Source organism: Pistacia vera, unplaced genomic scaffold (genome assembly GCF_008641045.1).
Source record: "Pistacia vera cultivar Batoury unplaced genomic scaffold, PisVer_v2 Contig318, whole genome shotgun sequence".
NCBI lineage: Eukaryota > Viridiplantae > Streptophyta > Magnoliopsida > Sapindales > Anacardiaceae > Pistacia > Pistacia vera.
Window position 1 is genome coordinate 253,662 of NW_022196133.1, and position 72,089 is coordinate 325,750.

Consider the following 72,089-nt stretch of genomic DNA (forward strand, 5'->3'; position numbering starts at 1 on the left):
GAAACCTTGAGGCTCAAATTGGGCAAATTCACAACATATTAGTGGGAAGAGTTCAAGGAGTTTTGCCCAGCGATACAGAGAAGAATCCTAAAGAACAAGCGCATGCAATCACTTGAGGAGTGGAAGAACTTTGGAAAATTTAGAGGATGAAAAACAGAAGCAAGAACAAGAGAAAGATTTGAAGGAAGAGCAGAAGAACTATTGCTGCAGCGAGGAAAGTTATCGTCGCGGCGAGCGTGAAAATATGGAGAAGATCGTCGGCATGAAGGACGATCACCGCGGCGATTATACTAGTGGTCGCAGCGATCGTGAAGCAGCTCCCGAATCATTAGAATTTCCAACTCATCGCCGCGGTGATGAATCTGCTGGTCGCGGCGAGTGTGAATCTGAGCAGAAACTTTCTTCTAGTCATGCAAACCTTCCGTACCCACAACGTTTGAAGAATCAGAAGATTGATAAGCAATTCGGTAAGTTTATTGATATGTTTCAAAATTTGCATATTAATATTCCTTTTGTTGATGTGTTAGAACAAATGCCAAAATATGCAAAGTTTCTGAAGGAGATCCTCACACACAAGAGAAAATTCGAGGAACACGAGAAAGTCATGTTAACGAAGGAACGCAGTGCGCTGATTCAAAAGAAACTACCACCTAAACTACGAGATCCAGGGAGTTTTACTATCCCTTGTATTATTGGTAGTTGTTATTTTGATAAGGTTTTATGTGATTTATGGGCAAGTATAAATTTAATGTCGTTTTCTATTTACAGGAAACTTGGATTAGGAGAAGTGAAGCCAACCACCGTGTCTCTCCAATTAGCTGATCGATCAATAACATATCCTAGGGGGGTGGTAGAAGACGTCTTGATTAAGGTAGACAAACTGATTTTCCTAGTAGATTTCATAGTGTTAGACATGGAGGAAGATAGGGGAATACCTTTAATTTTAGGACGACCTTTTCTAGCCACGGGTAGCACATTGATAGATGTCCATCAAGGGAAATTAATCTCTTAAAGGTAGAAGATGAGCAAGTAAAGTTTGATGTTTTTGACGCCATGAAGCGTCCATCTGAATTAGCACATGTTTTAAGATTAATGTCCTCGACAACATAGTGGAGCAGACTTTTGAAGAAAGCTACCCCATTTCCCCGTTAGGGAATTGCTTGATGAATTCTAGAGATCATGAGGGTGAAGTTGATAGTGAAGAGATAAGAGTGTGTTTAAGGGTCTGCTTGGGAGTTTTTTTTTTTTTTTTTTTCACTGGTTTTGAGGTGTTTAAAAACCATTACTTACCAGATTTTTTATAGACTGGTTTTGACTGGTTTAAAAACCCTCCAAAACCAGTGTAGTGTATTTTTGAGGGGTTTATAAAACACCCCAAATTGGGGTGTTTTGGTTGATTTAAAAATTTTATCCCAAAAAAACCCCTTTCCACTAGTATTCTGTGATATACTCTAATTTGCAACAAAAAAATTTGACGGTAGTTGGAACATGTAATGACTTTTTCATTAATTATATGATCCATACAATTTGCAGGTATAGATTGAGTTTTGGATGTAATGACAGGCTACAGCTTGGATCTCTCATTTCTACTTTTACAAAAGCTAGATCTGCCCTTGTTGTTGCTGCAAAGTAGATATTTTTGTCAAGTTTGGACATGTTCCATTTCACTTTTGAGTTAAAATGGTTTCTTAGAGTTTGATGTTCTTGGATATGAATTGGGTTATTCAATGGAAAACCCGAACTCATTGGTAATGTGGGAAGCTCAATTTGTCTTCTTTTGCATATATTTTCAGCAAATCTAGTTATTGAGTGGAAGTCAAATTACCAAGTATGCTAATAGTGCCAGCATAACTAATGTAATCAACTAAATTACATATTTTAGTGAGAACATACAAATAAATTAAATAATATCCAATGAAAGAACTTACAAATAAATTAAACTTGGAAGGAACTTTGATACTAAGTATTGGTAATTGAAAAAAAAACTCCCAAGTACTTATTGAAGTTGGGGTATTTTTATGGGCATATATGTAAATTTATCATTTTAAAAACTATCAGACCTGTTGGAAAATAAACTTCCAAGCACAGGTTGGGTGTTTTAAAATCTGCTACTAAAAACCCCTCAAAACCGCTACGGTGGTTTGCCCTATAAACCGCTACGATGGTTTACCCTCATAACCGCTACCATAAAACTCTCAAGCAGACCCTAAGGTACTTAAATGCTCTACCACCCTTAGTTCATCCTGAAGTTAAAACAATCAGAGAAGTTGGAGCCATGGTATCTTAGTCCACTTCGCCAATCAAGAAGCCACCTACACTTGAGCTCAAGCAACTACCATCTCATTTAAGGTATGCATTCTTAGAAGAGGATAATTTTTTTCCAGTCATTATTAATGCTTCTTTGAATGTTGTAGAGGAAGAAAAATTGCTGCGCATATTGAGGAAATACAAGAAGGGCATTGGATGGACAATTGCGGATATAAAGGGTATAAGTCCCTCAATTTGCACACACAAGATCCTAATGGAGGAGAGCTATAAGCGTACCATCTAACCACAAAGAAGATTGAACCCATCAATGCAAGAAGTGTCAATAAGGAGGTATTGAAGCTGTTAGTTGTAGGAATTATATATCCAATTTTGGATAGTGCATGGGTAAGTCCATTCCAAGTGGTGCCAAAGAAGGGAGGAATGATAGTGGTCCGTAAGATAACAACGAGCTAATTCCAACACAAACAGTCACGGGATGGAGAGTATGTATCGACTATCGCAAACTAAATTCCACGACTCACAAAGACCATTTTCCATTGTCATTCATCGATCAAATGTTAGAGAAGTTAGCTGGCCATGAGTTCTATTGTTTCCTAGACGGATATTTAGGCTATAATCAAATTGCTATAGCGCCAGAAGATCAAGAGAAAATGACTTTCACGTGCCCATACGGAACATTCGCCTACCGAAGAATGTCTTTTGGCTTGTGCAATGCTCCTGCAACTTTTCAACGTTGCATGATTTCAATTTTCTCTGATATGGTTGAGAAGTCCATTGAAGTTTTCATGGACGATTTTTCTGTTTTTGGTGATTCTTTTGATGATTGTTTGACTAACCTATCAAATGTTTTGCAGAGATGTGTTGACACTAACCTGATGTTAAATTGGAAAAAATGCCATTTTATGGTACGAGATGGGATTGTGTTAGGTCATCGAATATCTGCGAATGGAATTGAGGTGGATCGAGCGAAGATTGAAGTCATTGAGAAACTACCACCTCCCAATTCAGTGAAGGCTGTCAGAAGTTTCCTTGGACATGCGGGTTTTATAGGAGATTCATACAGGATTTCTCTAAAATCTTTAAACCACTCTATGATTTATTAGCTAAGGATGTTTCTTTTAATTTTAGTCAAGAATGTTTAAATGCATTTAAGTGTTTAAAAGAAAAATTAATCTCTGCTCCTATAATTGTTGCGCCCGATTAGGAACTACATTTTGAACTTGTGTGATGCAAGTGATTACGCTATAGGGGCTGTTTTAGGAGAACGAAAAGGTAAGATTTTGCATGTGATTTATTATGCTAGCAAGACTTTAACGGGACCATAGTTAAATTATGCCACTACTGAAAAAGAATTTTTAGTAGTGGTATTCTCTATTGATAAATTTCATTCCTATTTGCTAGGTACCAAGGTTATTGTGTACACTAACCATGCTACATTGAAGTACCTCCTAGCAAAATGGGATTCCAAGCCAAGATTATTGCGATGGGTATTGCTCTTATAGGAATTCGACTTGGAAATTAAGCACAAGAAAGGAACGGAAAATCAAGTAGCTGATCATCTGTCTCGATTAGAGTCCAATGAAGAAGTTCGAGAGGAAGATAAGCCAATCAACGAATACTTCCCAGATGAGCAATTGTTTGCTATTCAAGAAGGGCTGTGGTTTGCAGATATTGCCAGCCATTTGGCGTGGAAAGTTATGACCCCTGGAATGAACTCCCAAGGACAAAAGAAATTTTTTTCAGATTTAAAGTACTACTTTTGGGAGGATCTGTTTTTGTACAAGTATTGCGCCGATCAAATGATAAGAAGATATGTGTCAGAGGAAGAGATGACGAATATTCTTGTCATTGTCATTCAATGGAAATTGGTGGCCATTTTGGTTCGACAAAGACCGCCGCTAAAGTTCTTCAATCAGGATTTTTTTGGCCCACTCTTTTTAAAGATGCTTTTAGTTTTGTTATGAGTTGTGATGAATGTCAACAGGTTGGGAACATATCTAGGAGAAATGTCATGCCTCTAAATAATATCCTAGAAGTAGAATTGTTTGACGTGTGGGGAATAGATTTTATGGGACCTTTCCCTTCCTCGTTTTCTAACTGTTTTATTTTGGTTGTTGTAGTCTATGTTTCGAAGTAGGTGGAAGCTATAGCGTTGCCCACAAATGATGCTCGCATGATTGTCAAGTTCGTAAAGAAGAATATTTTCTCAAGGTTTGGCACGCCAAGGGTCATTATCAATGATGGTGGTTCTCACTTTTGCAATCGCCAATTCACGACATTATTAAGCAAGTATGGAGTTACACATCATGTTGCTACTCCATATCACCCTCAAACTAGTGGCCAAGTAGAAGTGTCCAATAGGGAGCTGAATCTTGGAAAAGACGGTAAGCACCTCTCGCAAGGATTAGGCAACCAAGCTTGATGATGCATTATGGGCATATAGGATGGCATTCAAAACACCCATAGGAATGTCGCCCTATAAGATGGTTTATGGAAAAGCTGGTCACTTGGCAGTAGAGTTAGAAGACAGGTCATATTGAGCAGTGAGGTTTTTGAACTTCAATCTACAAGCGGCATGAGCAAAACGATTACTATAACTCAATGAGATGGAAGAATTTTGAAATAATGCATGTGAAAATGCCCAAATCTACAAAGAAAGGATGAAGCAGTGGCACGACAAACATATCGTGAACAAGGAATTCAATGAGGGAGAGAAAGTGTTGTTGTTTAACTCAAGACTACAACTTTTTCTAGGAAAATTGCGCTCAAGATGGTCTAGCCTGTTCATAGTTCATAGCGTGTTTCCGCATGGGGCGATAGAGGTTCACCACCCAACGAAGGTAACATTCAAAGTCAACAGCCAAAGATTGAAACCTTATTTTGAGAATGGGAATGAAGACGAAAGAGTTTCAATCTTTCTTCAGAATCCTCATTGACAACAGAAAGGAGTCGAGCTTACGACTTTAAATAAGCGCTCCTTGGGAGGCAACCCAAGATTTTGATTACGTTTTTGTTTTTTTTTTTTTTTTCTCATTTATTTACAATTTTTTTAGTATTTTTATTTTGAGTTATTTTTATTTCATTAATTCAAATGTTTGATTTTATTTTTCAGGTCATTAGCAAAATACATTCAGTGGTTACCCAGCCACTTCAACATCACGCTCGCTGACGCCAAACACTCAATCGCCGCAGCGACCATGCACTAAAAAATATAAAAAGGAGGAGAATTACGCTCGCCATGGTGATACATTACTATCGCTATAGCGAGCATCACTCTAGCACATGTAATCAAAGAACAAAGCTCGCCACGGCAACAATCTATTGTTGCTGTAGCGAGCGTTACACTCGTCCATGCATACGATGAGAAGCACGCTTGCCGTGGTGACAAAACCCATCACCGCAGCGAGCAAACAAAGAAACTGCGAGTTCGCATTTATATCTGTGATTTCCCACAAACCTCTTCACTTCCCTTCTCACAAACGCCATTTTCTCTTCCTCTCTATAAAAATCTCTAAACACCATTTCCATTCATCATTCCTTCAACCCATCTTCGTTTTTTTCTCCTAAATTGCTCACTAACAAACTCAATTTCAACTCATATTTCGCAAATTAAGGAAGAAATTCGAGATTCCCACAAAATCAAAGTTAGGGTTTCAAAGATTGGGGGTTTTTCAAAATTGAGCCAATCCATAAAAATTCAAGGCAAATTTACATAGAATCAGGTTCATGTAAATATTTCTCACCCATTTTGCATTGTGTTAAGCAGGCCTCCAATGATGTCTGGTTTGTTAGTCAGGCTACCAAGGAGAGATATAAAAATTTTGCAAAGAATCTTGGTGGATTTATTGAAGAAAGAGGGCTGGTGTTTATAGACAATGATAGGGGGACCACTGATGTAATTTAGGCTTTGGGTTGGCAGACATTTTGCAAAGAACCTCAGGCTTCTACTGTTGCCTCTGTAGTAAAAGAGTTTTATGCCAACATTCCTGATAGCGTTGACATGAGGACAACAGTAAGAGGCAAGGAGTAAGAGGCAAGGAAGTGGTATTTACTGCAGCCGTTATTAATGAGTTTTATGGGCTGCCACAAGTTGAGATAGATGAGGATGCCTACGCAACATATAAGCAAGAAGTGAATTATGATGCAGTGATTAATTTTTTTATGGAAGGAAAAGCTACATGGTTTATTGCGGTTAGGGAGCACGTCCATTTTGAAAGTAAGTTTTTGGACTCAATTTCGTGCATTTGGTTACATTTTATTTGCTGTAGATTGATGCCCTCAAAGCACATGAACACTGTTAGCAAAGCTAGGGCAATTTTGATGTATGTTATCGACCACAAGATGAGGATGAATGTGGGTGAGATTATTTTTTATGAGATTCTCCATTCGGCAAAGCATAACAAGACTAGTTTTTACTTCCCTCAACTGATTACTGGATTATGTAAGCAAGCTCAGGTGCCTTTGAATTCTAAAGAAGTATTAATCCCGCAAGGAGTATGTCTTACAATGCAATTTCTGCAAAATCTCACCAGTGGGGGCAGAGTGGAAGTATCCAAGACCAAAGCCTCTTCATCGAAGAAGTCATCCAAAAAAGATCAATTGGCGAAGATGAATGAAGATATACATAAGTTGAGAAAGCAACAACATCGTCAAGAAGCCTGGATGACTTGGATGAGTGGGCAAATGAGGGTGCAATATGAGATGCGAAGATTGCAACTTGCTCATACTGGAATAGCAGCACCAAGATGTGAATGGACTGATTTTGTCTACCCATCGGATGAGAAGGATGGCGATGCTTCTGATGATGATTCTGAGGAGAGTATGGAGGAGTAGGGAGTGTGACACTGCTGGAGACCTAGAGATTTATGTTGTGTTTTTGTTTGCTATTGTCAATGTAGTTTATTTCTTTTTATGTACTTGCATTTTGTTGCTGTTTGTTCATTAAGTCCTTGTGAACTGTTATTTCAGCTTTATTTCTGGTTTGTTGATGCTCTCTATATCCGTTTATTTTTTTTTTTCTGCATAACAATGATGGCCGACAAGGTCTGTTTAGTGTGCTTTTTATAGAACAAATTTGGCACATATGACACCACGAACTAAACAGCTTTATAACGTTGAGGAATGTGGTAATGTTTTCTTTCCTTTTTCCTATTCTTAACATTGAGGACAATGTTGATTTTACAGTTGGGGTTAGGAATTTAATTTGAGCAGAATTTTTTCTTTATGGATATGGATTTAGGGAGCAGTTTTTTTTTTTTTTTTTTTTTGTTTTATGTTGTGAGTTTTTCTTTTGGATTAATTTATATGTCTATGATAGGAATGTGATTGCAATAACATTTAACAAGTAGAGGACATTAATTTTTGCCTTTAAGTACAAATGATTGTAATTGTTAATGACATTTAGTTTGAGACCCTAGCGGTTTGTGGATTGGAAGTGGTTAAGTTTACCTACTTAGAGACGTTTTATGTGTGAATTTTCTATGAACATTTTTGCGATCTCAACAAACTCTAGAACTCATTTGACAACCACTTGAGACGAAATCCTAGAGTTCACATCACTTAGGAAATGATTTAGGCTGTTTTTAGACCAATTGAGCCTTTCAAGCTGACCCTTTTTATTATCATCGCTAGTTAACCCTTTGAGCCTTTTAAACACAATTTAGCCTTGTTTTTCTTTCTTTGAACTTAATTTTTACCCTACCCTGATTATGAACCTAAAACACAATCCTACCCATTTTATCTTTAAGAGACTTAAGTGTTATTCAAGTTTAGTACGAGTATTGGTGAGGAAGTGTAGTTTTGCCACAACCCAAGTTTATGCAAAGAAATTGGTTGGGGGTTGTGGAGTGCTTGTAAGATCAGTGGGGCTGTGTGTGTGTTTTCTACTTTCTTCTCATTATTTTTTTTAAAAAAAAAAACAAATCTAAAAAAATGATGGAAAAAAAGGGACAAAAAAAGAAAAGCGGGCATTGAAAAGCATTGTGAAGATTCGAAATTATGCAAATGGGTTTATATTACTGTCAAAAAGAAAGAGCTCGATAAAGGTTGGGAAGCTACTGAGTGAAAAAGGGAAGTGTTTTTGTATGATGGTAACAAGAATGAATGAAAATTAAGTCTCTTAATTTGATTTTTGTTAATTTCCCTTTTTGTTCCTTCATGAACTCATACCCTAGCCTAACGTTACAACCTTTACAAAGACTTATTGATCCAAGGTAATGTGAACTTCTACATCAGTGGAAAGTGGTTTGAAAAGTGAGCCTATGGAGTTTGATTTCATGATTCACATATAAGTCATAACTCGAATGCTAAGATCAAAATTTTGTTCATGAATGTTATGCATAAGACCATCCGGGTTTGTAGACTAATGGTTTGTGGTTGTATGGATATTCTAGGGTCGATAACTAAAATGGAATTGATGTTTGCATTGTCTGTGAGTTTAGGTGATTTTTAATTATTCTATTTGTTTTGTGTATATGCTATTTTTTAGACAACTTTATGAATTGATCCAAGAATTTTTGTTAGTTTTTGTTCTTTTTATGTTTATTTTTATTTTTGGAGTTTAGGTTAAGTTTAGTGTGGATGTTTGTGGGTATCATCGCTAGAAACCCTCACAAGACTACAACTCGTCCAAGTAGGGCCGCCTAGGGGTTTAAAGGCTTGTTGCATACGCTAAATGCAATCGTGTCAATCTACAAAAGTGATTTAGGATAGTTTAGATATAGGTTTTAATGTTTTAATTGTTTGTTTTATTTTCAAGCTTAGAGACTTGTTTGATCGCTTAGTTTGCTAGGGACTAGCAAGAAGCTGGTTGGAGGTTGTGATAAGAGCTTGAAAGTATATATTTTGTTAGTGATTCAATTGGATTATTTGTGGAAAAATGTATTTAATTTGTGAAATTTGAGTTAATTATTTCATAAATACCTTTTACAGGATCACGATTTTATTTTGAGTATTTTCAGGTTAAAAACTGATATTTGAAGGAAAAAGAATGATGTCGATGGAATTTATGACAAGTAGGAACAAGCGGTGCAAGAATCGGAGTTGAAACGAGAAAATTGTGACGCGTCCAAGATACAACGTAAAATTTGGAAATCCTTCAAGATGAGCATGCTTCGATGTTTCAATCATAACTTCAGCTGTAGAAATTGGAATTTGATGATTCTTGTGGAGTTGGAAATCTTATTCAGAGAGCTAAAAAGTTCATGTTGATTCTAGACTCGTGGAACAAAAAGAACGATAACTGCAGTGACCATTTCTTATCGCCGTAGCGATGGATCAGGAGCCTGTCTGGGTTATTGTATTCTCCTAGTCTGAATCTGAATGGTTTAAGACATTTAATTCTTTCTAATTAACCTCAAAACCCTAGCACTATAAATAAGAGTCTTTAATTAGTTTTTAGGGAGATTAGAGAAGGAGAAAGGACGGCTACTATTTTTGGAGATCGGAATCTTTTTCTAGGACTAAAGATGTAGCCCAATTTATGAATATGTGTTGACATTATTGTTGTTGATTTTTAATTGATTCGCTCCATTCTTGTTGCATTTTGTTCCTTGCATTTTTCCCCACCACCATGCAAAAAATCAGATCAAAACGACAACCTGTGAAAAGATCGCCTCTCGATGTACCGAACGCCCCTACCGTACGTGAAAGCAAGGTTGCCGCTGCACACCAAAAGCGAGCATTAATTCTAAGTTTTATTATTATGTGTAATGCTTTCAATTCTTATGGATCCGAGAGTTGAATGATATCATGGGTTGGGTTGAGATCGAGAGATAAAACCTGATTAGTCTAAGGTAATAAAACCATAGATTGAGCGAACGCTACATATAGGTTATCGCAATCTATGAGGCTCTGGTAAATTCCATAAGACTTAATGATCTCTTAGCTTCTAAATTCAACTTAGAGATATTCTGGGTTGCTGCTTAAGGGTTAATTCGCTTATTGTTCAAGAGAAAGTTAATGGATTATTAAGGAGTTTGGCCTTTAGAATAAGCTTAATTAGGTTAGCAATAATTGTCAATGCATAGGATTAAATTGGTGTGAAATCTGTGCCCTGGGTTTAGTCATATTGATCTTTATACCAAAGTATTAATAAAATTCTGCTTTTGTTTAGTTTTTAGTTTATTTTCTTTTTCATTAAATTCATTCTTAAAATTTTGTTTCATCAAATAGCAATGAAATAGTCTAGTTTGGTACTTGGTAGGTAGTTCTCTTGGAATTTGACACTCGTTTACTCGAGCTTTATTACTTGCGCGATTTCGTACACTTGCGAATAGCCTATCAATTTTCCAGGAATTAAGTCTACTGTGAATGATAGGAAATGGGAAAAATCTATTGAGAATCCTGTCTATCCTTGTCAAGCTTTTGTTCAAGAGTTCTATGCAAATTTTAGGAAAGACATTGACAAGGTTAGTTTGAATAAGAATCAAGTCTTTGTTAAAGGGATTTGGGTATAGTTTATAGTTGATGTAATTAGATCTACATTGAATCTATCATCCATTGATAAACCTGATGATTTGACTATTAGACCTAAAGATTTAGATCAATTAGCCATATACCTCACTGGTGGGTCTGTGATGAAATGGCCTGAATGTGGCCACCTACAGTCCAATGTGTTGACCCCATTTTATAAAGAACTCTTCAAGATTACCTTGACCAACTAGTCTCCCTCCTTGCACAACTCCTCTATAAGACTTGAAAAAGCTCAGTTGATTTATGAGATTGGAACTAACAAGAAAATTGATTTGGGAACCTTGATTTACACCCGCATTAAAACTGTTGTTGAAGCCGAGGGAAAATCCTTAGCCTTACCTTTTCCCTCCTTGATTCCTAGGATAGTGGACTATTATTGTCCAAAGAGGCATCCGAATGAAACCTTCTTGAAAATAAGGTTCGTTACAGCCAAAACTATCAAGACATCAAGCACAGCCCCTACCCAAGATGTTCCTTCATCCTCTAAAGCTGCCCCCACGAAATCTAACACATGGCAGAGTTTTATTTTAGATGTGGTGCAAGGACTTGAGAAAAAAATTGATGAAAAGCATCATGAGTTATCAGAACAGATAGAGGATCCTCACACCACCTTGAATGCAAGAGTGGATTTTATAGAGGAGTTGGTGAAGAACACAAAGGCTGCTAAAAGTGATGCTCATATTGATGATGATGTTGCCCCTACTGATGATCCAAATGTTGTTGTTGTCGATCAAGAACAAGAGAAATCACAAGCAGTTGATCCTTATGTTGTCCCTAATGTTGATGTTGTTGTTGCCCCTAATGATCAAGAACAAGATCAAACTCATGCTGCTCACACGATTGATCCTGAAGCTATAGTCCCTTAAGCTGGTGATCAACAAGATCCAGCTCCTTCAACAAGTGTGGCAGAAGTGCCTAAACCTGCTTAGCTTGCACGTGGAAAGAAGAAGCTGAAAACAACGACATCTAGGAAAAAATTTCCCAGTAGGAGATCCACCAGATCATCACTTATGAACAAAGAAGGGGAGTAGTTTTGACGTGAGTTTGCTGTGATAACATAGGAATGGAGAGTGGAAATGGTTGATGTGGTGACATTGAAGAAGAAATGTTGATTAATGAGAAGATGCTGATGAAACTTTATTTTTTGCTTTGATTGCTTGCAAAATTGATTTTTATTATCTATTTGTACTTTGATTAGCAGAATTTTTTTATTATTATTATCTGCTTGTTCTTTAATTTGAACTAATTGTTGATGTAGTTTTTTCCTTGTGTTTTTTTTGCAATGAACTGCTCTTTTATGTTTGCTGATTTTTTAACCAAGTTTGTTTATAAACTACATTTTCTGATGTTGTTATTTGCTGATGTTGTTTCTTTCATGTGCAGTGAACCAATCAGTCAATGTTTTATGCTTAGTTGGTTTGTTATCTGATTGCATATTGATTGATTGTGATGTAAACTGAACTAACCCTTATATGCTTTTGATTGCTAATCACTTAGTAGTGATTTGGTTTAGTTACTCAGGGGAGCATACTAATTGAGGGGAAGTTATTCAGTTTAGTTTTGAAAGATTTAATTCCTTTACCAAGTGAATTAAATCTAAGCAGAATCGGTTGCTAAGTTTATTTTAGTGTTCGTTCTTCATCATTGCAAAACAACCAACAATAAAACAATATAAAGAACCGCACAGTGCAGATTCCCAAAAAAAGGAACCAGAACTGAAACCGCACAGTACAGGTTCTTTAATTCAAGAAACCAGAACCTAAAATGCAGGTTCCGGTTCCTTTCCGGGGGTACCCTATAAAAAATCAATTACCCCCTATTAGTTTAAAAAATGACAAAAATACCTTAAAAGTTTACAAATACACCCCTAACAAATTTTGATTATTCATTCATTTGTGTCCAATGTAACTCATAACCTGTAATCTCTAAGCAACACTTGAATTCAATCAATTCATCACAATTCACATACAATTCGTTAATCAAAATCAAAACACAAACAATTATTCATCACAATTAATGTTATAATTGGTCAATTGGGTATTTATAATATACTAAATATAATTTAGTAAATTTAATATTATAAATTAGTAATGTTATAATTAATTAAGTGATCATACTACAANCTTGCAAAATTGATTTTTATTATCTATTTGTACTTTGATTAGCATATTTTTTTTTTTTATTATTATCTGATTGTTCTTTGATTTGAACTAATTGTTGATGCAGTTTTTTCCTTGTGTATTTTTACAATGAACTGCTCTTTTATGTTTGCTGATTTTTTTACTAAGTTTGTTTATAAACTACATTTTCTGATGTTGTTATTTGCTGATGTTGTTTCTTTCATGTGCAGTGAACCAATCAGTCAATGTTTTATGCTTAGTTGGCTTGTTATTTGATTTCATATTGATTGACTGTGATGTAAACTCAAGTAACCCTTTTGTGCTTTTGATTGCTAATCACTTAGAAGTGATTTGGTTTAGTTACTCAGGGGAGTATACTAATTGAGGGGAAGTTATTCAGTTTAGTTTTGAAAGATTTAATTCCTTTACCAAGTGAATTAAACCTAAGTGGAATGGGTTGCTAAGTTGATTATAGTGTTCGTTCTTTATCATTGCAAAACAACCAACAATAAAACAATATAAAGAACACCAGGGGTTTTTACATGGTTCGGCAACATGCCTACATCCATGGGCCTCATCCAGATGAAACCAATCCACTATGGTAAGCATTTACATTTCAATTACAAAGCCCAAGTTAAGCATAAGTTGCAAGAACACTTCCTATTTTACAATGCTTCAAACTCCACTCTTTGGTCAAACTTTGAACTACCACAACAAGCTCACGTTCACAAGACCACCTGGTCAGCCTTGAGCTCCTTTCAAGGATCAATACTGAAGATGCACTTCAGCTCCAAAAGCTTGAAATCCTATTAAGCATCACCAATGGAAATCCACGTTCCAGCCATGAACAAATAAACAAAGTGTAACCAAGGTATTTGTAAGCCTACCTAAGGCATATAAAACCTGATTCAAACAAAAGAAACCTCAAGGAATTTCTAGAGTAATATCTGAGGAATAATCAAGCTTGAAAAGAATTGCATTAGAGAAGATGAATATATAGAAAACTCGGGCACCAATGCAAGGGGACATGTGGCAAAGAATAACTTTATTGAATTCACCTTTGTAAAAGTTTGTTCCAAAATCAAGATGCCACCTATCAAAGAGAATAAAACTTTCCAGCACATTGAATATAAATTTGACAAGTGTTATGAATCACACAAATATCTCAAAAGAGAATAAAACAACTCATGCATTTTAGAAGCATAACACGTGTTACCCAAATAAATCTGCCAGATACGTTGTGATCACTCTGACTTAGAGGTGCTCACTTGATATAGCAAATAAACAACATAATAGAACATGGTTACTTTTAACACAAGGTCGTCACATTAGAAATTTAAACAATAATGATTGTGCAATATTCAAAGTGAAATGTTCATACCATGACATGTGTTACACCACTAGAATCATAAGTTGACAAAATAAATTACAAGTTTGATTTAACTTAATGCAAAACTGATTTTGATTGATGATATTGATTGTGTTTTGCTTAAGTTCTCTTTGATGCATTTTCTAACTTATCTCAATGCCTTAATGATTATGCTTCTTATGAGATGTGTTTTTATGTTGTGTTTCTCACTTATCTCTTGTTGTTGATTAAAGTTGTGTTTGAGAGAGGTGTGTTTGTGGAAGATTGTGCTTTGTTCATAAGTTTGACAAAGAGGGATATTGTAAGTATTTTTGTCAAATTATGAATTCAATGTGGTAACACTGATTTTTGATGTCGTGACATCACTTTGTTAATGCACAATTGTTTTATTGTTTTCTGGTGTCATAACACTACGTGTCCGTGTGAAGACACTTACCCAGCCAGATTTTATATATACATGTTGTGTCTCCATTTGATCAATATTAGGATTTTATCCTTATCTGAGACATGTGTAAGTGGTCCTAGTACACTTGTAATTAGCTCATTAGGTGGATCAGAAAATTTGTTTTGCTTTATTGTGGTCCATAGAAAGTTTGCTGAAAACTTTCCCAAAATGGCTAAACACAAAAAAGTTTGTCTGCTGGCTATCCCCTTGCATTAGTATGCAAGTTTCTTTATATTTGTCTTCTCCAATGCATTTTATTTCAAGCCTGAATATACCTCTAAAATTTCTCTGCATATTCTTTAAGGTTTCTTTTGTTTTGAATTAGGTTTCGTATGCTTTAAGTAGGCTTATAAATACCTTGTTACTTTGTGTTGTTCACGGGTGGAACGTGGGTATTCCATTGTTGATGCTTGATGGGATTTCAAGCTAACGAAGTTGAAGTGCATCTTTGGCATTGAACCTTGAGAGGAGCTCAAGGGTAACCAGGTGGTCTCATGGAGTGAAACTAGCTTGGTAGTTCCAAGTTCGACCAAAGGGTGAAGTTTGAAGCGTTTTCATAACAGAGAGTGTTTTGTAACTGATGCTTAACTTTGACTTTATAATTGAACCATAAATGTTTACCATAATGGATTAGCTTCATTTGGATGTGGTCCCATGGATGTAGGCAGGTTGCCGAATCATGTAAAAAAGTGTTATGTGCTTTACATTTGTCTTGGATGCATTGTTTATATTGATGTTAAAAAGCCAACACAAAACGCACAAATGAACATGTTAAGCCATTCCGCTTAGGTTTAATCAACTTGGTAAAGTGATTAAAAATTTCAACTAATACTATCAGTTGTGAATAGTTTCATCAATCGTGAGTGAATTATTCAAGAAGTCATCGTGTGAGTGTTATATAATTAATTTTATAGTGGATTTGATCTTTTCATTGAAGTGATTATTGATGTCCTCACAGTTTTTCTCTCATTAGAGTTTCCACATAAAAAAATAAAAAATAAAAAATAAAATTCTCTGTTTTGTGTTAAATCCATTAATCTTTGATAGGTTAGTAACTAAACATGATTTATTTTGGTTAATTAAATAAGGAGTTTGGTTTTAATTAATTAATGAGCAAGTTAATATAGTGAAGAGTTCAAGAATTAGTTCTAAAAGAGATTAATGGTTTATCAACAATTGTAACTGATATTAATCAAGATAGAAACGATTAACTAAGGTTAGTTCTAATAATACTCTCAATGGTTTACACAACATTGCGTAGAAGGTTCATTTCCAACGTCCAACTCACGATGACAAGTAATCAAAATAAAATAAAATAACGGGGAAATAGCTTTCTCCTTAATCAAATGATCGTTAGTCAAGTTTATTTACTAACATAATCTCGTATGAAAAGACTACACTACCCTTGTAAGGTGCTATTACAATAAGTTAAATTATTACTTCGATAGTTAAAATAAAGGATAAGTCAAAAATATTTTTATAGTTATTTTTTTATATTTAAATTTTTTATAAAAAAAAAAAAAAACTTACAAAGAAAAAAATATTTGATATTGATAAGATAAACCAAATAATTTAATCTTTATTTTTCATAACACTTCTCTCACTACAATTACAAAATAAAATTTTGNTTATAGAAAACTAAGGGTGTATTATTTACAATATAGTTAATACAATTTGTTGTTTCTGAAAATAAGAGTTTGTAGTTGAACTGTTTTTTAAGAACAGTTAGGGATTAATTTGTTTTACAATATGCACTTCCATTTCTCTAAATGGGCGATTAATTAGGTGAAGCTTAATCTTTTGTAATACTTGACCTATCTGACTTGATACTGCTATGTGCATGTATAATTTGGAGCATTAGACATGGGTCATGTACTCATGTTATGCTTTTTGAGTTGTTTTATAGTTTTATAAATGTAGTGATTGAAATTAGTGGGAGAATAATAAAACTTGGTGATAGTTTCTAACTTTCTATATTGTTGTTTGTTTAAATGATTTTGGTGAATTTATTTTATGTGAATTGTGATGAATAATTGTTTGTGTTTTGGTTTTGATTTGACGAATTGTATGTGAATTATGATGAATTGATTGAATTCAAGTGTTGCTTAGAGATTACAGGTTATGAGTTACATTGGACACAAATGAATGAATAATCAAAATGTGTTAGGTGTATTTGTAAACTTATAAGGTGTTTTTGTTATTTTTTAAATTAATAGGGGGGTAATTGATTTTTTATAGGGTACCCCGGAAAGGAACTGGAACCTGCATTTTAGGTTATGGTTCCTTGAATTGAAGAACTTGCAGTATGTAGTTCTGGTTCCTGGTCCGGTTCCTTTTTTTGGGAACCTACATTGTTTGGTTCCGGTTCCCCCGAAAAATGTAGTGTACCCAGAACTGCTCACCCCTAATGATTACAGTAGGTTTACCTGATTGTTTCCCTTAAGAACAAAAGCTAAGGATTAATCCATTTTTATCAAATTTCACCATTTAGCAGAAAGACAATTCAATCATAAGCTTAAGTGTCTACAATCTGACTAGGGAGGTGAATACAAAGGTTTAGCTCCTTACCTTACTCAGGCTGGCATTCACATTAGATATTCCTATGCATATGTCCACCAAAAAATGGTAGAAGTGAAAGGAAACATAGACATGTAGTTGAGATTGGACTTACCTAACTTGCATATGTTAGTAATTGATGTACCATACGCAGCGGAAAAACAAAAAATTCAATCGGTAAATCAATTACCTTTCTTTGCCAAGATCCGATTATAGATTATACCGTTTACATGTTTATAAACAAAATCTGTATAAAGTAAATCCATTCAAGGATTAGAATACTTACGTACGTTTGGAGACTTCTCCGAATATCTCTGACTTTGGACAAGAACACTGTTCACGGTTACTGTTAACTGCTTACTATTCATGATTACTATTCACCATCTATTGTTCACGTGATTTTTCGCCAATCGATTCAAAGTAGGATCGCACTCACAGAAGTCCACATGAAGATAATCTGTAGAACTCTTGATTATTTTGCTAGAACAATCAAGGCCTTCAAGAATCAAGAAAGAAGAACAAGAAAATTTTTCTTCTTGAGAGAGAGAGAGAAACATGGTGGTTAGGGTTTTAACTGAATGAATAATTCTCCTATGTTTTATAAGTTGCACTTATATAGTGCAACAATTAAAACTCTATTCCACTTAGGAATAGCCATGGGCTCCAACCCTAGTTTACCCTTGCAACCAAACACATCCTTCATGGTATTTTAATTAATTAATTATTATTATTATAATTAAATTAAATTAATATATATTAATATATTAATATTTAATTAATAATAATAATAATAATTCACTTAAACGTATATAGAGATATATTTAAATATAATCTCACTAATTTAATTTTAATATTAAAATTAAATATAGGCAACAACCTCAACAAATTTAATTGCAGTGTGAGATTACCAAAATATTCCACTTAGGAATAGCCATGGGCTCCAACCCTAGTTTACCCTTGCAACCAAACACACCCTTTATGGTATTTTAATTAATTAATTATTATTATTATAATTAAATTCAATTAATATATATTAATATTTTATTAATAATAATAATTCACTTAAATATATATAGAGATATATTTAAATATAATCTCACTAATTTTATTTTAATATTAAAATTAAATACAAGCAACAACCTTAGCAAATTTAATTGCACTGTGAGATTACCAAAATACCCTTTTGTCCTAAAAGATGAAAATACCCTTCTCACAAATATAAAGTACCATCGTGTTATACTTTAAATGACACATACAGAGAATACGTTGCTATTAACTTTAGGCGACAACAACACATATTTTATCGCACTACATGTTCGGCGACAAAACGTCACATTTCGTCACTGTATACGTTAAGCTACGCATACAATTATAATGTTGCTATTAACTTTATGCAACAAAAATGCATATTTCGTCGCGGTATATTGTAGGCGAGCAAAATTCACATTTCGTCGTGGTATACGTTAAGTGACACAAACACACATCTTGTCGCGGTATACGTTAAGCTACAAAAACACACATCTCGTCGCGGTATATGTTAAGCTACAAAAACACACATCTCGTCGCTATATATGTTAAGCTACAAAAACACACATCTCGTCGCAGTATAGAGTAGGCGACACAATAGAGAGTACGCCGCTATTAACTTTAGGCGACGACTGTAATATTTCACCGGTAATTAGTTTTAGCGACGAAAATGGTATAGGCGACAATTTTTTGGTTTGTCGCCAAATTTAGCGACGACTTTAACAAATTGTCACCTAAAATCAAGCGCGACATGCCTACCGCGACGATCATGGCGACGATTTTTTTTCGTCGCTAAACATATACCGCAACAATTTCTAGGTTTTTAACAACAAAAAAATTTGTAGCTAAAGCCCTTTTGTTGTAGTGCAATGACAGGAATATTAAATTGGGTTGAGCATCACTCAATTCCATTGTAGCCACAGATTTAGTGTCATTGCCATTTACTGAATTACCAGTGAGATAACTGCTCCCGTACCCAAGAGTGATGAATCCTTTGTCGATCCACCCTAGTCTTGATACCCTTCTCATATAGCAATCACTATTGTATTGATGCTCTAAATAGAACTACGTTGGGCTAGTGTCAAACTACACCAATGGTGCACAAGACGCTCTAGTGATCTCAAGTCTAACGATCATATGCACCACATCTGTTAGAGGATTTATTCTATAGATACTAGGGTTACCATCCATATGGAATCCACTGTCCAGTGAACTTGCCTCTAGTAAGCACCCATGCGTTATACCAGGTTATCGACAAACAACCTTGACAAGTGAGATCAGCACTGCCTTTCGACAGGGCGTTCACTACTATGATAGGTTACCTTATTATCGATGTCCTTAGTCAGAATAATACTAGGGCTACAGAATTTCTAGAATGGCCACCATATGTGATCATAGGGTTCTCACTATCAAGATTTGAAACACTTGATACCTCGTCATGGTTCTACCATCCTAAGGACATATATCATATATACACGATATGAAGAATTGCCTTTTATAATAAATAAACATTTATTACAGAGTCAATTTACAATAATTGATTGGCTCTAGGGCACCTACTCTAACAATCTCCCACTTGCACTATAGCCAATCATTTATGTATTAATACCGAATGACCTTAAGTGTTTTTCATGCTTTGTTGCGACAGAGGCTTGTCAGTGAATCGACGAGATTGTCATCCGTATGCACTTACTAATCTGTACATCTTTCCTCTCAACACTTCTCTGATGAGATGAAAATGTCTGAGTATGTGTCTGGACTTCTGGTGAGACCGTGGTTCCATGCTTGAGCAATTGCTCCATTGTTATCACATAGACATCTATCGGATCAACAATCATGGAAAACACACCAGTTCGGTGACGAACTTCTTAATCTAGACTGCCTTCTTGGGCATCGGGTAATGCAATATACTCAGCCTCCATTGGAGAGCCGATATAGTGCTTTGCTTGGAGCTCTTCCAGCTTACTGCACCCTCTTGAGACAAAATGCAAACCCTGACTATGATGATAATCATCTTTATCCATTTGGAAACTACATCACTATCCTCTTACAGTGAGCCATCTTCCCCTCCATAAACCAAGAACATGTCCTTAACTCTTCAGGTATAAGAGTGTCTTGACAGCTATCCAGTGACGTTCCCTGGATCCGATTGAAATTACTACAAGTGCAACGCACATGAGACATTAATCCAAGTACATAACATGGCATATATGATGGATCCAATTGCTGACACATATGTGATCCTCTTCATTCTATCTCTCTCATCGTGTATTTTAGGACACATCCTTAGAGAGATAGACACAATGTGACATCGAAATAAATCTCTTCTTGGATTCTTCCATACTGAATCTCTCAATACCTTGTCAATGTATGTACTCTGACTTAGGCCAAGCAACCTACGCGATTATCTTGGTAGATTTTTATTCTGAGGATGTAGGCTGCTTCCTTTAAGTCTTCATGGAGAAGCACTTGGATAACCAAGTTTTTACCGCTGCAAGTTGGATATCTCCCGATGAGAAATATGTCTTTGACATACACCACTAGGAATGCCACTGCGCTTCCACTCACTTTCTTGTAAACACATGGCTCACCTTGTTCTTGACAACGAAATCTTTACGGCTTATCAAAACGAATGTTCGTCTCCTTGAAGTTTGCTTGAGTCCATAAATGGATCTCTACAACTGCATACCTTCTCAGCTTGCCTATCAAGAACGAAAACATCGGGTTGTGTCATATACACATCCTCCAAGGTTTACGCTTAGGAAAGCCATTTTGACATCCATTTGCCAAATCTCATAATCATGATATGCAGCAATCACAAGCATACACTACAACATTATGCATTTCTAGCCATGGTGTTCATTGTAGCTAAAAGTACGAATTGCGTAGCATATGGTTTAGCTACGAATGCAATGTTGTAGCTATCGTAGCTAGGGTGGCGCAGCTAAAGTTAGCATGTAACTTTTTACTACGTAACTAACAATTTATATTTTTTGCTATGGATGAGATTAATATGTAACTAAAAACTTATATGTTTTCCATATAATAATAAGCTTGTAGCAAAAGCTTTGCCTTTATAGTCATGGAGAATAGTCTGTATAGCTATGTTTGCATTTTATGCACAAATATAAATTTAAACTAAACTTGAAAATTTTTGCTACAAAAATAATGTCTATGACAAATATATCAACATTTTAGCTATGTAACCACAAATTTGTAACTAAATAAAAAGATTATTACTACATATATCATGAGTTGTAGCAAATATTAAATTATTTGCTACAAACATATAGAAATCATATTATAATAACATTAACACTAACAGCCAAAAACAAAAGGAAAAGAACCGTTGACAGTGGCTTATATAATAATATGATATGATATTAAATAATGAATTACTATAATATATGATATTGATATAAAACCAATTCATTATTTAATATCACATTAACTTAGAATAAGAATATAAAATAAAGTGGTTGAATATTATAATCTTCATGTTGGCCAAATAGCAAATACAATTAAGCATAAATTGGCTATATTGGTTATGAATGTCTTAAAGTATTAATTAAAGTTGCAAAGAACCCACATGAAAGTGATAAAACCAGCAGCAAACTAATAAACATATTTGCTATCAATATTTAAATGTTTAAAACCAAACCAAATTGATACAAAAATAAACAAAATAATCTAAATAAAGTAAAACAAAAAAATAAACTTACTAGTACTTTAAGGAGACCCAAGGAAGTTAGTAGCACTGGGTCTTCTTCAAACAATTAGAGTACGTTATGATATTCTTAAACCCACTCTAACTGAAACAAAACAAAGGAACAAAACAAAATTAGAAGTAAGACTCCAAAAACAAACAATTGGGAGTATTGTTAGTTAGGGTTCAAGGAATTAGAGATAAAGTTTGTGATAAGAAGGGAAACAAGAAAAACTTAATTTCACTTACTTGATTAACCAAAACCATGTGATTTATTTGGAGCGAAGTCCTGTTTAGGAATTTCATTTTGAAGAGCAAGTGTCATGACTGGAGAAGACAAATACCATAAAAAAAAAAAAAAAGGTATTTTAGAAAAGCTAATAAGAACACTTTATAGTTCATATTAAGCCATTCATCTTATCACCTAATATCAAAGAAACAATTGAACCCAAAACCAGAAGTCTAACACTCGAATGAGAAACAAGGGGCGTACAAAGTTGAAGACTAACAGGTAGGAAGTGAATCGGCGATCTTTGGCATTGGGAGAACTCAGAGATTGGCACTAGAGATTTGATTTCGACGAGCGACGACCTCTTCTTTTTTTTTTCCTTCTCCAATTCGTGAAATTACAAACCCCAGATTCAGTTTTTGTTTTATGTATTTGACTTTTGATTTGTAAAATAAAATGACAGAAAACCCCCATTTTTTAAGAATACTTTTTTTACCCCAGGTCCTGGAGGGCACCATACCTAGGTTCTGATTCTGGTTCTTGGTTCCTACACCATAGGAACTGGAACTGGAACCGGAACGGAACCAACCGGTTCCACAAAATGGGAACCAGAACTTACCCTATGCAGGTGGTTTGGGTAGGAACTGAAACGGTTTCCCATGTACCTGTTGGTTCCGTTCAGTCCTGTTTCATGCTCACGTAGCAACAATAGACTTGACCTAATTAAATAATAATAAGGTCCATGGGCTAAGCTATTTAAATAATAATAAGGTCCACCATAACTAAGGTTAAACAAAGTATCTTATTAATTATCTTATAATTTATGAGTATATAAATTATTATTAATTATTCACATTTAAAAAGATAAATACATATATGATGAAGAAATTATATCATATTAAGATAAATAATTTGAATTAAATGATGAAAAGATAAATATTTTAGCCACAAGCTTATTATGGTCTCATGTGATTCAATTAAGTTCAATTTTATAAGCAAAATTATTCTTATATAAACAATACGAAAAGATATTATGAATTAAATACAAGTGGTTTGAATCAATTGCAATTGATATCTTGAGAACAATTTATTAAATTACAAGGAGACGAGAGCCACTTAAATCCACCATTGCTAAGCTCGTAATGAATTCTTATTTCTTGTTCATAAAAGAACTTGCAAATAAATCTCCAACTTAAACAATGATTTTTTTTTTTTTTAAAAAAAGGTAATTTGCTGTATTTTAATAATTTAATTTGTATCATATCTCCTATAATATTAACTGTATTTCATATGATTAATTTGTTTTTTTTCTATTCTTGCATTTTTATATATAATTAACAATAAACAAACGTTGTCATTCTCAAATATTAATAGTATTATAAAGCTATTCATCATCATCATCTAAAACATACATACAAGTCCATATAACAAATATGTAACATTACCAATTTTATAATATCTCATATCCCATACCTAAAATCATCTATATTTCATGAAGTGTTAGTTTAAATCATCATAAAAAAACAAAAACCTCAAAGGTATTGTGTATATTGTTGTAGTGAAAACTATAGCTTCGAAGGAGAAAATCTTATCACTAAAATTATTTCAATTAGTTATAAATATTGACTTTTATAGCTGTAAATATGTATTTGTTACAGTTTTCCTTTCTGTAGCTAATTTTCGTAGCTATATGTGTATATTGTTGTAGTGATAATCTGGATGGATTTAATCATGGCAATCGGCGAAAAGGTTTCCTCATAGTCGATATCATGAATTTGTTTGAAACCTTTGGCAATCAGTCGTGCTTTATAAGTGTGCACCTTGCCATCCATGTCAGTCTTCTTCTTGAAGACTCATTTACACCCTATGGGTTTTACCCCATCAGGTGGTTCTACCAGAGTCCATACTTGGTTCTAGTACATGGAGTCCATCTCAGATTTCATGGCTTCAAGCCATTTAATGGAATCTGGATCCAATATAGCGTCTTCATAGGTTCTGGGTTCATCGTCTTGGTAGACAAGTATGTCACCATGTTGAGTCACAAGATAACCGTATCTCTTAGGCTCATGGCGTACTCTCCCATATCTACGTAACTCCTGTGCTACTTGAGGTGGTTCACTTTGATCCACAAGTTGTAGAGTAACCTCCTCCTGATGTTCAACCACTGCTTGTGGCACATCTTCCTGTCCTTCATCTATATATCTCGTGGCTCTAGAACTTCATTGAGTTCTACTTTTCTCCCACTAGTACTTCTTAGAAAAAATTCCTTTTCTAGGAAGACACCAGCTTGAGCAACATTACACTCTTTTGGATGGTAGAAATAATATCCTTTGGTCTCTTTAGGATACCCCACAAATATACATTTGTAGGATTTTGGGCCCAGCTTGTTCGAAGTCAATTTCTTGACATAAGCTTCACAACCTCAAATCCTTAGATGGGCTTTCGCCCATTCCATAGTTCAAATAGAGTCTTGTCTACAGACTTTGACGGCACACGGTTCAAAATGTGAGTTGCAGTCTCTAGGGCATAACCCCAGAATGATGCAGGTAAATCACTAAAACTCATCATGGACCTAACTATGTCAAGTAAGGTCATATTCCTCCTTTCAGACACTCCATTGTGTTGGGGTGTATACGGAGGGGTGAGTTGTGATACTATCCCACATTCCTTCAGGTATTCAGAAAACCCTGAGCTTAAGTATTCACCTCCTCGATCCGACCGAAGAGCTTTAATACTTTTACCCAATAGATTCTGTACTTCATTCCTGAACTCTTTGAACTTATCAAAGACTTTAGATTTATGTCTCATGAGGTAGACATAACCATATCTACTGAAATCATCAGTAAATGTGATGAAGTAGGAATATCCACTTCTGACTTCAACTGTTAGTGGACCACATACATCACTATAGATGATGCCTAACAGTTCAGTGGCCCTTTCACTTTGTCCTATGAAAGGTGACTTGGTCATCTTGTCTAAAAGGCATGACTCGCATACCTCAAATGACTGGAAGTCAAAAGGGTTCAAAACTGCATCCCTTTGAAGTTTTGCAATGCGGGTCTAATTAACATGACCCAATCTACAATGCCAGAGGTATGTATGGTTTTGTTCGCTATGTTTAGCTTTCTTAGTTTCAACGTTAAGAATATCCTTATTATTCAAATCAAGAACATATAATCCATTTTATAACCTTGCAATTCCAAATAGAATACCATTCAAACTAAAGGACAACAATCCATTAGAAATCTCAAAACGATATCCTATATTATCCAAAGCGGATACTGAAATAATGTTTCTAGAAATCGCAGGTATAAAATAATAGTCTTTGAGTTCTAATAATAAGCCTAAAGGCAAAGACAAACAATAAGTCCCTATAGCTAATGCAGCCATATGTGCTCTATTTCCAACTCGTATGTCCACTTCTCCCTTGGCAAGCAATCTACTCTACCTTAGTCCTTGCACATCAGTACAAATTTGGGTACCACATCCTGTGTCAATGACCCAAGATGTTGAATGAGAGAAGTTAATCTCAATTATAAACATACCTGAAGTCGAAGCATCTGACTTCTTCTTGTTTGCAAAGAAAGCATTGCAGTGCTTCCTCTAGTGGCCAGACTTGCCACAATAGAAGCAGCTACCTTCCCACCTTTCCCAATGCCACCCGCAGACTTGAGAGCATCATGTCCTTTAGGCTTAGGCTTCGGATTGGCCTTGGCCTTTCCCTTGCTCTTACCATTTTCTTTACTGGCAGCTACCAGTAAAACAGGCTTGGACTTTTTCAAGTCTTGTTCTGCAGTCCTTAGCATGTTCAAAAGCTTCGATAGGGTTTTTGCGTTCATATTGAAATTCATTATGAACGGTGCATAAGAGTCAGGCAAGGATTGCAGAATTAAATCCACTTGTAATTCTGCATCCAACTCAAACCCCAAAGTCTTAAGCCTCTCCATGTGCTCGATCATTTTGAGCACATGAGGGCCAGCTTGGGCTCCCTCGGTCATGCGACTTCCAAACAGTGCTTTTGACACCTTGTACTTCTCATGTCGAGCATTCCCTTCGTAAAGCTCCTTGAGGTGTAGAATAATGACAGCAGCGTCCATATTCTCATGCTACTTTTGCAGCATTAGTGTCATCGATGCTAACATCAAGCATTGAACGCCATCAACATCATCAAGAAATTTTTGATAAGTATCCTTTACTTCCTGAGTGGCATCAGGATTAGGCTCAGCCATGTATGGCTTATCAAGGATACACAATTTATTTTCGAATTTAAGTATAATCCGAAGATTATGATACCAGTTTGAGAAATTGGATCCATCCAACCTGTTTTCTTTTCGATTATCAATCACGGTTCATAATGCTCATTTTTAAGTGAATCTACAATTCAGAAAGGTAAAGTCAATATAATGTTTATTATTTCTTACTATGGTCTTTTATTAAAAAACACTTCCACTATTTTTCTCAAGCCAATAGCCCTCACTATTAACTCGGGAAAGCCCATTGGCTTTCCTAATGGACTGAGATCCCATCTAGCCCATTTCAAACCTTCTCTGTGGTAAACAAGCCAAAATGGGTTGATTAGATAGGCCAAAAAACTTAATCCACACTAGTTGATAGCTCCACTACCAACCTCAAATGTGAAGTAAGCCAACAAGCCAATCACACAATCCAATGGCCTAGCCATCATCCTCAAGTGTGATTCCCAGTGTCAATAGAGTGGACACTACATGTCACCATATACACTCAATATGTGTACTTCTCTACTATGCCTATGACGTGTTTACCAACTTTCACTATGACAAACAAGCAAAACTGTCATTTTAAATCGACTCATCATTATTAAGGAAAACTCCAATGAATTTTAACCTCCCACTGGTAGAAGTGTACCCTTCGCTGTGGCGAACAAGGTTCTGACGAACAGTGGTCTGATTAAAACCATGGTGATGGAAGACATACGTGACTGAATATATCTTATTTGAGGGTTTTTATTTATTGTCTCACCAAATTATTATCTTTGTTAGAATGTCATTGTTTGGCATGTTATTGAACATTCAACCTTAGCATACATTCTAAACAAAATAAAATGTGTCGGTACATGGCCCACTAAAACTGATTTCCTCGAGCCTAGAGGAATTGGTGGGTCAACCTAGGGTTTAAAAATAAATCTTGGATCTTCAAGTTATTCCTCTTCATACCTCCTTCGTTTCTTCTTTATGATCATTACAAATAATTTTATAACAAAAAACCTATTCTAATTTAAAGCAATAAAGTAGAAACCTCGCGTTACATACTAGGGGAGTGAGATGAGGAGAAGAAATACATGGAGATTTAAGAGAGAGAGGCAAGACTCATAGGTCCTATTTGTTATAAAAAAATTATAAACAAACCCAATAAACAATAAACAATAGGTCAAAGGCTCATGTATCGGGCATCATGCAATTATCAAACAAGAACATTGCATACATTAAAAAACAATCAATTTTTGAATTGGGTGGGTTGAATTATCAAGTTACCACCTTAAACGTGCAGAATGAATATTGACTTTAAAGGTTCAAAAAACTTCAATTTAGCCCCTATGCGAAAAATGGAAAGCAAAAACGGAACAGTAGGTTTCTTGCCGCGGCGAAGAAATTCTTCGCCCTAACAAAGTTCATGCACACAGGGTCGCTGCGTCGAAGTTTTATTTTGCCGCGGTGACCGTGAACTTCTAGAAAACACAAATCGTTCTAGAGAGTTTTATGCCACGGCGAAGTTTTATTTCACCGCGACTAGCTTCACTTTTTGCATCTCGCTGCAGCAAAGTGTTATTTTGCCGCGGCTAACGCCGCAAAAATAGTTAATCAGGCACAGTAACGTCTTTTGCAATTTTTCACATAATGACACGAATCCAAATCAAATTGAATGCTTAAACATTCTACCAGGACACCATCCAACCAATAAACATTCAATCAACACATTATTTAATCAACTGATTAATTAAGACATTCAACACATAAAATTTTTCAAGATTTAAAAAAAAATACACTTCAAATCATGCAATAACATGTTATCAAACAAATATACATGTTATCAAACATCAATTGAACAATATAATCTAATACCCGAGGCTTTGATACCACTGTTAGTAATTGATGTACCATATGCAGTGGAAAAACAAAAAATTCAATCGGTAAATCAATTACCTTTTTTTGCCAAGATCCGAGTATGGATTATACCATTTACATGTTTATAAACAAAATCTATATAAAGTAAATCCATTCAAGGATTAGAATACTTACGTACGTTTGGAGGCTCCTCCGAATATCTCTGACTTCGGATAGGAACACTATTCACTATCTACTGTTCATGGTTATTGTTCACTGTCTACTGTTCACAGTTACTTTTCACCGTCTACCATTCATGTGATTTTTGGCCAATCGACTCAAAGTAGGATCACACTCACAGAAGTCCACAAGAAGATAATCCATAGTAACCCTTGATTATTTTGCTAGAACAATCAAGGGCTTCAAGAATCAAGAAAGATGAACAAGAAAAGTTTTCTTCTAGAGAGAGAGAGAGAGAGATAGGGTGGTTAGGGTTTTAATTGAATGAATAATTCTCCTATGTTTTAATTTTAAGTTGAACTTATATAGTGCAACAATTAAAACCCTATTCCACTTAGGAATAACCATGGGCTCCAACCCTGGTTTACCCTTGCACCCAAACACACCCTTTATGGTATTTAATTAATTAATTATTATTATAATTCAATTCAATTAATATATAATAATATATTAATATTTAATTAATAATAATAATTCACTTAAATATATATAGAGATATATTTAAATATAATCTCACTAATTTAATTTTAATATTAAAATTAAATACAGGCAACAACCTCAGCAAATTTAACTACACTGTGAGGTTACCAAAATACCCTTTTGTCCTAAAAGATGAAAATACCCTGCTCACAAATTGATTCTTAAATTATCTTCTAAGTGTGTGACCCATAGGCTCCTCATTATATCGGCAGTGTGTAGTATCACGATTAATACTAATTAATCGTCTCACTATACACAGACCAAGATTGACCCCTAACAAGGCATCATGGCCACCCGATAGATGCAGATTCAGCAAAACCGTAGCTTGTCAATGATATGGTTACCGTGCAATCAAATCATTTCATCAACTGTTATCTCATCGAGACTAAGGTACAGAAATAGTGTCAACCTCATATATCCTCGACATGTTTGTATTCAGTTACTAGACCAATGACAGGAATATTAAATTGGATTGAGTTGATCTGTAACCACAGATTTAGTGTCATTGCCATTTACTGAATTACCAGTGAGATAACTTCTCCCGTACCTAGGAGTGATGAATCTTTTGTTGATCCACCATAGTCTTGATACACTTCTCAATGTAGCCAATCACTACTGTATTGATAGCTCTGAATAGAACTACGTTGGGCTAATGTCAAACTACACCAATTGGTGCACAAGGCGCTCCGGTGATCTTAAGTCTAAGGATCACATGCACCACCATCCATTAAAGGATTTATTCCATAGACACTAGGGTTACCATCCATATGGAATCCATTGTCTAGTGAACTTGCCTCTAGCAAGCACCTATGCATTGCACCAGGTTGTTGGCAAACAACCTTGACAAGTGAGATCAGTCACTGCCTTTCGACAGGGTTGTTCAACACTATGATAGGCTTACCGTATTATCTATGTCCTTGGTCAGAATAATACTAAGGCTATAGACGTTTCGAGAATGGCCACAATATGTGATCATAGGGTTCTCACTATTAAGATTTGAAACACTTGATACCCTTATCATAGTTCTACCATCCTAAAGACATATATCATTACATACACGATATAAAAGAATATGCCTTTTATTGATAAATAAACTTTTATTACAAAGTCAATTTTACAATAATTGTTGGCTCTACGACACCTACTCTAACAGCACAAGCATCCATGCCTTTGCATTATTGGTAGCTTGCGTTTGAGACTATTGTGTTTTTAATTAACAGAATGCCTACTTCAGTTTTGGACTTTAATTCTCCTTATCAGACACTTTCTACAAACCTTCTCTGTGTACTTCTTTAAAAAATTTGGTTGTGCTTGCTTTCCTTATTTGAGAGACTTCAATAAGCACAAGTTTACTTTTCATAGCTCAAAGTGTGTCTTTGTAGGCTACAACTTAGTTCACAAAGGGTACAAATGCCTTAGTTCTAAAGGCAAAATCTTCATAACTCCCAATGTCAAATTTAATGAGTCTGAATTTCCCTTCACTTCTAATTTTCAGTCTTCTTGTTCTCCTTCCTCAGAACCACCAGATGTTGAGCCTATTTCCAATTCCTTCAATTTACATTTTTCTTTAGTCAATTTTCCTATTTCTTCTAAATTTAGTGATATATCTCCTCCAGTAGTAACCTGTTCCAAAGCAAGTCCTAGCTTAGCAATTTGTAAGCAAACTTCTACTTCAACTAATGATCATCATTTAGAAACCACAGCAACCTCAAACACTGAACCTCATATCACTCCAAAAATTATTCTCAGACCACAGCAACCCTAAACATTGAACCTTGGACCATTAGTAAAAATTATTCTTAGTTTGTAGTAGCCCCAAACACTGAACTTCGGACCACTTCCAAAAACCATTCTTAGTCCACAACTATTTCCCATACAAAGCCTCAAATTTCCCAAAGTCCATCAACCTTGTCTCCTGCTCCTCGGTTTAACTTTATTACAGACTCACTTTCTTCTCATAAATTACATATGTATACTACTTCTTTTATAGCTCCAACAACACTATCCTCTCCACAAACACATTTACCCTCTAATACCTCTGTTTCCCTTTCTAGTTGCTTACCATAAATAGATCTAAGTTCATCCAAATTTAACACGACCATGCCTCAAATCTCCAGTCCTACACTGCCAGCTTGTCCTCTTGCAGTTGATCTCACTCTATCACAATTTTCTGACATCCCCACTACTTCCAAACCTGCCATAAATACACATCCTATGCAAACTAGAACTAAAGCAAGTGCCTACAAACCAATTACTTTCACTAAAACAGGTGCTCCTAAAACCACTACTCTTCTCATCACTGGAAAATCTCTTGTCCATTCTGAACCCTCTTCAGCAAGAGAAGCTCTTGCTAGTGACCATTGGAAAGAGGCAATGCAACTTGAGTATGATACCCTTGAAAAGAACAATACATGGATCATGGTTCCTTTCTCTTCCGACATGCATATAGTGGGAAACAAATGGGTTTTTAGGACACAATATCATGCTGATGGTTCATTGCAGAAGTACAAAGCCAAGCTTGTTGCTAAGGGCTTTCAATAAAATCTTGGGCTAGACTATTTTGAGACCTTTAGCCTAGTTGTAAACCTTCTACAATCAGGGTGCTTTTGGTTCGGGGAATGTTCTATTGTTGAAAAGGTAGGAATACCACCGAGATAGATTATCTTGAAGATTACAGGGGAATATTATATCAATATGTTTGGGTAGATTAGTAGGTATAAATAATTAAGATGTTTGGTGGGAAGAATGAAATATTATCAATAGAGGCTTTTACTGAATTGCCCTTCCTTTTTAATATTATTATTATTATTATTATTATTATTATTTAAATAAATTTTTTAACCCCCTATATTTGAGAATTTAGCTAAAACACCCCCAATAACAAAGTTTAAATTTTAACAATATACCCTCAGCCACTCGAGACTACCACCAACCGCCAGCCATCATTGCCAGCCACCAGCGTAAGTCACTAACTGTTTTGGCTATTTTCAACCAGATCGAATGCCAAAAATAGCTAGATTATCGTGGATTTGGTCAGAAACGACCACAAATGGCCGATCTATTCTGGTCGTTTCTAGCCAGATCCATGACAATCTGACTATTTTTAGCCTTCGATCTGGCCAAAAACAGCCAGATCAGCACATGACCACTAGATCTTGCCAGTCGTGCGTCAATCTAGTGACTATTGTCGATGGCTGGGGGTATTTTGTTAACTTTTATTAAACTTTTTGTGGTTGAGGTGTTTTAGCTAAATTCTAAAATGCAGGAGGTTTGGGCTGATTATTATTTGGTAGACATTGGAGGTAAATTGTGTCCAGAATGGTATTTAATTAAGGGCAAAATGTGTATAAAATTAAGATTACCCCTATAATATTTAAATACCACCCCTTGAGGAGATAATCTGATTACCCCTATTTAACCCACAATAATCACTATTGGTATTGAAAGATTACCAAAATATTTTATTACTTGACAACCAAATAAGGGAATGTCCAGAATTAAAGATAGATTATCAGAGTTATCTTTCCAGAGCCCTAACCAAACACACTTTTAGAATCATTTTTACTCTTGTAGTCACAAATGGTTGGGACATCCAGCAGGTAGATGCCAACAATGCCTTCTTAAATGGCATCTTACATGAAACTGTGTCTGAGGGCTTTGAGAATCCTCACTATCCCTCTCATGTCTACAAGCTTAATAAAGCCCTTTATGGCCTTAAACAAGCACCAGGGGCTTAGTATGACAAGTTAAAGCAAGCCTTATTAGAGATAGGGTTTCATAATTTAGTGCTGATTCAAGTTTGTTCATTCTCAAACAACATTCTACAGTGACTTATGCACTAACATATTTGGATGATATACTCATCACTAGCTCAAGTCCATCTTATATCAGTCAATCGATTGAAGAATTAAACAATCAGTTTGCACTAAAGACACTTAGATAAGTGTAGTATTTTCTTGGTCTAGAGGCTTCAAGAACACCTTAAGGTCTTCACTTAAAACAAATCAAATACATTGTGGACTTGCTTACCAAAACCAACAAGCTAGAAGCCAATGCTTGTTCAACTCCTATGGCAGTTGGAACTAAGCTTTTCTCTACTGACAATGAAGTATTTAAGGATCCAAGTCTCTACAGAAACACTATAGGAGCACTCCAATACTTGACTCCCACCAAGCCAAATATAAGCTATGCTATAAATAAGCTCAGCCAGTTTTTTTCAAGCCCCCACTGAGCTCTAATGGCAGGCTTGCAAAAAGATTTATAGGTACATTAAAGGAACTCAGTTTCATGGTTTGCTATTTAGACCAACAACTTCTCTTAATATCGAATGCTATGCTGATGCTAATTGGGGAAGTAACCTAGATGACTGAAGGTCATCCAGTGGTTATTGTTTTTTCTTGAGGCTAATTTAGTCCAGTGGAGCTCTAGAAAACAAAGAGTAGTTGCTCTTTCTCTACTGAAGCTGAGTGTAAAGCCTTAGTACATACAGCAATTGAGATAGCCTGGCTACAATCCATGTTCACTGAATAGGCTTAAGTTTTTCTTCTCCCCCTGTCATATGGTGTGACAATGTGAGTGTTGGGGCATTAGCATCAAATCCTATTTTTCATGCTAGAACCAAGCATATCGAAATTGATGCTCACTACATCTGAGATCAGGTTCTTGCCAAGAAAGTTGTGGTTCAATATGTCCCTTCAAAGCTACAAATAGCTGATATTCTGACCAAAGCTTTGTCGGTTGCTCAGTTTCATGAGCTCAAACAAAAATTAACTATTATTTTAGTTAATGGTTCTAATGAAGCTCAATATGATGTTTTACAATAACTAATTTATTTGATCATTTACCAAGCTTTGCTACCACATCAGAATTCCTCTTCTGCACATTTGTTAATGTCTGATATTGGTTGTTGGTACATTATTAGTTAGTAGTACATTGCATTAGAGACAAAGTGGTTTGAATTTCAAAGCTACATTGTTGTAGTGTGTATGTGTAATATCCCACTTGAGGTACGTATTTAAGAGTTGTTGTATTAGTTAAAAGTTTATTGTTTTAACTTAAATTGAGTTTGTATGTGGAGTTGGTTGAATTGTTGCCTTGAAAATGGGTTGAGTTTTGGTGAAGATGGAAATCCAATCTTCGCCGGGGCGAAGAAGAAGCTTCGCCGCGGCGAGGAGGAGAAGTGGCATTACGGGTAGGTTCTGCCCTATTTCGCCGAGGCGACGAAAAATGCTTCGCCGCGGCGAAGAGCCTAAAACAAAGATTCTTGAGTTTTCTAGAGAATTCTTCTTTTGGGACACAATGACCATTCTACCCCTAATTAGTAGGAAAAGTGGGGAGTAAAATGAAAGGAAATTTAGTAGAGATTGTGTTTGTATGGGGGTGTGTTGTAAAGAATCAAAGGATATAGATGGAATTCCAAGAAAGGGCAGGGCAAAATGGGAAATGAAGCTTATAATAGAACTAAAAAGAGTGAAGTGTAGAGAAGCCCTTACCATCTTCATTCCACCGCCTCTTCCATTGCCCATATTCTCTCAATTTCTCCACCCATTTTTCCAAGATTTTCAAGGATTTAAGAGGGGTTTTGAGTAGATTTCATCTAAAGCTTTCTAAGGTAAGAATTCATGCTTTGATGGTAATTTTCTTGTATTTATAGTGAGGTCTTATTGTGTTTTGCTGCCCTTGTGGTTTTTTGAGTTGTAGAGAAGAGACAAGTCCACAAAGGGAAGGAAAGTGCTAAAGAAGCCATCTTTGCACAAGGTAAGTAAATCCAACCAAGTTGGTTATGACTAAGCTTTGAGTAGAGACTTATTTTAATTATGTATGTACATGGTATACCTACTGAAAATTGAGATGAGATGTGTGCTTAGTCTTAGTAGTTGGGATTGATTAAATATGAGAAGTGTTGTTGATATGTGTATTGAGAATGGTTTGAGATGAAGTTTGAGAGATTGTTGTGTAATCCTTTTTGGGAGTGCTTTTCTTGACAGGGATTATGGTGTAATTGAGGGAGTTTTTCCCCATTTGGATGGCTAGAAAATGAAGTTTAGTAGTAATTTTCGTAGGTGTTTATATGCACATGAATGTTTGAGGAAATGCCTAAGTGAAATCTGCCCTGTCACTTCCGTAACTTTCGGAGTATTTTTTTAGTATCTTACGGTTCGAACTGGGCTGAGACCAAACAGAGAAGTTGTAGCCCTGTTTCTAAGCTTTAAAACGAGACCAGAACCGTAGTATCCGAGGTGTATAGCATAAGTTATGGCTGTTTTAGTGTGACCTGTGCAGAATGACGGTTTTGAGAAATCTTGTATGGCATCATTAGTGCATTAGGGAGCATGAGATAGCTCTACACCTTTGTTTTATGCACTTAGAAGTAGCTTGAGATTTAGTATAGAATGTGAGTATAAGTTCTTTAAGATTAAGAGAATAGAGTAGGTTGTGCGATGGGGAACCCGAGTAATGGGTAGAGTATTCCCGCATGTACGCCGCATTGAGAGCGCGGCATGAGTATCAGATAGAGAAGTGGTGTAGCCCGTGAGAGTGCATGCGGATGAGGGCTATACCCAGTACCCAGAGAGAGAGATTATATACTCACATGGCCAAGGGTTCCGAATCCATGCATAACCGAGTCCGATCGGCTAGAGTGAATAGAGGTCACGTAGATTGGAGTGAGTCCCGCCGTGCCCCCGGTAAGATGGGGTCGTGATTCATGAAAGAGTTATGAGAAAGAGGAAAAAGAGAGATGGCCAAAGAGAAATTGAACGAGGAGTTGTAAGGAAAGAATTAGAGAAAGAGAGTTACGGGGCTAGTATGAGTAGAGGATTTACTTACTGAGCATTATTTTAGTGCTCACCCCGTTGTTTTCCCATGTTTTGCAGGACCTAGGAGGGACACTGTCGGATGATGTCGGCGTGCGAGGAGGGTGGCTACACTGTCCCTGATTTTTTTGATGACCTTTTGTATACGTATACATTTTGTGTAAAAATGTTTATGTTTAAAAAGTATGTATATATGTTATAAAAGAAAATTGGGCCCAATTTCTTTATCTTATTTTATATGTATTTCCTTATAATCTTTTGAGTAGTATGTGCTATTACATTTTGGTATCAGAGCCGAGATTTTGGGATTCGACAGTGTGCCATTCTTCTCGCTACGACGTCCAATAGCCGACTGTGTGAGTTAATTCTTTCCTTACTTTAAGTGTCTTTTTGAATTGATCAAGTTGGTTGTTTTGTAGATGAGGCGTAGTAACAGGAGGAAGGGTAAGGGTGTGATGCATGAGGAGAATCCTCCAACCCACCAGAATCGACTCCCCCTACCCTTGATGAGACGAGGATTCGAGCTATAGTACAGCAGTTTTAGCGGAGAGTCAGGGGAGAGTAGTTCAAGAGAGATGAGACTCCCATGAGAGTACTGCCTCCAAGACAAGAGCGAGAAGGGCCGGTACCTCAGCCAGTACAGACTCGAGGTGACCGATTCAGGGGCTTATAAATCAGAATCAGCCGCCAGCATTTAAGAGTACAAGGGACCCGCTAGAGCAGAGGAGTGGTTAGTCCGTAGAGCGACGGCGGCATTGTTTCCCCTGAACGATCGAGAGAGGATCAGATATGCTGTTTCTTGTTCAAGGGAGTGCCCGGATATGGTGGGAATTAATGGAGGAACCCATGACATAGCCTCGATGACTGGAGGAATTCAGAAGGTTGTTTGAGGCCGGTACCGAACGAGAGATCGAGTACATGAGAAAGTCCAAGAGTTTATTCACTTGAAGCAGGGGACTAGTACGTGAAGGAATATCAGTAAGATTTAATTCCCTGCTCGTTTTGCACCCGGAATAGTGTATACACCAGAGTTAAGAGAGATAAGTTTGTGCAAGGGTTGAGATCATATTGCTCGAGATGTAATGACAGGAGTCGAGCCCCCTCATACTACAGTGAAGCTCTAGCACGGGCTTTAAGGGCAGAGATCTATGTGAACAAGTATATTGCGGAAGGATTGCTTTGACAGTCCCTATTGAGCCATCCACCACCTTACAGAGGAGGAGTAGATGTAACAAAGAACAGAGAAGTAAGGGCCAAGAAGAAGTTTCAACCAAGGAAGAATAGGAGAGATCCAGTTTAAGCGGCCTAGAACAGAAGGTGTTCCCTGTGCTAAGTGTGGGGGGAACCATCCAGGAGAGTGTTTGAGAGATCAGAAGTGTGTTACAAGTGCCGACAGCCAGGGCATATGTGGGAGATTGTAAAGCTCCCCTTCCACCGCCGGTTCCTATCCTAGAGGCACGATTGCCAGGGTGTTTCAGTGGCACAGGGTGAAGCCGAGGCCGTCCATCAGCCGTAACTGGTCAGTTGTTATTAGCTGTTTCTTTATATGCTTTGATTGATTCTGGAGCCACCATTCTTTTATTTCCAGGAATGATAGAGAGATTAAATTTGAAACCTGTTAGAGTGAGTCAGCCTATTAAGATAAGTTTGCCTGATGGAGTTAGTGTGTTGACTCAAGAGATGTTGATAGGAGAGTCTGTAGTGATTCATGGTCGGGAGTTGTAGTTACTTAATATTTTTTCGATATGCCCGATTTTGATGTAATTTTGGGTATGGATTCCTAGGGAGGAATGGAGTAGAAATTGATTGTCGAAAAAAGAAAGCGAGATTTAATCTCGATAATGGAGATAGTTTTTTTTCGGAGAGGGCCATCGATTGAGTATGTTGATCATTAGTGAAAAGCGAGAAAGATTTTGAGAAAGGGGTGTTCTGGATATATTGCTCACGTAGTACAGAGTGGTATGTTCCACAGCCAGAAATTCAGAGGGTGCCGATAGTTCGAGAATTTTTAGATGTGTTTCCGGAAGACTTACCAGGTTGGCCGCCGAAAGAGAGGTTAAGTTTAGTATTGACTTGCACCAGGAACAGCACCTATATCTAAAGCCCCTTATCGAATGGCCCCAGCAGAGCTTCAAGAGTTAAAGAAGCAACTCCAGGAACTTTAGACAAAGGTTTTATCCGACCGAGTCATTCTCCCTGGGGAGCCCCAATTTTGTTTGTCAAGAAGAAAGATGGATCACTACGGATGTGTATTGATTATAGAGAATTGAATAAGGTGACAGTGAATAAGTACCCGCTACCTCAATAGATGATTTGTTTGATCGTTGAAGGGAGCAGCAGTGTTCTCCAAGATTGATTTGAGGTCAGGGTACCATCAAGTAAGAGTGGCTGAGCAGGATTGTAGCTAAGACTGCTTTTCGTACAAGGTATGGGCACTATGAGTTTGTATTGATGCCGTTTGGGTTGACTAATGCCCCACCGTCTTTATGGACTTGATGAACCGGGTATTCACTGATTGTTTGGATCAATTTATAGTGTTTTTCATAGATGATATTCTGGTTTATTCTAAGTCGAGAGAGAGCATGAGGAACATTTGAGAATAGGTTTGCAACGATTGAGAGAAAGGCAGTTGTATGCTAAATTTTCGAAGTGTGAGTTTTGGCTCGATCAAGTGGTATTTTTGGGTCTACGGTGTCGAAGGATGGGATTTCAGTAGATCCGAGTAAGAAAAAGCAATCCTTAATGGCAGAGGCCAAAGACAGTAAAAGAGGTTCGAAGTTTCTTAGCCTGCAGGTTACTACAGACGATTTGTTGAAGGTTCGCCCAGTTGGCTAAACCATTGACAGCTCTTACCAAACGAAGACTCCTTTTATATGGTCAGAAGCTTGTGAGGACTGCTTTCAAGAGTTAAAGAGAGTTAACAACAGCTCCAGTGTTATTGTTGCCTCAGGAGGGTGTAGATTTGATATTATACGGATCCTCTTTGCAAGGACTTGGTGCTGTGTTGATGCAGTTAGGTGAGGTAATAGCATATGCCTCACGGCAATTAAAAGGTATGAACGAATACCCTACGCATGATTTGAGTTACAGCCGTGGTCTTCGCTTTAAAGATTTGGAGGCATTATCTTTATGGTGCCAAGAGTAATATCTACACACGATCACAAGAGTTTAAAGTACTTCTTTACTCAAAAGGAGTTGAATATGAGACAGAGAAGGTGGTTAGAGCTGGTTAAGGTTTGAGTGTGAGATTAAGTATCAACCGGGGAAAGCCAAGTAGTAGCCGATGCCTTGACAGGAAAGCTTATTTGTCCCGGCTTACAGGCAAAAGAATTGATAGAAGAGTTGTGTAAGGAACAGATTGAGGTGCTACCGGGAAGGATTGCTAGATTGGAGTTCAGTCTACTTTACTGGAGGAAGTCAAAGTTAAGCAAGTGGCCGATGATGTGTCAGAAATATGTGCAACAAGTGCTTGAGGGCAAAGTAACGAGTTCCACTTAAAGAATGGTGTTCTCTTTCAGGAATCAGTTGTGTATCCCTCAAAATGATGAGTTGAAGAGAGAATACTTTCAGAGGCTCATGACACCCCATACACTGCTCATCCTGGAGCAACCAAGATGTATCAAGATGTAAAGAGGGTTACGTGGCCAGGTATGAAGAAGGATATTGCAGAGTTTGTAACTAAAGGTTTGACTTGTCAACAGGTTAAAGCAACACCAAGGCCATCAGGTTGCTTCATCCACTCAATTTCCAGAATGGAAATGGGAAAGCATTTCGATGATTTTATACACAGTCTCCCTAGAGTACAGAAAGTTTATAATGCTATTTGGGTGATTGTGGATAGATTAACTAAGGCCGCCCATTTCCTTCCAGTAAAGGAAAGTACCACCTCAGATCAGTTGGCTCATTCTACGTGAAAGAGGTAGTCAGATTACAGGGTGTGCCCAAGACAAAGTGTCAGCACGAGATTCGAGGTTTGTTTCAGCTTTTTGGACTAGTTTGCAGAGAAATTTGGTGCCCGTTTGGCATTCAGTACAGCCTATCATCCTCAGACAGATTGTCAAACAGAGAGAACGAATCAGGTGCTTGAGGACATTTTGAGAGCTTGCTGTATGGATACAGAATGACTGGCAGAAATGTTACCTTTAGTGGAGTTTGCCTCAACAACAGTTATCAGTCTCCAATAAGAATGGCGCCTTACGAAGCTTTGTAGGTAGACGTGTAGGTCTCCACTACATTGGGATAGATTGGCAAGAAGTGAGTTGAGTACAGCTCTTGGGCTAGAAATGACGCAGAAAATGATAGAGGATGTAATTAATCCAGTAGAATGAAGCAGCCCAAGATAGACAGAAGAGTTATGCCGACTTAAAAAGAAAAGAAGTGAGTTCCAAGTGGGTGATAAGGTATTTTTGAAAGTTTCCCCTTATAACGGTAATGCGCTTCGGGAATAAGGAAGTTAGCACCAAGGTATATTGGTCCATTTGAAGCATTGCAACGAATTGGAAGGTTGCCTACAGGTTAGCACTACCACCTCTTATGGCCAAGGTGCATGATGTCTTCCATGTCTCAATGCTGCGAAAGTACGTAGGATCCCTCCCACATCTTGAGTATAGAAGATGTCGAACTTATAGAGAATCTTGTGTATGAGGAGCGCCCTGTACAGATTTTAGATCGAAAGATTAAAGAGCTCCGGAACAGAGTATTCCGTTAGTGAAGGTGCTTTGGAGAATCACAAAGTAGAGAGCCAACTGGGAGACGGAACAAGAGATGCAGGAGAGGTACCCGAGCTATTCGTGTGAATTTCGGGGACGAAATTCTTTTAAGGGGGGGAGAATTGTATATCCCACTTGAGGTACGTATTTAAGAGTTGTTGTATTAGTTAAAAGTTTATTGTTTAACTTAAATTGAGTTTGTATTTGGAGTTGGTTGATGTTTGCCTTGAAAATGGGTTGAGTTTTGGTGAAGATGGAAATCCAATCTTCGCCGGGGCGAAGAAGAAGCTTCGCCGCGGCGAGGAGGAGAAGTGGCATTATGGGTAGGTTCTGCCCTATTTCGCCGAGGCGACGAAAAATGCTTCGCCGCGGCGAGAGCCTAAAACAAGATTCTTGAGTTTTCTAGAGAATTCTTCTTTTGGGACACAATGACCATTCTACCCCTAATTAGTAGGAAAGTGGGGAGTAAAATGAAAGGAAATTTAGTAGAGATTGTGTTTGTATGGGGTGTAGTTGTAAAGACAAGGATATAGATGGATTTCCAAGAAAGGGCAAGGGCAAAATGGAAATGAAGCTTATAATATGAACTAAAAAGGTGAAGTGTAGAGAAACCCTTACTCATCTTCATTCCACCGCCTCTTCCTTGCCCATATTCTCTCAATTCTCCACCCAATTTTCCAAGAGTTCTAAGGGATTTAAGAGGGTTTTGAGTAGAGATTTCATCTAAAGCTTTCTAAGGTAAGAATTCATGCTTTAGATGTGAATTTTCTTGTATTTATAGTGAGGTCTTATTTTGTGGTTGCTGCCCTTGTGGTTGTTTTGAGTTGTAGAGAAGAGACAAGTCCACAAGGAAGGAAAAGTGCTAAGAAGCCATCTTTGCACAAGGTAGTAATCCAACCAAGTTGAGTTATGACTAAGCTTTGAGTAGAGACTTATTTAATTATGTATGTACATGGTATACCTACTGAAAATTGAGATGAGATGTGTGCTTAGTCTTAGTAGTTGGGATTGATTAAATATGAGAGTGTTGTTGATATGTGTATTGAGAATGGAGTTTGAGATGAAGTTTGAGAGATGTTGTGTAATCCTTTTTGGGAGTGCTTTTCTTGACAGGGATTATGAGTAATTGAGGGAGTTTTTCCCCAATTTGGATGGCTAGAAAAATGAAGTTTAGTAGTAATTTTCGTAGGGTGTTTATATGCACATGAGATGTTTGAGGAAATGCCTAAGTGAAATCTGCCCTGTCACTGCCGTAACTTTCGGAGTAATTTTTGAGTATCTTACAGTTCGAACTGGCTGAGACCAAAACAGAGAAGTTGTAGCCCTGTTTCTAAGCTTTAAAACGAGACTAGAACTAGTAATCCGAGGGTATAGCATAAGTTTGGCTGTTTTAGTGTGACCTGTGCGAATGACGGTTTTGAGGAAATCTTGTAATTGGCATTTCATTAGTGCATTAGGGAGCATGAGATAGCTCACACCTTTGTTTTATGCACTTGAGAATTAGCTTGAGATTTAGTATAGATGTGAGTATAAGTTATTTAAGAGTTAAGAGAATAGAGTAGGTTGTGCGATGGGGAACCCGAGTAATGGGTAGAGTATTCCCGCATTTACGCCGCTTGAGAGCGCGGCATGAGTATCAGATAGAGAAGTGTGTAGCCCGTGAGAGTGCATGCGGATGAGGGCTATACCTAGTACCCGAGGAGAAGATATATACTCACTGGCCAAGTTTCCGAATCCATGCATAACCGTCCGATCGTGAGAGTGAATAGAGGTCACGTAGAGTGGGAGTGAGTCCGCGGCGCCCCCGGTAAGATGGGGTCGTGATTCATGAAAGAGTTATAGAAAGAGGAAAAAAGAGAAGTGGCCAAGAGAAATTGAACGAGGAGTTGTAAGAAAGAATTAGAGAAAGAGAGTTACGGGGCTAGTATGAGTAGAGGATTTACTTACTGAGCATTATTTTAGTGCTCACCCCGTTGTTTTCCCATTTTTGCAGGACCTAGGTGAGACACTGTCGATGGATGTCGGCGTGCGAGGAGGAGTGGCTACACTTCCCTGATGTTTTTTATGACTTTTTGTATACGTTTACATTTGTGTAAAAATGTTTATGTTGTAAAAGTATGTATATATGTTAATAAAAGAAATTTGGGCCCATTTTCTTTATCTTATTTTATATGTATTTCCTTAATCTTTTGAGTAGTAGTGGCTATTACAGTATGACAGTGACACTCTACATTAGTTCCAGATATTCTGCAAGCTATTGTACGAGAGAATAAGTAGTTATACTTCAGTCAATTAGGTTTGTCTGTTGCCTACAGTGAAGTAAGTAGTAGTTTTTTTTTTCTTTTTTTCTTTTTTCTTTTTTCATTCAAATGAAGTTGACTAAGTCTCTTGAGAGAACTTATTTAAAGGGAATTGTTGATAATGGTTCAGAGTTGTGTGGTCAAAAGTAGTTGATTGAGACCTTGAGAGAGCTTGGTTTAGAATGTCAAGTGTCATTTGTAAATTGTTAAAAAATGAGGGGCACATTGTAATTAACCAAAAGTGATGTTGTTTTGGTTTAGTCGTTAAAAAGCAGAAATGTTAAGTTGCTCTCTTCTTCACTTTACCAATTTTCTACTACCTTCACGTTATAAAAAAGTGAAGGTGTCAGTTGCTATAATTATCTTTTAACAAGTCAATAAAGCTTTCTCTTTTCTCTCTCATTTGTTACACTGCTGTAACTTTTACACTCTCCATCTCATTTCCATTAGATACACTAACATTCCCCCGAAACAGACATATTTGGCATTTCCTTTGATATATCCAATTTGGTCTAGACTGCTCATCAGCTAGTCTTAAAAACCTGTATTTCAATTTTTGGCTTAAAAGAGCTAAAATTCATTATTTTCAACGAGCTTCTTTAACTGCAACAATTATACTTCAAATGCTGAAATTGTCATCTTCAAAAATACTGAATATAATTCAAATTTTGTCAGCTTCAAAACCTCAGCTCAAATGCACAACTTCATCTTCAAAAAACTGAATAAACTTCAATCACCAGAATGATGAAGTCTTAAAACAAACTGCTCCTTCAAAACTTCATCTGCAAAATGCACTAAACTTTATCTTCAAAAGTGAATAAACTTCGATCATCATAATGATAATCTTAAAACAAACTGTTCTTCAAAACTTCATTTGCAAAATGCACTGAAATTCATCTTCAAAAAAAAAAAAAAAATTGAATGACCTTCAAAATCATATGATTAAGTCTTAAAAACAAACTGCTCTAGTATGTTATTTCCAACTTCAACTTCAAACTCTCACTGCAACACTACAGTTCAATGTTAAAGAATCAAGAAATTGCTCAACTTCAATTTCAAAGAACTGATTAAGTCGTAAATTAGCAGAATGATTAAGTCTTAAAAACAAACTGCTCCAATATGTTATCTTCAACTTCAATAACAAACAATGACTGTCAACACTACACTATCAAAACTTCAACTTCCAGATGACCATTCTCACGCGATAGTGCTACTACCAGCACCAACTCTTGTATCAGCTTCATTTCCATTGTTGTTTACAGCAACTACACTTAACTTCTCCTTCAAAATAAAACTGGGAAATAGACAAGGCCTTGGTTAAAACATCTACAGTTTGCAGTTTGGAAGGCATATATTGCACAACAATGTTCTTTGCAAGAACTTGATCCCTAATGTAGAGTGCATCAATCTCAATATGCTTGGTTCTAGCATGAAAGGCTAGATTAGCAGCAAGTGCTCCAGCACTTACATTGTCACACCAAATAATTGGAGAGGAAGGCAAACTTAACCCCAATTCTAAAAAAATACTTTTCAACCAAGCAATTTTAGTAGCCGTGTGAGCAAGAGCTTTGTATTCAACCTTTGTAGAGGATAAGGCAACCATCTTCTATTTTTTGGAGCTCCATTGTATTAGTTTGGGACCTATGACAACACAATAGCCACTTGTAGACCTCATATCATCTAGGTTTCCACCCCAATCAGCATCAGCATAAGCATCAGCATCAACATCAGCATAAGCATAACACTCAATACGTAATGTCATTGTAGGTTTAAATTGAAAACCATGATATTAAGTGCCCTTGATATACTTCAACACTTTCTTACAAGCTTGCTATTGAAGCTCTGTTGGTGCTTGCAAGAATTGACTAAGTTTGTTGATAGTAAAGCTTATGTCAAGCCTGGTTAAGGCCAAGTATTGCAAGGCTCCAATAGTACTTTTGTAAGGACTGGGATGATTAAAAGGTGTACTATCATTTGAAAACAACTTAACTAAAATAACAAAAAAAAAGAAAAAAAAAAAACATCCACCATCTTGGTTTTGACAAGAAGATCATTGATGTATTTTGTTGGTTTAAGATGAAGTCCTTGATCTGTTCAAGTGGCTTTAAGAGCAAGAAAGTACTTTACTATTCCAAGAGTCTTCAAGGAAAATTTGTCATTTAAATCCTTCAAAAGTTGAAGTGTAAAGGAAGCATCTAAACTAGTGATGAGGATATCATCGACATAGACAAATATGTAGGTTACTTGATTATCCTGCTAAAGAATGAAGATGAGGCCTGAAAGCCTTGAGACAGAAGTGCTTGTTTAAATTTGTCAAACCAGGCTCTTGGTGCCTACTTAAGGCCATAAAGAGCCTCATGAAATTTGCATACATAAGATGGGTGATGAAAACTCTCAAACCCCTTAGGCTATTTCATGTAAACAATCTCATTCAAATCACCATTTAAAAAGGCATTATTGACATCAACCTATTGGATGTCCCAACCATATGTGACAACAAGAGTTAAAATAATTCTGATGGTGGAGGGCTTTATAATAGGGATAAAGGTTTCGAAGTAGTCCAACCAAGAGTTTGTTGGAATTCTTTGGCTACTAACCTAGTCTTATGTTGGGATTCATGCATTTTGGACATGGAAAAGGTGTAAAAATGACGAACAAGATGATGGATGCAAGGTAGAACACAAACATAACACATAAGCCCAAAAAAATTTCAAGGTAAGGATGGAATATTACCTATTCCTTTGCTATTCAACACTTGAATCTTCTTTCTTGGAGTCTTAGTTCTTCAAGTGAACTTGAAGAACCTCAAAATGTGATCCACACAAGTCAAGGAAGAGAGAGCCGAGACAGTGAGAGAGAAAATGAGAGAGTGATTTTGTTTCAATTTTTTCAATTCAATGAAAAAGGTATAACACTTGGTTTATATACCATGGGCACAAAGTGTAATTTTAAATTGTCATCGGAAGTCCTCAAACAATTTAAAATTAATCTTGGAAAAGAGCACTTATGTCAAGTCCTTGGTTTTACGGTTAATTCATAATTAGACCAAATTTTAATCCCATTAAATATTCTAACTCTTTAGAATAAAACCAATGCACTTTTGTCCCTATTATTGAATATGATTCAATCTAATCCATGGATAATTATTTCTCACCATTACATTAATTCGGATGCAACTGCTTACGTTTGAACATCATTAATCCGATTAATGATATGTATTACTCTCTCTCCTTGAGCTTGGTTTTATGTGTGATCATTTTAGTTCATTGTGATCTAACCGTAGGCCCAATATCGGATTTTGATATGTTTCGTTATAACTCTTTATAATGGAAACTCCCACTAATTATGGTAGACGTCTAGCAATGTTCCATAACCCCTAAACCACAATGAAGTATAAACTCCAATGAACCTATTTTGATTGAACGTACTGTGTAGTAAAATCCTTCCATTATCTAATCTCGATTAAGAATGGTTCATGGTATGTCAAAACCCTTAACTTAATCTTAAATTGAATTGTCAATCGATACTATGGAACTCAACAACATGAAACTACTTTTCATCTGACATTCATTATACTCTGGCTAGAGATTTCCCTTTTTCAATGTTTATTGACATTCGTCTGGGAACTCGAGATTAGATTATTTTGAGTTAACGGATCCCATCTTGACATCACTTTTCCTCGCACATGAATAACATGTGACCAAACCGGCTTATTACACAAGACATGACTAGTCTCGTGCTTATACACCATATGAACCATATGCATCCTATGTTGATTTCAACTGTGATACCTTAGGTCTAAGGATCAATGGTACACTAGCACGATCCTATGATGCATCATTGACTATGTCCATGTGATTCATCGTAATTGGTCGTATTCGATAAACAGTTCACTAACCATTTATCCATACTAATGCCTTAGTGACATACCTCTTATAATCACCCATACTAATACCATCACATGATATTCAATAGAGACATTCAACATGCCTACTATGCAATGTTATTGCCCAATTAGCATTACTTGCATAGGGAATTCTTCGATGAATTGATCTTCTAAAGATCCATGTTATCTGGACATTTCCCATGCAATATTAAATATAATATAAATGAAGCTGTAAATCAACATGTGAAATAAGAACACTTTCTTTTATTCATGGTACATTTACTAGATATAATGTCCTGAAACCGACAACATGATTAGTTCCTAAGGCATACACTAACACCTTATATTTCTGAAGAGAACCATCAACATGAAATTTTGTCCAAAACACCTATTTATTAGCAGCCACATTCATATCAGGAACCATGGGAACAAGGGACCAAGTATGGTTGTTAACCAATGCATTAAACTCATACTGCATAGCCTCTTTCCACTTTGGATAATGAAGGGCTTTTTTAACTAAAATAGGTTCAGTTTGCACAATAAGATTTCTTGATATAAGAAGGACAATTTTGTCTTGAGCCACAACAAATTTGGCTCTAGTCACCATGGGGTGAGTGTTACCAGGGACTTGAGAATCAATGTGTACAGTAGAGAAATATTATGGATCCAAGTCAATCTCAAGCAAGCAAATGGGTAAAGAGTCACTGGTGAGAGAAGTATGTGAGTCTAGAAATTGGGAAGTAATCAAATCTATTTCAAGTGAACAAGTAGGAACTGATTTGTTAGAATCACGGGAAAGACTAGATATAGGTGATGAAAGTAAGATTGGAGATGAAGGTACAGGTGTTGGTATTAGGTTTGAATAGAAGGTGATGAAGAGTCTATGGTATGTAAGGACACAGAAGAGGAAGGTTGTGTTTGTAAATGTGCAGTAGTGTTGGAGAATGAACAGATGTTGATATAGAGGCCTCCTCACCAATAGTTGTGATGGGAATGGTTTTAGGACAAGGCACTATTGGAGAACTTGCATCAGTAGCTAGAGGACCTGTGTTAGCTAATGAAAGAGGAAACTGAATAGAGACAAAGGAAAAAGAATTTACAGAGGACTTGTTTGAATTAACTAAGTTATCAGAAGACACATTTTTGGGAAAGCTAGATGAAGGACAAAAACCAAGAGAAAAAGAAAATTCAATTACATTAAACTGAACATTAGGAGTAATAAAAACCTATCCATCAGACCTAAGACACTTGTATCATTTGTGAACAATACTGTACCGTATGAAAACACATTTGGAAGAATGAAAGTTGAATTTGTGTTTGTTGTAATCTCTAAGAAAAGGGAAATATGCACAAGCAAACACTTTAAGAGAAGAGTATAAAGGTGTAGAATAGAATAACATTTGGTAAGGAGAAACAAAGTCTAAAACTGCTAAAGGCATTATGTTAATCATATATACAGTGGTATCAAAAGCAGTCCACCAATATTTCAAAGGCATTGATGCATGAGCAAGTAAAATGAGTCCAGTTTCAACTACATGCCTATGTTTTCTTTCACTCCTCCCATTTTGTTGATGCACATATGCACATGAGTGCCTATACTGAATACTAGCTTTGTCAAGATAAGGAATTAACCATCTATACTCACCTCCTTGGTCAAATCGAAGACATTTAAGCTTAAGACCAAATTGTCTCTATGCTAAATGATGAAATTTAATAAAAACAAATTGAACTTCAGCTATTGTATGCAAGGGAAACAACCATGTAAAATAACTAAAATCATCTATGAATTGAAGATAGTACTTAAAACCTTCAATAGAGGCAATAGAAGCAGGTCCCCATACATCACTATGAACAAGTTCAAGGGGTTCAGTGAGTCTAGAAGATGAGTAGGAAAATGATTTATGTGCGATTTACCAAATTTACATGCATCACAGAATGGGATTGCTGAAGCAGTTTTGGTTTTATGAAATGAGTGATTATGAACCTAGACTTGCTTCTTCCGTTCCTTGATTTTGATTTTCCTCTGCCTTTATTGGAATTTCTATCATAGCCCCTACCTCTTGTTTAAACGTTCAAAGCATTCGATGTTATCTCACTTGACATTAGTGAGTTTTAATTTCGCACTACCTATTGAATTACTAATTGTTGCTCTCATAGGCTCCAACCTATATGGTAGGGAAAGCATAAGAGATAGGGCACGATCTTCCTCATGAAAATCAATTTTTACAGATGATAGTTGATTAATAGTTGTATTAAAATCATTCATATGCTCTGTCACTAAAACACCTTCTCTCATCTTTAGATTAAATAATTTTTTCATAAGATGTACCTTGTTATTTATAGAAGGCTTCTCATGCATATCAGACTAGAGCTTCATCAACCTTGTTGTGGTTGTCTCCTTTGCCACGTTACTTGCCACCTTATTTGTAACTCCCCACTTGAGGTACGTAGTTAATTGATGTTGTATTGTTTGAATGTTTATTGTTTTGCCCTCAATTGAGTCTATATGTTGTTAATATTGTTTGGTTAACCCTTGGGTAAACTTATGTTTTGGTTTGGTTGAGTGGTTGCCCTGAATTTGGTGAAGTCTTGCAGAAGTTTGGAAATGCAGACTTCGTCGCGGCGAAGAAGGAGTTTTGCCACCGCGGCGATGTAGGCTCTGGATTTCTTCGCCTGGGCGACAGAAATTCTTTGCAACGGCGAAGAGCCTGCTGAAAAGTTGGGTGGCAAAGTGACCATTCTAACCCTAATTAGCAGGAAAAGTGGGGAGTGAAATGTGAGAAAATTTCATAGAGAATGTGTTGGAGTTGGGGTGTGAGTGTAAGGAATTAAAAGACAAAGTTGGAATTTTCAAGAAAGAGCAAGGGCAAAATAGGAAAAAGTAGTTATATTATGAGCTAAAAAGGAATTAAGCTTAGTAAACCCTTCATTCTTCTCTACTCCACCGCCATTCCTATTCCCTATTTTCTCTCAATCTTCCACTCAATTTTTCAAGAATTTCTAAAGACTTTTGGAGGGCTTTTGAGTAGTTTTGGTACAGAGTTAATCTAAAGCATCCTAAGGTAAGGATTCTTACTTTAGATGTGAAATTTGATTATAGTTATGTTGAAGTCTTATAGTATTGTTGGTTAAAGTTGTAGAGAAGAGACAAGTTACCAAAGGAAAAAAGAAGTGCTAGTGGAGTCACTCACTCACAAGGTAAGTAAATCCAACCCAAGTTTAAGTTTAAGCAATCTTTGAGTAGAGATTTTCTTTATGCATGTATGTATTATACTTGTTGAGAATTGAGATGAGATGGGTTGATAATTAATGATTGGTTGGATATATGTAAATGATGAGAAGTATTTGATGTGTGAAGAGAGAGTGAATTTGAGTTAAAGTTGGAGAGGTTTTGTGTAAACCTTTTTGGGAGTGTTTTCCTTGACAGGAATTATGGCTATATGAGGGAGTTTTCTCCCATTTTGAGTGGTTAAAGAAAAGAGTAGAGTTATAGATAAAGTAGAGTTTTTGTATGCACATGAGTTGTTTGATGAAATGCATAAGAGACGTATGAGCATGAGTAGTAAACCTTAATTCTTGCAACATTGCATATTGGCATTTCATGAGTGCATTAATGAGCATGAACCATCCATATGCATTAAATTATGCATCGAGTAGTAACTTGAGAATGAGTAGAGAATTTTGAGAATAAGCTACTCTAAGAGTAAAGAGAATGAGAAAACTCTAAGAGTAAAGAGAAAGAGAGATTTAGCACTAGCACTAGAGAATAAAAGTGAGAGTGGTGCTAAAGAAGAGAATAGAGTAGGTTGTGCAATGAGGAACTCGTGAGTGATGAGTATAGTCACGAAGAGTGGAACGTCAAGTTCTAGCCGTGCCTCCGGTTAGATGGGACCATGATATGCAAAGAGAGAGAGAATACACTCACATGGCCAAGGGTTCCGAATCCATGCATAATCGAGTCCGATCGACAAAGAAATGACTAAAAGTCACAAAGAGTGGGTTAGTGCTTTGTGAACTCCACCCGGCCGTGCCTCCGGTAAGATGAGGCCGTGACATTCAAGTGAGAAAGAATGAGAAAATATGAGAAAGAATAGAGAGAGACAATGAGTAGAGTCACAAAGAGTGGGATGAATACCCAGCCGTACCTCCGGTAAGATAAGGCCGTGACACATAACATAAAGTTAATAGAAAAGAGCTATGAGAAACAGAAACAGAAACAGAAAATGAATGAGAATAGAAGAGGGTAAGTTAGGAATTAAGAGAAAGAGTTACGGGGATAGACGAGTAGTGGATTTACTTACTAAGCCCTTTTTGTGCTCACCCCGTTGTTTTCTGTGCAGGATCTAGGTGAGGACGTAGTCGGATAGACGTCGGCAAGCGAGGAGAAATAGCTACACTGTCCACCACATTTTTGATGACTTTTGTCTAAGATACTTAACTCTATATAAAGAATGTATATATTTAATAAAAGAAAAATTTGGGTCCAACTACTTTTGCTAATGTATATGTATTTCTATAAGTATTTTAGTATAAAGCAGTTGCTACATTATTGGTCAATGTCAATCAAATGACTCATAATACTTGTTATCAAGGAGTACCCAATCTTCATCTGACATCTTTTCGGGTTTTTCTCCTAAGGGAGATAGATATAAATTTTTGTAATACAAATGATCTTTAATCTGCATCTTCCAGAATGCTAATCTGTTCCATCAAACTTGTTGATCCCAAGTGCAGATCCTCCTTCTTCTCTAGCCATCGCTTTCTTCCTCAAACCTTGCTCTGATACTAGTTTTTGTGGGAATTTAGTTAGATGCTAGCAAATCCTAAATCCCTATGAAAGTGAAACACTAATGCAAAAAAAAAAAAAAAAAAAAAAAAAAAATGACAAATAAATAACCACACAAAAAAACACAAAATTTATAGTGGTTCACTCTCCGTATGAGAGCTACGTCCACTCTGCTACTGTGAAATTTCACTATGAAGAAGAAAAAAATTACAAGAATATCTCACAAACCTCACAAATTGGCTCACTCACCAAACTCTTTTTGATGGCTCTCGCTCTCTAATTGTGGCTTTACCATCTATTCCTTTTTTCATGGCTAACTCTAGGACTTAACCCCTTTTTTATAGGTAATACATGAGATACTATTCCTAATAGGACTCAAATATCATATCCTAATAGGAATTTTATTTTAATTCCTAATATAATTATATATTTCTAGTCCTAAATGTATTCCTAAAGGAAAAACAATTCTGCATAGAAATATATTAGGAAAACCCATGTCCTAATTCAAAACTAATTTGGATTGAATTTGGCTCCACAATCTCAATAGTTATTATTGCACAATGTATTAGATTAAGTGCTTTGTGGTAGTTAATCACTTCGTAGCACAAGGTATTTGGTGAAAAGACAGGTTATATTGTATGTCAAGTGATAGCTTATAGGAATTTCAATATTTTTAATAAGTTCAGAAAGAGTTTATAGGGAATGTCAAAATTTGAGCTTCTCTCATAAACTAGAAAGTAGTTTATTTTAAATCTTACAAGCGATTTTGAAATGTTACTAAACAAGCCAAAAAAACTTCAAAAGTGCTTATGATTTTAAATTAGCTCTTTTGTCAATAGACAAGCCCAATCAAACACACTCTTCATTTTACCTAATTTGGTGTTAATTTGTCTTGACTGAGGAGAACTATTAAACTTATTGATTAAGTTAGTTGGGGAAGTTTAATTAAACTACTAGGTTAGATTCATTGAATTCAAATGTCTGTTGTATTTCTCTCTCATATGCCAAAAATATTTAAAGTGATTTCTACATTCATACATATTGCAGAATTCTTTTGATTTTGTGCGTACAATATTTTTATCATATCCTTTAATTAAGGGTTAATAGACACATTAATAACGTCCAAATAACACTTTTCTTAAACAAATTTAGTGAAACTGAAAAATAAAAGTTTGGCTAAACATCAAAAAGAAAGTAAAGATAAGCCCAAGAAGAATATTTGTTTGAGGAAAATCGTTGTTATTCAAACAAGTGTATGCACAATTTGGAAGCCTTTAGGTTGGCCTTCCTCCCTTTTAGCAAACATCTGGGATTTGGATTGTCAATGACCAATTTACTCCATTATGGACATTGTCTTAGCTTTCCCAACCCCTTTTTTATGGACTTTATATGGGACTTTATTTAATTTGGGCTAGATTATGTGACCCATTTACCACACTTGTGGTCATCATCGTTAGCAAGATTACGTAAGGATCATGCATAAAGAAACCAACTTTCATGCAAACTAAAGCTACATGAACATCTCCATTCTGATAATCCTTTTATTACTACAATAGTTATTATATATTGTTATGCCTAAAAAAATCAAGGTTAACATAAGTTGATGTCAGCAAGCACCAATCAGAGTTCAAGAAGGCTTTACGCCATCCAAAGTAAAAAGAATATAGTTTTTAACAACCCAGCCAACTCAAGTTTTGTCTGTGAATGAATTTGGTTCTCACACATGTCCAAGCCCCATTCAATTTAAGAATATTCCCTAAGTTATCAAGCAATGGAACACCAAGAAGGACTTGCACGACACCAACCCACTTGCAGATTTGTAATCATTACCTTGAGCTCAGCGTGTTAGAGGTGCCTTAAAGCCAATCAATTATTGTAGAATACTTTTTGTAATAATGTTTATTAATCAATAAAAGACATTTTCTACTATATCATGTGATCTGATTATATTTGAATAAGAAAATGATATATGTCCTTAAGATGGTAAAACCGTGACGAGGGTATCGAGTATTTGAAATCTTGATAGTGAGCCTTATGAGCACATATGGTGGTCATTTTAGAAATGTCCATAGCCCCAGTATTATTGTAACATCTCATGAAAAGCCAGTACAATGCATGCATAATAACAATATAAAATTGGGCCCCAAAAATTTCTTTTCATTATAATTCATATGTCTTTTATACACAAAGAGTACTGTTTACAAAAATGCATTTTAAAAAGACAAAACAGGGGAAACAGTGTAGCTATTTCTCTTCGCTTGCCGACGCCCCTCCGACTGCATCATCACCTAGATCCTGCATCCACAAAGGAAAATAACGGGGTGAGCACAAAATAATGCTCAGTAAGTAAAACCCTCTATCTGTCTGTCCCCGTATGTATAACTCTTAATTCTTTCCTTATACTGTTTCTGATTCTATCTCTGTTTCTACTAAACATCATGGCCTCATCTTACCGGAGGTACGGCCGGATGGCGTTCACACAGCACCATCTCACTCTCCATGACTATCGGGTGGAATTCACACAGTACCAACCCGTTCTTAGTGACTACCGAGTGGGGATCACAAAGCACCTACTCGGTTTTCCTAACTATCGGGTGGAGACCACCTAGCACCTACCCGTTTCTCATGACTTTTGGGTAACGATCACCAAGCATTAACCCGTCTCTAGTCACTGTCGGGTGATGATCACAAAGCATCAACCCACTTCTACTAAATGTTGGATGATGATCACAAAGCATCAACCCACTTATCTAACAACTAACCGGGTAGTGGTCACAAAGCATCTACCCATTTCTACTACTCATCGGGTGACGATCACAAAGCATCGACCCATCTCTAAGGGCTATTCGGGTGGTGATCACAAAGCATCAACCCGATTCCCATAACTGTCGGGTGATGATCACAAAGCATCAACCCATCTCTACTACTCTTCTAATTCACTCTATTCTAGCATTTTTCATTCTCTCTACCCTTAGAGTAGTTGCATCCACCAAGCTCTCTACTCATAGGGTAATTGCATACACAAGTTTCCTACACTTTCTTAGGTCACTTTTCAATGCACAATTAGTGCCTATGGATGGTTCATCTCCACCAATGCACTTATGAAATGCCAACATGCAATGTTGCAAGAATTAAGGTTCACTACTCATACTCAAACCTCTATTAGGCATTTCATCAAACAACTCAAGTGCATTATAAAACTCTACTATAGCAATGATTCTAAATCTTTCTCTAACCATCCAAAATGGGGAGAAACCCCCTCACATAGCCACATAACCTGCCAAAGAAAGACACTTCCAAAAGGGTTCCACAATACCCCTTCAATTCCATCTCAAACTACCTTTCCAACCCACAACTCACTTCTTATATTTGAAAGGTATAAACAATCACAAAGCACTAGAAATCTCTATTTAAGCCTCAATAACATGGCATATAACATGTATATAACATACATACATAAGTGCTATCAAAACCCTAATCAAGAAAATTCCCAAATCTCAACTTGGGTTGGGGTTTACTTACCTTGTTATGGAGAGATTTCACTAACTCTTCCTTTCACTTGGTTTGCTTGACTTTTTCTCTACTCTTAACCAAAAGAACAAAAACCCTCAATATTCAATATATACTAAAACTCACAAAGCTTCACAACCAAAGCAAGAATCCTTACCTTAGGATGCCTTAGGTTGATTTTCTACCCCAAATCACTCCAAAAGCCCTTTAAAACTCCTTGATCAAAAGAAAGAGAAATTGAGAGGAAGCAAGAGAGGAGAGTGGCGTTGGAGAAGAAGAATGAAGGGTTTGCAATGTCTTAATTCCTTTTAATGAAATTTATACACAAGCATTCCCATTTTGCCCTTACTCTTCTTTGGGAATTCTATCTATATCCTTTGATTCATTACAAACACACCCCCATAGCAACATATTCTCCATGAAAATTCCTTACATTTTACTCCCCACTTTTCCTGCTAATTAGGGGTAGAATGGTCAAATTGCCCTTAGGGAAGAAAATATCTAAAATTCAACAAACATTCTAATCGGCCCGTCGCCGCGGCGAAGAATTTTCTGTCGCCGCGGCGAAACCGTCTAGAGAGTTTCCGGTGGTCTCAACACATCTTCGCCGCGGCGAAGATTCTTCTTCGCCCCGGCGAAGCTTGGTACACTAAACTTCTTCTATTCTCAACCAATTTCAGGGCAAACATTCAACACCACATTCAATCAAACGATACTACCAAAGCCAACTCAAATAAGAGCGAAAGAAGAAACAGCAACTACGTACCTCAAGTGGGGCGTTACAATTATCCTAACCTAGGGCACAAATAATACGGTATAAGGCTATCATAGTGTTGGACGACCTTGTCGAGAGGCAGTGACAGATCTCACTTGTCAAGGTTGTTTGGTGACAACCTGGTGCAACACATAAGTGCTTGCTGTAGGCAAGTTCACTAGACTGGCCCACCAGAGGATTCCACATAGATGGTTACCTTAGTGTCTATGGAACAAATCCTCTAGCGAATGGTGGTGCATGTGATTCCTAACTTGAGATCATCAGAGCGCCTTGTGCACCAATTAGTGTAGTTTGACACTAGCCTGATGTAGTCTTTTCAAGATTATCATAACGATAGCGGTTAGCTGCATTGAAAAGTGTATTGAGACTATGTTGGATCAATAGAGGATTCATCACTTCCGAGTATGGAAGAAGTTATCTCACTAAGTAATTCGGTAGATGGCAATGACATTAAATATGTGGCCATAGTGGGATTGAGTTGTAGCTCAATCCAATCTATTCTGGTCGTTGGTTCAATAACCGAATATCGAGATATCAAGGATATCCGAGGTTGACACTACTTCTATGCCTCGACCTTGATGAGATAACAAATTATGAAAGGATTGAATTGTATGGTAACCATATCATATATAGGTAGTGGTTTCGCTGAATTTGAATCTATTAGGTGGCCATGATGCCTGGCTAGAGGCCAATCTTGGTCTATGTCGATTGGGACGATTGATTGATTGTCAATCATGATACTATTCACTATCGATACTATGAGGAGCCTTCGGGTTGCACACATAGAAGACAGATTAGTAACATAATTCGTGAGAGGGGTATATTCATCATTTATGATGAAAGGGCATTTTAGTAATCTCACAGTGCAATTAAATTTGCTGAAGTTGTTGCCTAAATTTAATTTTATATGGAAATTAAATTAGTAAGATTATGTATATTTAAAATATATATCTATATATATATATATATATATATATATATATATTATTTGAATTTAAATATAAAGGATATTATCTAATATTAATATTAATAATATAACATTCAAATTTGGTTTTTAAATTTGAATTGAATTGAATTTAAATATAATGGATATTATCCAATATTAATATTTATTATTAATATTGATAACATGAAATTCAAATTTTGGTGTTTAAATTTGAATTAGAAATGCCATGTTTGGTTGCAAGGGGAATCTATTCCAAATTGGAACAAGTTGTTTGCTATTCCAATTGGAATAGATGGCTATTCCAAGTCAGAATAGGATTTTAGTGTGCACTGTTGAGTGCAACTAAAAATTAAATCATTTAATGATTGAGTTGCAAAATTGAAACCCTAACCACCATTCTCTCTCTCTTAAAAACACCACCCCTTTTGTGAGGAAAAGAATTTTTCTTTCCAAGAAAGTGATCTTCCTAGCCTAGAAGTCTCTCATCGACGGTAGTCCTATCTTCGTGTGGATACCGGGAGTACACTTCTATTTTGAAGTGGTTTGCGAATCCAACATCAAATCGAAGGAGCCTCGAACACTGGTATGATACACTTTACTTTTTGATTTGATTTCATGCAAAAAATAATGTAATCGGCGTAAGGATCATGGGTTAAAGGTTAGCAGATCTTGAATAAAATTTTCAAATTCCACTATGTAATGGATCCATTAACTTACACAACGGGTACAAATAGGCAGCTCCCCCTCACAAAATCGGGGTCAAACACTCTAAATTTAACAAAGCAAATAGCAAAGACACCCTATGGGAAAGAGACTAGCTTGATATTCTCTCAGAACATCAAGCACCTGTAACCCAAATCGCAGTTTGCTACCTCTCGTAAACTTTGCTAATAACCAAGAATTTAATCATATAAACGAAAACAGTGGATGTAGGAATCGCTTTAAGCATCCGAACCACTATAAAACTCTCACCATCTCATTTACTTTTTAAGTTTTCGCATGCAACTGTGATAATAGTATTCCATAATCAACTCTCAACACATGTAATTTCTAGGATCTCTCTTAGCACTGCGAAGTCATTGGTGTCAAAATCCAGCATCAATAGTTTGGCGCTAGAAGGAGGGCCCAAATTCACATCAGCTCTCTATCTGGTATTCTCAACTTATCATAACTTCACCTTCCAACATCAACCACAAAAATCATGGCTTGTGGCTTTGAAGCCGAGCACGCTGGCACCAATAACGAGGAGATTTCTCATAGTCAGGAAACTACTCATCTCAAAGTAGTTCCACCTCCCCAGAATACTACAGGGGACATCCCCTCAACTTCCTAGGCAGATTCTGCTTTGATCGGCTACCTGGAGAAGTTTAACAACACCCTTCAAATGATGAACCAGAGGTTGGATTGTTTGGACCAGGTCGTACCACCAAATTTTGATAAGGTGGTACCACCTTCGAAAACGCTTATAGGTCACTCTAAAGCGTGGAAATGAGCAAAAGCTCATACCATGTGCACTATAGTGCAAAAGAATAAGGGTAAGCAAGTGGCTGAGTATGGGTAGAATGGCTTAAAGGGGCAAGCGAATACTAGTCGCAAGCAAGGGAAAAAACTTGTGGCTTAACAGCTTGGCAGTATGTCACACCAAGAGCAGATCCATGACACATCATAGGGGCATACCCATAAGAGTGCCTGGTATGGAGATTCCCACTATCACTGGTATGATGGTTCCGACCATCACCGTGAAGGAAGTACCTACTGTCAGTCGGTCGATTCAGAAAACTACAGACGTAAGAAAAACTCCCCCAGCCGCTTAGTGCCTTCACAGGGCTCAGGACCGCAAATGTCAAGGCATGTCGAAGGCTCCGGCCAAGGTAGATAAAGTATCGACCTATGGTCTTTCATCAATCACAATCGTATGGAGTGTACCTATGTTGCGAAAAGTGATCCCAAAAAGGCTCCACTTCTCAAATAAAGGAGTTATGGTAAGCTCTATATCAGCTTCGAGCTTAGCAGAATGAGCGGGGCCAGGTCGCTAAGGCATCTTCTTTTTCTCCAGCAGTTCTAACTACTCATCTCCCTTAAAGATTCAAGATGCCCGATATGAGAGCATTTGATGGGAATTCTGATCCTTAGGATCACCTTTATGAGTTTAACAACCTCATGGAGCTTCACCAAGTTTCAAACTTGGTGAAGTGTCATTGGTTAGTAGTGACTCTGATTGCCCATGTTAAGGGTTAGTTCAAATTGCTTTCACTAGGGTTTATCAACTCGTGGTAGCAAATGATCTCATTGTTCTTAAGACACTTCCAGGCCTCGATGCCGTTTAGCTATCTCAATGACATACGGCAAGAGAAGAATGAGTCTCTATAGTCCTACATTGACAGGTTCCACAGGGAACTGAATAAAGTGTCCAATACACATAAGGATTCAGTTCGAACTCTGATTATAGTCGGAGTTCGCCCGTAAACTAACCTGGTGATAAGAGCTTGAATGTTTATTATTTTGTTAGTGATTTAATTGGTCTATTTATGGAAAAATGTGCTTAAAGTGTGGAATTTGGATTATTTCTTTCATAAATACCAGTTATGGGATCACAGGTGCATTTTGAGTGTTTTCAGGCTCAAACAGGTTTTTGAAGGGAAAAGAACGATGTTGATAGGATTTACAACGCAAAGGAACAAACGGCACAAGAATCAGGGTCAAAATGAGGAAGTTGTGGCACGTCGAAGATGTTACAGAAAATCTGGAAATCCTTCATCATGAGTATGCTTCGATGTTTTTGTCATAACTTGAGCTGTAGAAATTGGAATTCGACGATTCTAGTGACGTTGGAAAGCTTATTCAGAGAGCTACAACATTTGTGTTTATGACTTGTGCAAGTTCTGAAGATTGCAGATGCCTTGGACGTAAAGAACGATCGCCATGGCGACCATTCTTACTGCCGCGGCGATGGGTCACGGGTTTGTGTTAATTCACTACCCTAATCCGAATCTGAATGGGTTAAGTTTCTAATCTTTTTCCTAAGCACAACAAAGAATCCCAGGGATATAAAAGAGAGTCTTTAAGAAATTAAAAGGGGGACTTTTGAGAGGAAAAAGACAGCTACCAAGTTGGAGATCGAGATCCGAAGAGCTCTCGTTCATCGATTAGAGAAGTTTATCTTTTTCTTTCTTAGACTGATGTTATTGAATAGAATGATGGATTGTGTTATTTTCATTATGAACTGATTCTCTTTTCTAGGGCTACAGATGTAGCCCAATTTATGAACATGTATTGATGTTGATGTTGATTTTGTATTGAGCATGAATTCTAAGTTTTATTATCGTGTGTAATGCTTTCAATTCTCAAGGGCCCGAGAATTGAATGGTATCATGGATTGGGTTGAGATCGAGAGATGAAACCTAATTTGCTTTAGGTAATAAAACCATAGATTGAGCGAACGCTAGAGATAGGTTACCGCGATCTGTGAGGCTTCGGGAAATCCCATCGAACTTAATGATCTCTTAGCTCCTAAATCCAACTTAGAGATAACTTGGGTTGTTGCTTAAGGGTTAATTTGCTAATTGCTCGAGAGAGAGTTGGTGGAATATTAGGGGATTTGGCTTTTAGAATACGCTTAATTAGGTTAACAACAAATGTCAATACATAGGATTAAATTGGTGCGAAATCTATGCCCTAGGTTTAGTCATATTGATTTTTACTCCAAAGTGTTTACAAATTCTGCCTTTATTTTAGTACTTAATTTTTAGTTTTTAGTTTATTTACTTTTTCATTAAATTCATTCTTAAATTTCAGTTTAATCAAATAGCAATAGAATATAATAGTCTGGTACTTGGTAGGTAGTTCCCTTGGGATTCGACACTCGTTTACTCGAGTTTTACTACTTGCACGATTTCGTACACTTGCGAATAGCCTGTCAAGTTTTTGGCGCCGTTGCTGGGGAACTATTTTGTTTTACCAATATCAATACGAAATATTTAATTGCTAATTTTAATTTCTTTTTTATTTTATTTTTGTCTACTGAAGTTTTTATTTGTGGTTGCTTTGTTTGTTGTTTTCAGCTAGAATCTAGAGAGTTTACATTCGAGCGGTAGGGGTGATCTTAATCCACTAGATTTTGAGATCGAACGAACAACTAGACAGTTGAGAAAGGAAAAGAGGCAAGCTGGATCTGTAAGAGCTATGGCTAACATAGGATTTGTTAATCTGAATGTGCAAAATCAAGAGGTTGAGAATGAGCATATCGTCGGAGGAAATGCAGTGGTTGGTGCAGAAGCAATTCAGAGAGCATTGAAGGACTACTCTAGTCCTACTGTCGATTGTTGTTATTCAAGCATCAGGAGACCACCCCTTCAAGCAAACAATTTTGAGATTAAACCAGCAATTATCGGAATGATTCAGCAGTCGATCCAATTCGCTAGGTTACCTCATGATGATCCCAACCTGCATATCGCAAACTTTATGGAGTTGTGCGACACATTCAAGCATAACGGAGTATCCAAGGATGCAATCAAACTAAGGCTTTTCCCATTTTCTCTTCGGGATAAAGCTAAGGCTTGGTTGATTTCATTACCATCTGAGAGCATTACGACGTGGAATGAGTTGGCTCAAGCATTCCTCACTAAATACTTTCCACCTGCCAAGTCAGCCAAACTGAGGAGTGAGATTACAAACTGAGGAGTGAGATTACCAACTTTTATTAACAGGATTCAGAATCATTGTATGAAGTGTGGGAAAGGTTTAAGGATCTCTTACGGAGGTGCCCACACCATGGTACACCAATCTGGTCATAAGTGCAAACGTTCTACCAAGGGTTGCTACCAACCATTCAAGCTATGATTGATGTGGCAAGTGGGGGAGCCTTGAACAATAAAATGCCAGAGGAAGCATACAATCTGATTGAGGTGATGGCGAACAACAACTATATGAGGACCCCGGAAAGAAATTCAACAAGGAGATCAGCACGAAGTCGATAGTTACACTGCATTGGCTGCTCAACTTACGAGCATCCAGAAGCAATTAGGTAATGTGTTGAAGATAAATGCAATTGAATCTTCCTCTCTAACATGTGACCTTTGTGTAGGAAATCATGCATCCAACGATTGCCAAGAAGGAAATCAGTTTGCTCAGCCTGAACAAGCCAACTACGTCAACAATTTCCAAAGAGGGTAAGGGAATCCGTATTCCAATACGTATAATCCAGCATGGAGGAAACACCCGAATTTTTCATGGAGCAACAACAATGAGCAAAAACAAGCACCTGTTTTTCAACCTCAAGAGCAGAAATCAAACTTGGAAAATGCGTTAACCAAGTTCATTGAGGAGACAAGCAAGAGGTTTGAGAAGACCGACATCCTGGTTCAAAATCAATCTGCATCTATAAGGAACCTGGAGACTCAAATTGGGCAGATTCACAACATTTTAGCGAGAAGAGGTCAAAGGGTTTTTCCGAGTGATATAGAGAAAAATCCCAAGGAATAGGCACATGCAATCACCCTGAGGAGTGGAAGAAGTTTGGAAAATTCAGAGGGTGATAAACAGAGGATAGAACAAAACCTGAGGGATGAGCAAAAGAGCGATTGCCGCGGCAAAGAAGATGGTGGCCGCGACGAGCATGAAGATGCAGAGGATTCCATCAGGAGAAAGAACGATCGCCGCGGCGATGAAACTGGTGGCCGTAGCAACCGTGAAAATACCCAAATTTCATCAGAAATATCTTACGATAGCTCCGGCGATGAATCTGGTGGCCGCGGTAATTGTACAAATGCACAGAATAATCCTTCAAGCTAGGCAACCTTGCCGTATCCACAACGATTGAAGAATCAGAAGCTCGACAAGCAATTCAGTAAGTTCATTGACATGTTTCGCAGTTTACATATTAATATTCCTTTTGTTGATATGCTTGAACAGATGCCGAAGTATGCGAAATTTTTGAAGGAGATCCTCACGCACAAGAGAAAATTTGAGGAACACGAGAAAGTCATGCTGACAGAGGAATGCAGTGCGCAAAGAAACTACCACCTAAACTACAAGATCCAAGGAGTTTTACTATCCCTTGTATTATTAGTAGTTGTTATTTTGATAAAGTGCTATGCGATTTAGGGGCCAGTATTAACTTAATGCCGTTTTCCATTTACAGGAAGCTTGGATTGGGAGAAGTGAAGCCAACCACTGTGTCTCTCCAACTAGCTGATCGATCGATCACATATCCTAGGGGGGTAGTCGAAGACGTCTTGATTAAGGTAGATAAACTGATATTCCCAGTAGACTTCATAGTGCTAGATATGGAGGAAGATAGAGAAATACCTTTAATTTTAGGGTGACCTTTTCTGGCCACGGGTAGAACATTGATAGATGTCCACCAAGGGAAATTGATCTTAAGGGTAGAAGATGAGCAGGTAGAATTTGATGTTTTCAAGTCTATGAAGCGTTTGTCTGAGTTAGATTCATGTTTTAAGATTGATGTTCTCGACACCATAGTGGACCAGAATTTTGAAGAGCCTACCTTTAGAGAATTGTTTGATGAATTCCAGAGACCAGGAGGATCAAGTGGATAGTGAAGAGATAAGGGAGTGTCTAAGATACTTGAGAGCGCTACCACCCTTAAGTCATCCCGAGGCCAAATTGATCAGAGAAATTGGGGCTGTGGAGTCTCAGTCAACTTTACCAATCACAAAGGCGTCTACACTTGAGCTCAAGCAACTACCTCCTCATTTAAGGTATGCATTTTTAGAAGAGGGTAAATTCTTTCCAGTTATTATTAATGCTTCTTTGAGTGTTGTAAAGGAAGAAAAGTTGCTGCGCATTTTGAGAAGGTACAAGAAGGCCATTGGATGGACAATTGCGGATATCAAAGGTATCAATCCTTCAATCTGCATGCACAAGATCTTAATGGAGGAAATTTTCAAGCCCACTGTCCAACCACAAAGAAGATTGAATCCATCAATGCAAGAAGTGGTCAAGAAGGAGGTGTTGAAACTTTTAGATGCAGGAATAATATACCCAATCTCGGATAGTGCATGGGTGAGTCCAGTCCAAGTGGTACCAGAGAAGGGAGGAATGACAGTGGTCCAGAATGACAACAATGAGCTGATTCCGACACGAACAGTCATGGGATGGAAAGTATGTATCGACTATCGCAAGCTGAATTCCGTGACTCGTAAGGACCATTTTCCATTGCCATTCATCGATCAAATGTTGGAGAGGTTAGTGGGCCATGAGTTCTACTACTTCCTAGATGGATATTCAGGCTACAACCAAATTGCCATTGCACCGGAAGATCAGGAGAACACGACTTTCACGTGCCCATACAGAACATTCGCCTATCAAAGAATGCGTTTTGGCTTGTGCAACGCTCCTACAACTTTTCAACGTTGCATGATCTCGATTTTTTCTGATATGGTTGAAAAGTCCATTGAAGTTGTCATGGACGATTTTTCTGTTTTTGGGAATTCTTTTGATGATTGTTTAACTAACTTGTCTAATGTCTTGCAGAGATGTGTTGACACTAAGTTGGTGCTCAATTGGGAAAAATGCCATTTCATGGTACGAGATGGGATCGTGTTGGGGCATCGGATATCAGCAAATAGCATTGAGGTAGATCGAGCGAAGATTGAAGTTATTGAGAAACTACCACCCCCAAATTCAGTGAAGGCTGTCAGAAGCTTCCTTGGGCATGCGGGCTTTTATAGGAGATTCATACAGGATTTTTCTAAAATCTCTAAACCTCCTTGTGACCTATTAGCTAAGGAGGTTTCTTTTAAATTCAGTCAAGAGTGTTTAGATGCATTTAAGTGCTTAAAAGAAAAATTAATTTCTACTCCTATTATTGTTGCGCCCGATTGGGAACTACCTTTTGAACTCATGTGTGATGCGATCGATTATGCTTTAGGGGCTGTTTTAGGGCAGCGAAAAGGTAAGGTCTTGCATGTGATTTATTATGCCAGTAAGACTTTAACGGGACCACAACTGAATTATGCCACTACTGAGAATGAATTTTTAGTAGTAATATTTTCTATTGATAAGTTTCGTTCTTATTTGCTAGGTACCAAGGTCATCGTGTACACAGACCATGCTGCATTGAAGTACCTCCTAGCAAAATGGGACTCCAAGCCAAGATTATTGCGATGGGTATTGCTCCTACAGGAATTCGACTTGGAGATCAAGGACAAGAAAGGAACAGAAAATCAAGTGGCTGACCATTTATCCCGGTTGGAGTCCAATGAAGAAGTTCGAGAGGAAGAAGAGCCAGTCAACGAATACTTCCCGGATGAGCAATTGTTTGCTATTCAAGACGTACCATGGTTCGCGGACATTGCTAACTAGTTGGCGCGAAAGGTTATGCCCCCTGGAATGAACTCCCAGACACGAAAGAAATTTTTTGCAGATTTAAAGTATTACTTATGGGAGGATCCATTTTTGTACAAGCATTGCGCTAATCAGATGAAAAGACGATGTGTGCCAGAGGAAGAGACGACGAACATACTTCTTCACTGTCACTCAATGGAAGTTGGTGGTCATTTCGGTTCGACAAAGACCGCCGCGAAAGTTCTTCAATCAAGATTTTTTTGGCCTACTCTTTTTAAAGATGCTTTTCTTTTGTGATGAGTTGTGATGAGTGTCAATGGGTTGGGAATATTTTTAGGAGAAATGGCATGCCTTTAAATGATATCCTAGAAGTCGAATTGTTTGATGTTTGGGGAATAGATTTTATGGGTCCTTTTCCATCTTCATTTTCTAACCGTTTCATTTTGGTTGCTATAGATTATGTGTCGAAGTGGGTGGAAGCTGCCGCGTTGCCCGCGTTGCCAAAAAATGATGCTCGTGTCGTTATCAAGTTCGTAAAGAAGAATATCTTTTCAAGGTTTGGCATGCCAAGAGCCATTATCAGTGATGGTGGTTCTCACTTTTGCAATCGTCAATTCACAGCATTGTTGAGCAAGTATGGAGTTACACATCGAGTTGCAACCCCATACCACCCACAAACCAGAGGACAAGTCAAAGTTTTGAACAGGGAGCTGAAACGAATCCTGGAGAAGACAGTGAGCACCTCTCGAAAAGATTGGGCAACTAAGCTTGATGATGCACTATGGACGTATAGGACGGCATTCAAAACACCAATCGGAATGTCGCCCTATAGGATGGTTTACAGAAAAGCTTGACACTTGCCAGTAGAGTTGGAGCATAGGTCATATTGGGCAGTGAAGTTTCTGAATTTTGATATACAAGCTGCTGGAGCGAAACGTTTGCTGCAACTCAATGAGATGGAAGAGTATCGCAATGATGCGTACGAGAATGCCCGGATTTACAAAGAAAAGACTAAGCAGTGGCATGACAAACACATTGTGAACAAGGAATTCAAGAAGGGCGATAAGGTGCTGTTGTTCAACTCGAGACTGTGACTTTTTCCAAGAAAATTGTGCTCAAGATGGTCTGGCCCGTTCATCATTCATCGCGTGTTTCCGCATGGGGCGATAGAGCTTCACCACCCGACGAAGGGAACATTCAAAGTCAACAGGCAAAGATTGAAACCTTATATTGAGAATAGAAATGCCGACGAGAGGGTTTCAATTCTTCTTCAGAATTCGAATTGACGACAGAAAAGGAGTCGAGCTTAAGACTTTAAACAAGCGCTTTTTGGGAGGCAACCCAAATTTTCGATTCCGTTTGTGTTTTATTTTATGTTATTTTATTTTTGTTTATTTAGTGCATTTTTAGTTAGTAAGATTTATTTTTATTTTTGTGTGTTATCATGTTGCAATTGTTAGTTTGTTGATTCAGAATTTCGGACTATTTTTCAGGTGAGTGACAAAACGAACGCAAGGAATTTTTTCTAGAAGACTGATCACGCTCGCCGCGGAGATACATTTCATCGCTGCAGCGAGCGTGACTTAAGCGCACAGCGGACGACATCTGCAATTAACCATGCTCGCTGCCGCGACGATTTCCATCGCTACAGCAAGCGTGACTTACAGTAACGCCGTGACGATAACAGCAATCGCCACGGTGACGCATACTATTGCCGTAGCGATCGCACCAGGAAACAGAATACTGTGCTTAAATCAGCAGTTTTCTTCTTCTATTTTCATCACTTTTCATTACAAGCTTCTCTCCCTCACAGTTGCTCTCCACCAATTTTTGCTTCAAACCATTCCTTTTCCTTACTCCATTGATCACTAACACATTCCTCCTTCCATCCCATTTCGCAGATTAAAGAAACAAGAGGAGAAATTACGAAAAATCAAGGTTAGGGTTTCAAAAGAGATTTGGGGATTTTTGAAATTTCATCTAATCCATTTCAATTCAAGGCGTATTTGGACAGAACAAGTTTTAAGTAAGTGTTTCTCAACCATTTTGCATTGAAATTTTGAGTGTGGAAGGGTGGAATCCATTGATCTGAGTTGTGTGGAAGTGTGGATGGTTGTGAATATTGCTAGAGATTTGGTGATTTTCATGGGAGTGTTTATCTCTGTGATTGTGTTTGATTGAAGAAGGGCAGTTGCTATTTGTGGGAGTGAGTTAATTTTCATTAAGCAGTGGTAGTATTCTGACTGAGTATTTTGGGTTGAGTTCGACATAGTGATAATGGCACCCAAAAGAAAGCCTGGAAGTGATAGGAGAGAAAAAGGTAAAGGGCAGGCCTCCAGTGATACCCGGTTTGTTAGTCAGGCTACTCAGGAAAGGTATGAAAATTTTGCAAAGCAACCTGGGTGATTTATTGAAGAAAGAGGGCTGGTGTTTACAGAAGCTTGCAAGGGAATAACTGATGTGATACAAGCTCTAGGTTGGGAAAATTTTTGCAAAGAGCCTCCAGCACCGACTGTTGCCTCTATGGTAAAGGGGTTTTATGCCAACGCTCTTGATAGTGTTGATGGAAGGACAATGGTAAGAGGTAAAGAGATCGTGTTTAGTGCAGCGGCGATCAATGAATTTTATGGGCTTCCGCAAGTTGAGTTCGATGATGATGCATATGCCACATTCAAGCAACAAGTGGATTTTGACGCAATAATAAACTTGTTGTCTGAAGGGAGAGCTACATGGTTTATTACGGCTGGGGAGCACATCCGTTTTGAAAGTAAGTTCTTGGACTCAATTTCGCGCATGTGGTTATATTTTGTCTACTCTCGATTGATGCCATCCAAGCACATGAGCACTGTTAGTAAAGCTAGGGCGATCCTAATGTATGCTATCCTCCAGAAGATGAGGATGAATGTGGGTGAAATTATTTTTCATGAGATTACCCATTCGGCAAAGCGTACCAAGACGGGATTTTATTTTCCTCACCTGATCACTGCATTATATACACAAGCGGAAGTGCCATTGAACGCTGAAGAGGTTTTATTCCGCAAGGAGTGTGTCTTACAGTGCAGTTTCTGTAAAATCTAACCAGTGGGGGCAGAGTAGAGGTACCCAGGACCAAGGCATCTTCATCATCGAAGCTTTCCCAAAAAGATCAATTGTTGAACTTGAATGAAGATGTCGAAAAGTTGAAGCAGCAACAGAATCGTCAAGAGGCCTGGATGACATGGATGAGTGGGCAAATGAGGGTGTAACATGAGATGCAAAGATTGCAACTTGCTCATGCTCGAATAGAAGCATCGGGGTGTGAATAGACTGATTTTGTGTACCTGACGGATGAGGAGCACGGTGATGCTCCTGAGGAGGATTCTAAGGACAGTATGGAGGAGTAGATTTTCATTAATGTTGTCCATGCAGTTTGTTTTGGTCGCTTTTATTTTTCTGTTTTGATGTACTTTTATTATGACTACTTTGTGTACTCTGAGTCTTTGTGAACTTTTCATATAGTTTTTTGTTTGTTTTCGTTTTGTTTGTATGTATTCATGCTCTTGTTATTTACTCTTGTATTCTGCATAATTGTGATGGCCGACATGGTCTGTTTAGTGGTTTTTATGTTTTGATAGAACGACTGGTGTATACAACTGGACGGCTTTATCTTGTAAAGGAATGCGGTAACGTTTTCTTTCTTTTACTCTTACGCTTAACATTGGGGACAATGTTGATTTTATTGATTGAGGGTAGGAATTTAAGAAACTTAAATTGAGCATAATTTGTTTTTGTATGGATTTAGAGAGCATTTTTTTTTATTTATTCTTTCATTTTAGGTTATTAGTTTTATTTTTGTCTCTTGGATGAAGTCATATGTCTATGATAGTAATGTGAGTGCAATAAAATAGAACTAACGAAGGACATTAATTTTTACCTTTGCTTATGGATGTGTGTGAATATTAATGACATGAAGTTGAGACCCTAGTGAACTGTGGATTGAAAGTGGTTTAGTCACCTACTTAGAGACGTGTTATGTATGAAGTTTTCATGAACTTTATTGGGATTTCAACAAACTCTAAAACTCATTTGATAATCACTCAAGGCGAAATCCTAGAGTTCACATCATTTAGGAAATCATTTAGGCTGTTTTTGGACCGATTGAGCCTTTCAAGCCAACCCTTGTTGTTGTCATCGCTAGTTAGCCTGTTGAGCCCTTTAAACACAATTTAGCCTTGTTTTTCGTTCTTTGAACTTAATGTCTACTCTATCCGGATTTTTAGCCTAAAACACAGTCCTACCTGTTTTATCATTAAGAGACTTTATTGTTCTTCAAGCTTATTACGAGTTTTGGTAGAAAGTGTGGTTGTCACAACCCACGCGTGCGAAGAAATTGGTTGGGGGTTGTGGAGTGTTGGTAAAAATCAGTGGGGATGTGCATGTGTGCATGTTTCAGCTTTCTTATTGATTCAAGAAAAAAAAAAAAAATCTTTTGCCAAGTTTAAGGGTATTTCGGCTGGAAACCAGAACCCGTTTTAAAAACTGCCTAGCAGTACTTGGCAATCTTTGGTATAACAACGCCACGTACACCTTAGACGCATCTCCCTCACCACATTTATGGTATTAAAAAAAAAAAATTAAGTTTGAGGGTTGTAAATTAGTGGACACACTGGTTGATGGTTGAGAAGAAGTGGAGTTCGACTTGATTTTGGAGTTGTATGAGGAAAATTGAGTCTCTTACTTTGTTTTCCATATCATTTTCTTGGAACCCATACCCTGGCCTAAAGTTACAAACTTTACAAAGACCTATTGATCCCAGGTGATGTGAAATTCTACATTAGTGGAGAGTGATGTGAAAAGTAAGCCTATGGAGTTTGATTCCATGATTCACATATAAGTCATAACCCGGATACTGAGATCAAAATTTTGTTCATGAATGTCGCGCATAACACCATCCGAGTTTGTAGACTAATGGTTTGTGGTTTGATGAATGTTCTAGGGTCGATAACGAAAATGAAATTGATGTTTGCATTGTCTGTGAGTTTTAGGTGATTTTTAATTGTTCTATTTGTTTTGTATATATGCAATTTTTGAGACACCTTTATGAATTGATCCAAGACTTTTTGTTAGTGTGTTCTTGTTATGTTTATGTTTGGTACTTTGGAGTTTAGGATAAGGTTAGTATGGATGTGTGGGGTATCATCGCTGGAAACCCTCACGAGACTACAACTCGTCAACTAGGGCCCCCTAGGGGTTTAAAGGCTTGTTGCATATGCTAAATGCAATCGTGTCAATCTACGAAAGTGATTTAGGATAGTTTAGATTGAGGTTTTGAATAGTTGTTTTATGTTCAAGCTTAGAGACTGTTTTATCGCTTATTTGCTAGGGACTAGCAAAAAGCTGGTTGGGGGTTGTGATAAGAGCTTGAATGTTATATTTTGTTAGTGATTTAATGGTCATTTATAGAAAATGTGCTTAAGTGTGAAATTTGGATATTTCTTTCATAAATACCAGTTATGGGATCACGGGTGCATTTTGAGTGTTTTCAAGCTCAAACAGGTTGTGAGGGAAAAGAACGATGTTGATAGGATTTACAACGCAAAGGACAAACGGCACAAGATCAGGGTCAAAATGAGGAAGTTGTGGCACGTCAAAGATATACAGAAAATCTGGAAATCCTTCATCATGAGTATGTTCGATGTTCTGTCATAACTTGAGCTGTAGAAATCAGAATTTGGCATTCTGGTGACGTTGGAAAGCTTTTCAAAGAGCTACAATGTTTGTGTTGATGACTTGTGCAAGTTCTGAAGATTACAGATGCCTTGGACATAAGAAACGATCACCACGGCGACCCATTCTACCGCCACGGCGATGGGTCACGGGTTTGTGTTAATTCACTACCCTAATCCGAATCTGAATGGGTTAGTTTCTAATTTTTCCTAAGCACGACAAAGAATCCCAGGGATATAAAAGAGAGTCTTTAAGAAATTAAAAGGGGACTTTTGGAGGAAGAAGATGGCTACCAAGTTGGAGATCAGGATCCGAAGAGCTCTCGTTCATCGATTAGAGAAGTTTATCTTTTTCTTTCTTAGACTGATGTTATTGAATAGAATGATGGATTGTGTTATTTTCATTATGAACTAATTCTCTTTTCTAGGGCTACAGATGTAGCCCAATTTATGAACATGTACTGATGTTGATGTTGATTCTATATTGAGCATGAATTCTAAGTTTTATTATCGTGTGTAATGCTTTCAATTCTCAAGGGCCCGAGAGTTGAATGATATCATGGATTGGGTTGAGATCGAGAGATGAAAACTAATTTGCTTTAGGTAATAAAACCATAGATTGAGCGAACGCTAGAGATAGGTTACCACGATCTGTAAGGCTCTGGGAAATCCCATAGAACTTAATGATCTCTTAGCTCCTAAATCCAACTTAGAGATAACTTGGGTTGTTGCTTAAGGGTTAATTTGCTAATTGCTCGAGAGAGAGTTAGTGGAATATTAGGGGATTTGGCTTTTAGAATACACTTAATTAGGTTAACAACAAATGTCAATACATAGGATTAAATTGGTGCAAAATCTATGCCCTAGGTTTAGTCATATTGATTTTTACTCCAAAGTGTTTACAAATTCTGCCTTTATTTTAGTACTTAATTTTTAGTTTTTAGTTTATTTACTTTTTCATTAAATTCATTCTTAAATTTCAGTTTAATCAAATAGCAATAGAATATAATAATCTGGTACTTGGTAGGTAGTTCCCTTGGGATTCGACACTCGTTTACTCGAGTTTTACTACTTGCACGATTTCGTACACTTGCGAATAGCCTGTCACCTGGCGAAGAAACTACAATCGGAGGATGATATTTCTCTCACTTGCTTCTACAGCTTGACAGAGAAAAATCTACAGATAAAAAACTCAGTGGCAATTTTAAATTGGTACGACCCCAAGCCTTCGACTAGTGTTCCCAATTGAAGGTATGAGTTCCAGGGAGAGAGTAATAGAAGAACTAATCATAAATGGTCTAATGACAATCAGAGAAAGGGAAAGAGACAACAGTTTGAGACCAAGAAATCTTACGTTCC

The 72,089-nt window shown here is 37.1% G+C and overlaps 1 protein-coding gene and 1 non-coding gene across 2 annotated transcripts; one reads left to right on the plus strand and one right to left on the minus strand.

Annotated features, from left to right (window-relative positions):
- Window positions 1-31,091: 31,091 nt before the first annotated feature.
- LOC116136687 (uncharacterized mitochondrial protein AtMg00820-like) lies at window positions 31,092-31,532 on the plus strand. The gene has a single exon (XM_031422361.1). It carries the CDS (start codon window positions 31,092-31,094, stop codon window positions 31,530-31,532), a length of 441 nt encoding a protein of 146 aa, XP_031278221.1.
- A 29,856-nt stretch (window positions 31,533-61,388) lies between these two features.
- On the minus strand, window positions 61,389-61,495 carry LOC116136728. Its single transcript, XR_004129059.1, has one exon. It is a non-coding gene; the product is annotated as a small nucleolar RNA R71 (small nucleolar RNA).
- Window positions 61,496-72,089: the final 10,594 nt, after the last annotated feature.

What these genes read in the sequence shown, in the direction of transcription:
- LOC116136687 (XM_031422361.1), top strand. Translation starts at nt 31,092, where the DNA reads ATGCCTCAAATCTCCAGTCCTACACTGCCAGCTTGTCCTCTTGCAGTT.